General features: G+C 33.7%; 4 protein-coding genes across 24 annotated transcripts; 2 read left to right on the top strand and 2 right to left on the bottom strand.

Moving 5' to 3' along the window:
- Positions 1-4,169: 4,169 nt before the first annotated feature.
- On the bottom strand, positions 4,170-24,980 carry LOC134237592 (snRNA-activating protein complex subunit 3-like). Of its 2 annotated transcripts, none has more exons than XM_062719721.1 (9): positions 24,750-24,980; positions 23,397-23,483; positions 22,009-22,105; positions 21,448-21,579; positions 19,668-19,808; positions 6,545-6,627; positions 6,063-6,227; positions 5,143-5,250; positions 4,170-4,864 (listed from the first exon to the last, which is right to left on the bottom strand). In XM_062719721.1, exons 1-9 carry the CDS (start codon positions 24,941-24,943, stop codon positions 4,717-4,719), a joined length of 1,155 nt encoding a protein of 384 aa, XP_062575705.1. In that variant the 5' UTR covers positions 24,944-24,980; the 3' UTR covers positions 4,170-4,716. The 2 variants fall into 2 exon arrangements, with proteins under 2 accessions (XP_062575705.1, XP_062575704.1); XM_062719720.1 differs by lacking the exons at positions 4,170-4,864; positions 5,143-5,250; positions 6,063-6,227; positions 6,545-6,627 and adding exons at positions 13,132-13,883; positions 14,722-14,829; positions 15,135-15,299; positions 15,520-15,602.
- Positions 9,752-11,852, top strand: LOC134237602 (uncharacterized). The gene has a single exon (XM_062719731.1). The coding sequence runs from the start codon at positions 9,762-9,764 to the stop codon at positions 11,421-11,423; it is 1,662 nt and encodes a 553-aa protein (XP_062575715.1). The 5' UTR covers positions 9,752-9,761; the 3' UTR covers positions 11,424-11,852.
- A 4,308-nt stretch (positions 24,981-29,288) lies between the features above and the next one.
- On the bottom strand, positions 29,289-56,590 carry LOC134237581 (tubulin polyglutamylase ttll6-like). 20 transcript variants are annotated; one of them, XM_062719680.1, is made up of 23 exons: positions 56,321-56,590; positions 51,686-51,931; positions 48,787-48,928; positions 45,403-45,443; positions 45,041-45,159; positions 44,655-44,785; positions 42,570-42,726; positions 42,106-42,249; positions 41,879-41,964; positions 41,508-41,733; positions 41,103-41,284; positions 40,666-40,851; positions 40,233-40,407; positions 40,024-40,065; positions 39,013-39,240; positions 38,849-38,893; positions 36,791-37,153; positions 35,354-35,716; positions 34,862-34,918; positions 33,600-33,828; positions 32,111-32,161; positions 31,455-31,517; positions 29,289-30,765 (listed from the first exon to the last, which is right to left on the bottom strand). In XM_062719680.1, exons 2-23 carry the CDS (start codon positions 51,912-51,914, stop codon positions 30,485-30,487), a joined length of 3,540 nt encoding a protein of 1,179 aa, XP_062575664.1. In that variant the 5' UTR covers positions 51,915-51,931; positions 56,321-56,590; the 3' UTR covers positions 29,289-30,484. The 20 variants fall into 20 exon arrangements, with proteins under 20 accessions (XP_062575664.1, XP_062575674.1, XP_062575673.1 ...); XM_062719690.1 differs by lacking the exon at positions 36,791-37,153 and adding an exon at positions 38,367-38,426 and having other exon boundaries at positions 56,321-56,589; XM_062719689.1 differs by having other exon boundaries at positions 35,354-35,446; positions 56,321-56,589.
- Positions 56,591-58,342: 1,752 nt separating this feature from the next.
- On the top strand, positions 58,343-63,656 carry LOC134237580 (15-hydroxyprostaglandin dehydrogenase [NAD(+)]-like). The gene is made up of 7 exons (XM_062719679.1): positions 58,343-58,621; positions 59,654-59,774; positions 60,139-60,251; positions 60,630-60,726; positions 61,173-61,249; positions 61,353-61,504; positions 63,135-63,656. Exons 1-7 carry the CDS (start codon positions 58,529-58,531, stop codon positions 63,259-63,261), a joined length of 780 nt encoding a protein of 259 aa, XP_062575663.1. The 5' UTR covers positions 58,343-58,528; the 3' UTR covers positions 63,262-63,656.
- The last annotated feature ends 1,145 nt before the right edge of the window (positions 63,657-64,801 follow it).

Raw genomic sequence — 64,801 nt, 5'->3', positions numbered from 1 at the left:
ACGATCTGCAGTTACTTTACTTCAACCAATATTGATTTAAATGCACAAGCTAGATTTGCGCTTTTAACACACAAATAAATCTGTTTTCAACACAAATTTTCCCAAACACATTTTTGTTCATCACAGATTTTTACCATGGCTATTTCAGTTTTAAATTTTAAAGAAAGTCTTCCGAATCATAAGGATCTATTCAGAATTTTACTCAATGAAATGGACTAAACATCGATAAGTATCTCCGGCGCGTTTAAACTTCATAAGTGACTTCAGTGCTGTACAATGCCTATTTATATTACACGTTGAATAGTCAAGTTGAAAAAATAATTCAAGATTTTAAAGCAATGAATTTTATTTGTTTTATAATTTATTCAAAACCTGTAAATGATTAGTATAGTGTGCTAACATTTTAATTTTGTTCCGTGATTTTAAAAATATCAGTAACAGGTTATACAATGTACATGTAAGTAGTAATAAACCCGCATCGTATGAACGGAATCGAAAATTTAAGAACTTGTAAATAACAATCTGCAGCTACTGAATATCACAAACTTATCATGTAATTACACACTTTTATGACCTAATTTAAACTGTTAAAATCATAACTGGCATCAGAGTTAAACATTTGTCTTATAATCGGCACTTAGGGCCTTTGAGCAGGGAGGGATCTTTTTTGTGCCAGCACCTAAAGCGACACAGGACCTTGTTTTATACGGTCTCATCGGAAGGACAGGTCCCCATGTCCCACAGTGGGATTCGAACCACGACGTAAGGATCAACTCCTTACTTCGCTACTATAGAACAGACGCTCTAAACGCTGCGCTCTGCGGGCGACCTTGGGGGATATAAAATGAAAACAATGAAGAAAACGGTTAGTAAAAAATAAGAAGGGGTCGTTTTAAAGTATTATTCTTACGAACTTCAGGGCAAGAATGAGAAACCATATTTATGAAAGCTTCCTGATATAAAAAAGATTACTTTTTTTCAAATCATGACTAGAGTTTTCCCTTGCAAAGTGATTGTGTATTTTGGGGGGTAGTGTGGATGGAAAGGGAATTAAACGGTCTGTTTAACTGTCCATATGTCTGTCTGCCCCTTAAAGTTTTTCACAGAAGATCAGGATATAACATAAAGAAACCAGAAGCTTGTACTCGATACAAAGATTTCAAGTGATCCTAGGATGTGTCATTGTATTTATTTATTCAAGGCAATATTACGGCAAATTCAAGGTCACTGGAGAAAGAATTAATGTTTTGTTGCATCATTTATATGTAATCGAGAATATCTGTAAGCTCATACTTGATACAGAGATTGCTTGTGACAAAAACGTTTTTTTTTTTTTTACGATTTTGACTCAGAAAACAGTTTTTTTTTTCATTCTGACTATATTTGTTTAATTAAGTCCATACTCGATACAAATTGCTTATAGTCCGCCGGTTTTCACATGACTTAAAATAAGGTCATTTTAACAAATTTAGGGCCAATGACAGAAAAGTTGTAAAACTCCTGTCAGGGTTATGAATTTCTAAAAGTTGTTTCAGATTGAGGGCTTGTCTTGACAAAGAGCCAAGGTTATTCTGTTAAAATCAAGGTCACTGACAGAAGAAATCTTTTCTTTTCCACGCTATGAACTAGTAAGTGAAAATCATTGGAGGCTCTTACTTGAAACATAGATTACTTATGATTGGAGGTTGTGTCATGACCCTGATCAAAGGTCTTTCTGGCAAATCAAGGTCACTGACAGAGAAAAAAATGTTTAAGCATAACTTTGCAATTAAGATTCACTGGAGGCTCATGCTGAGAAGATAGGTTGTTCACATTAGAAAGTGCAGTAACCTTGACCCAAGGTCGGTACTTCCTGTCCACGACTCCAACGGAAGACCTACTCGTTGCTTTCCAACGAGCTCGGCTCTAGTTTTTTATCAGAATGTGATAGCATATTTTTATTTTTAATACAATAACCAAGGGAAAATATGAAATACATGTACATGCACCAACAGGGGACATAGTCAATTGTATTTTCGATTTTACCATCTTTGACCTCCTTTATTTGCATAATATTTATGCTTTATATGCATACTAAGTAAACTAACTTTAAAACTTAATAAATCATATATAATAAAATTATTTATTCCATGTTGAACTTCACCTCTTTATCCTGAGTGAGGATATCACTTATTGGATAATTTTCAGAAATCCCACGTATTTGATGTCACCATGGGTTTTGCGTGAGGGTGATGAGGTAAAATAAAGTGGGATTTCTACATGAATAGTGATGTACAAAACATGGGATAAAAAAATTAGAATATCCCATGATTTCTCATTGGATATGATTTTTATCTGACAACTTGTGTGTTTTTTATCCCCTCATCAAGGCACAGAGATTTAAAAAAAAACTTGTTGGATAAAAATTATATCCAACCACAAGTCATGGGAGATCCTACGCATGTATATATTAGTTTGACTTACGATTGAAATGGACAATCAATTAAGAGTAATTTTTAAGCTATTGCTGGGACCATCAAAAATTTTAACAAGAGATGTTTGTGAAAAACTTACTGTAGATTCCTAATTATATGCGAGGAATTAAATCAATTAATTTCTGCGAGAAGCATCACTCGCGAAAAAATATTACTCATTTTTAACTTTATGGTGCTGAAATCTATCTAAATTCTGTCGCGATAAAAAGTACACGCCAAAAATAGAGAAGCTATAGTATCCCCCCCCCCCCACCCCCGGATAAAGGGCGAAACTCTGACTGTCAAAAACTGCTCAATCGTACCCAAAACAGAACTTGACCTAGATATTCCTATGATAAATCTGTATACTAAATTCCGTGAACATTTTCTGTAATTTTCATAGGAAGTGCAGGTGACAACCAACACCATTTTTTGCATACAGTAAGAAGAGGTGATATTGCATACGTATAGCAAATATGAAATTGGCTGTTGAAAATTATGATGAAATGTTCAATTTAATGCATATTTCTTCATTTTTCAATGAACGTGCTGTTTTAGGCGCTATTATGACATCATAGTAAGTAATACGTCTTCTTCTAACAGATGTGAATAAAGTACAGTACATCACCTTGTCAGTTTATTGGACAACATTGATGCATAAAATATGGGTGCTAAAAATATACAAAAATCTGCAGCCGTAATGTGTAAATACCGCTCCTAGTTTTTTCATTTCAGTAAAGCAAATGAATGGAAACTCAAATCAATGGAGTTTTTCTATGTCCAACTATAACTCTGTCAAATCATAGGCATCAGAACCGGGGGGGGGGGGGGGGGGGGGGGGGGGCTTAGCCCCCCATTTTTTCAATATGCTTCTGACGCCAATGCAAATATTTATTGATTGTACCAAAAACAGAACTTGGTCTAGATATTTTGCTTCCCACGCCAATGCAAATATTTATTGATTGTACCAAAAACAGAACTTGGTCTAGATATTTTGTTATTTTTATGATAAATCTGTATGCCAAACGTTGTTTTGGTATGTGCAACCTCTGCAAAGAAAATGAATACCGTAGACAGACCGACCATCTGACAGATGTCAGCAAAGCAATATGCCCTCCTTCTCCTAAGGGGGGTATAATAAATAACACATTTATAACTGTGGCATATATTTTTCTTATTCATGTCTCTAAATGTACCAATGACACAGTTTTCAATTTTAATCACACAGAGCTAATTAGAGATAATGAATTTCAACTATGTTACTCTCACTGATAAAAAAAAATAGCCCTAACAATTGGTATAAAAGAAGTCGCCAAGATACAATTCAATGATCAAAGGTATCCAAATCACATGCCTTGATGTGTTTGGGATCCATCCCTTCATGTTGAAGCCTTGACTAGTGTTGTTAGGCTGGTGTACCTGGACCGTTATTACCACGTCTGGATGCTGGACACAATATTTCTCAAGACATATTTCTTTGGTACTGAAAAATTCCACAAAAGATGCAAAGCACAATGAAATCACACCACTATTCAATTAGACATACACAGTATGTATACCAAAAATGTGTTATGGTGTATTGTCTTTTTTATTTGAAAATCAGTTAATTCCATGTATGGATAAAACTAGAGGTTGACTGTTGGTACCATGCCTTTACTGTAGTTTCACAAGACGGAAGATACAGAACTGTGAGCAGGAAACAAGTCACAAATTGACAAGTTTTAATGTATTTTATTACATTGTAGAAGAAAGAAAATATTGAACTTCGTAACTGCTGTTTTGTTTTATGAACACATTGTGGTATGTTAGAAAGAGTTAAAATTCATCAAACGACTTTCACAATAATCTCCACAACATTAAAAAAATCTAGGCTAATAATTCAAAATTGATAAGGATCTGTGTAGTTCTTCCAGTTTATATGAATTACATTCTGAATGTTTTATATAAAAACATGACATGTTGCATTACTGAAATCAAATCAAATAAAACTTGCATCAGTATCTGAATGCTGAACGCCCATTCTGAATGTTCTATATTTCTTTAGAATGCTGTAAGTTTCTGGCTGTCCTTTTGAGGTAGGTTTTTTTAATAATTAAACCGTGAAGCAGTAACTGGGCCTTTGAATGACTGGATGTTTCCTTGTGGCTGGTACAAGAATCAGGATGACTGCAAGTTTCTTTGAGCATTGAGGGAGGCATCACAATTCACAAGTATCTTAATTACTATCCAGGTTTAGGTGGAATCCTTATTGTTCCTGTGAGTACTATATAACAGAATTACTGTCAAAGAATCTAAACGCTTGGAAATTCCCAATCTTGTTTCCATGCTGGTCGTAATGGAGAGATCGGAAACACTGTTCACAGAAAAAGCTGGGATCCTCAGGAGCATGCTCACTGTTGTATGCCATCCACCTAGAATGCAGAACAACTAATTAAAGAACAAAATAGAAGACAACTAATTAAACAAAAAAATACAGGATAAATGATTAAACAACAACATAAAGGACGAAATCATACAACAAAATAAAGGACTACTAATGAAACAACAAAATACGGGATAAGATATAATTGAATGACAATATATATAGATGACAACGTTAACTCACTAAAGATTACTCATTCAACAACCAAGAACAGTTCTCTCACATGGATCTCAACACAATCTAATACAATTTACTATCAATATTTACCTGGAAGCATGCATTTGGCAGACTCTACATTTGGTCTGGTTCTTCAGACGTTTGTGTGTTACAAGAGGGTACTCTCTGATATCTTGTGTATCCTGAGGACTTAATATCCTACAAGAATTAAATGAATGTAAAATATTTCCATTTCTAATTTTTTTTTCTGTGATAACTGTTTGAAAGTTGGGGGAATTTATTTCTTGATAATTCTGCCGGAATGTAAATTAGGCAGGTCGGTAGGTCAGCAGCTAAGGAGGCCTAATATGCAGCCATGCAAATCTCGTGCGCATCTGTCTCTGTGTCTGACGCTAAGGAGGCCAAATATGCATGTAAAGCTCGTGCGGCTGCCTTTGTGTTTAACGTCAGTGTTCAAGGACTATTGAAGTTGGCATGGAAGTCCTCGTGTAATTTAAATCTATTAGTCTACATTTTTAATGTCTAAGTCTACATTTTTATTTCACAATGAAATGGAAATATAAGGAATCACTGTCTAGTTTTGAGAGTATGCCAGGGACATCAACAATAGTGGGAAACATGGGATAAATTAAGCATAACGGGCTTCGCCCGTTATGCAAATTATCCCATGTTTCCCACTATTGTCGATGCCCTGGCATACTCTCAAAACTAAACAGTGATTCCTTAATTATACTTTATTATCAAATTGATGTTGAACTTAAGCATGTTTCCGGATAATAAAACCTATAAAATTATCATTTTGTGTACCGGTTACCCTAAAGAAAAACTAAAATTTTCAGAAAATGAAAAAAGTGGTATTATTCTATTTTGATTTTTTTTCAGAAAAAGAAAATTAAATCAGATGAAACTATCCTATACATTAAGTTCAGAAAAATAGAGATAAAAAATTATATTTGGTAACATTCCATACGAAATTTTTTTAAACACACTTTGAAGATTTATTGATGTACCTGATATCAGAGAATACAATGAGGTGTTCACAGTCCCCCTGGTGCATGTAAACGTAGGGTTGTCCCAATCTGAGGGTCAGATCCAGGAATGATGTGTCCTCCATGGAAGCTGTCTGCATGGCTCCTATCTCCCGGGCCGGGTCCTTGGCCCAATCACGAATCACTCTGAAAATTAATTTTTTTAGGCTGAATCATCTTTGCTAGTCAATGGTTTCTGATATGCTACAAGGAAAGTATCATATCAAAACCTCTTGGCTAGCGAAGATGAGGCTAAATTAACAAACTTTGCTCTCTCTCCTCTATCTCCCACTTAATGCAGAGAGAGAGAGAGAGAGAAACATAACTTGCTAACTTCAACATTCAATCATGTTTTCTTTTACTTTTATTATTTAACATTTAATTTGCCATTTCAAAGTTGTATGGTAATTCTTCTAGATAATGTACAAGTTAAATTTAACAACATGCAAACAATAAATATTTACTGGCTGTAATCAATTGCACCACTGTCACGGAAATCATTGTAAAAACAACCCTCAATGTAGAAAAACCCAGATTTGTAGAGATCCTGAAATAAAAATAAGTTTGTAGAGATATACATGTACAATCAATATGGAATAATAGAAATAAAAATTCATAGAGAAATGGTTAAATATTGGTGATTCTTTGTGTATTGTGACACTAATACTCAGAATGACTGAAAATTAAAAAAAATGTATCATGCATCATCCTCCTACAAGATGTTAGTTGATCTTAGAAAATATGCATGTCTACAATAGAAATACCCCCTTTCATACTCCCACCCCATTTGTTCTGCATCAAGTATGAAAAGACTGAACTTTTTATTACAGTTTAACTGTAACATATCTAATCCCACAAGTTAAACTCAATACATTTTTCTCTTAATCCGACTGATAATGGTAAATCATGTGATTGGCACATTTTACTGCCCATATATATAGTGTAAAATATGTCAAGACACAGTAGATTGTTTGTATCTATATACCAGTATACATTAACCTGACAGATAATATGATGTGATCAAAGTTCATAGAGATAGTCTATATAATATAGAATTAGCCTCAACAGGACACCCACCATTACTGTCTGGAGTCAGGTAATATAACATATCTGATCCCACAAGTTAAACTATACATTTATTGCAATGATATGTGCTCTTAGTCCTACTGATAATGGTAAATCGTGATTGGCACATTTTACTGCCCATATATATAGTGTAAAATATGTCAAGGCACAGTAAATTGTTTGAACTAGAATTTATATCTTTAGAACACATCAACCAGGAAGTAAAATACCTCACAGAAAATAAAAACAGGTGTCATGTGATTAAAATACATAGAGATAGTCTATGTATATATATATATATATATATATATATATATATATATATATATATATATATATATATATATATATATATATATATATATATATATAAGTATATACAGTGGACCTTCAGATATCCGGACGCCAGATATCCGGATGCTTCAGTATCCGGACGATTTTTCATCAGGACAGAATTTTTAAATGTTATTTTGTCCTGTTCAACTGGTGATTCAGATATCCGGATGCTTCACATATCCGGACAAATTGATTGGGAACCAAAGTGTCCGGATAAATGAGGGTCCACTGTATATATATATATATATATATATATATATATATATATATATATATATATATATATACAGTTATTGACTGGGTATGAGGGCAACATATGATTTGTTGGACCTGAAGGTGAAAATGTTGCCCGAGGCCGCAGGCCAAGGGCAACATTTTCACCTTCAGGTCCAACAAATCATATGCTGCCCGAATCCCAGTCTATAACTGTTTTGTTATACCCTTCACTGCTCACTTTATATTGATCAATTTAATCAATACACGCTATATTATCAATACTGTATTTATGGAAAATTATGGCTTAATCAGTAAATAAAACATCACGATGAGAAAGAACAAAATCAATTATATATTTATTGTATCACAAAAATTATTTATCACAAAAATACTCTTCCCTTCTTTCTTACCTTGCTGTTAGAAACAACTCTTGTAGCTCTTAACTTCGGCTATTTCCACGTCGCCGATATTAAACGATGATTAATTACTGTTATGTAGCAGTGACGTTGCGGTCTAACAATTCTTATGTTGGACCGGCAAGCCAGTCAACAGTGAAATTGTTAGACCGATGTAATAAACATTTCTTTTGTTGGACTTTTTATTAGTAATAAATATATAGAATGATATTTATAAGGGTATAACAAATATATATATATATATATATATATATATATATATAAATATTTCCATTTCTAATTTTTTTCTCTGTGATAACTGTTTGAAATTTGGGGGAATTTATTTCTTGATAATTCTGCCGGTATGTAAATTAGGCAGGTCGATAGGTCAGCAGCTAAGGAGGCCTAATACGCATGCAAATCTCGTGCGCATCTGTCTCTGTGTCTGACGCTAAGAGGCCATATATCTCGTGCGGCTGCTTTTGTGTTTGACCTCAGTGTGCGAGGACTATTGAAATTGGCATGGAAGTCCTCGTGTAATTTAAATTGATCAGTCTACATTTTTAATGTCTAAATCTACAATTTATTTCACAATATGGAAATATAAGGAATCACTGTCTAGTTTTGAGAGTATGCCAGGGACATCAACAATGGTGGGAAACATGGGATAATTTTAGCATAACGGGCTTCGCCCTTTATGCAAATTATCCCATGTTTCCCACTATTGTTGATGCCCTGGCATACTCTCAAAACTAGACAGTGATTCCTTAAATATAACCTCAACAGGACACCCACCATTACTGTCTGATCTCAGGTAGTACTTTCCTTTACTTGTGATTCTTGTTTATATTCACCTTCATATGCATGTAAAAACTTAATATAATGAAAATGTGCTTCTAAAAGCAGTTGGGGGAGGGGGGGGGGGGGGGGTCAAGTAATATTCTTTAAGATGTAAGAGGAACAGATTTTTTGATTCAGTTTTTATTGCCTTCTTGATTTGTGAACAAAACTCTCTGAGATAATTCAATTATCTAGGTATCTGTCTCCTACATGTAAGTGGCACAGTATTTAGAGCATCTGCTCTAAATTGCTGAGTAAGGAGTCAATCTTTCACCACGGTTTCAAATCCCACTGTGGGATGTAGAGACCGGTCCATTGGATGAGAACGTACAAACCCAGGTCGGACTGATCCTGTGTTGCAGTTGGTGCTGGCACAAAAAAAGATCCGTCCCTGCTTCTTTCATCATTCGCACAAGTTTGCACAACGCTAGGCTCATTATAGTTAACAAATTTTAAAGCTTTGAAATGAATAACCATTCCTGATTTACTACAGAAAATTACAAATGTTGCCTGACTTCTACCACATTGTATAGTTTTTTTCTTTGTATACTCGTTGATTTCAGTGGTAAAATTTGTTGAATCATATGGTTTAAATATCAATTAATGATTTGAAATGAAAAAATTCTGCCTAATTTGATTGTTTATTTTTTCATATTTTACTGGGGCCCATAAATGCACTCGTTCTTTGCAGATCTTTACCAGCAAATAATATGTGGCCTCTCCATATGAGTGCAAAATTCTCAACACCATTAAACAACATACAAACAAACAAAATTATCTATTTGTTTCATTCACAATTTTAATTCAATTTCAGGCCTAGGGTTTGAATATGGACCCCCGTTCCAGTGCCCAGGATGTGATGCGATGTGACCTGTGTGAGACCGCTGTGGTACAGATGCACTGTGATACATGTCTTGTCAACCTGTGTACTGCTTGTGTAGGAAAACACATGATCTCTGATCAATCTATCAATCACAAAGTTGTCACTTTTCAGACCAGAAATTCTATGCCCCTCTACCCTGGGTGTGTAACTCATAACAAAGAACGATGTAAAATGTACTGTAAACAATGTGACATTCCTGTCTGCACTAAATGCATAGCATCTGATGAACACCTAGGTCACAAATTATCAGAAATATTACAAATACTGAATGAAAAAAGGGACAAAATCATCCAAGAACAGACTGAATTAAATGATATGATTTATCCAACATACCAGGACACTGCCTCTGATGTACAAAACAGAATGAGTCAGTTAGAAAAGGAATATGGAGATCTCTCAACAGACATAACAAAACATGGAGAAGACTGGCACAGAGAAATTGACAAACTTGTCAAGAAACTTAAAGCTGAAGTTAATGAGATGAAAAACACACAGTTACAAACTCTACAGAAACATCTGGATGAAATAAACAAGGTAATGTCTGACATCAAGAATGATGTAAATTCACTTGAAGATGCTTTTGCCTGCAAAGACATATCCAAAGTCTACAGTGTTAAATCAGACATAGAAAAATACAGGACGCTTCCACCAAAAACTGAACCTTCTTTCCCCAAATTCACACCAGGAAGAATTGAAGAGGACCTCAGCAAACTGTTTGGAGCCTTATCATCAAGTTTTTTAACTTCAGATAAACATGGCTACATCATGAGGACAATACAGAAATCACCTCCAGTCAAACAGCTGCTTGATGAACCAGAGACCATCACCATAGACACTGGGTATGGATACCTTTACGATGTTGCCTGTCTGAGTGATAAAAAAATCTGGACAAGTGGAGGTGACGGCACCATGAAACTCTACAGCATCAATCATGGATCACTACTCAAGTCAGTCACCACCAAGTCAGGGTATACACCCTCTAACATAGCAATCACAAAAAGTTGGGATCTAGTTTATACTGATGACTATTATAAAACTGTGAACATTGTGAAGAATGAGAAGATAGAGGAGATGATCAGAATACAGAACTGGAATCCTCTCGGTGTCTGTAGTACCTCCTCTGGTGACCTCCTGGTTATCATGGTCAGTGATGATAACAAACAAACAAAAGTTGTCCGTTACTCTGGCTCCACAGAGAAACAAACCATTCAGTTTGATGATAAAGTTAAACATTTCTACTCCAACTCTCATGACAAATACATAACAGAGAACAAAAACCTAGATATATGTGTGTCTGACAATGGAGCTGGGGCAGTAGTGGTGGTCAATCAGGCTGGGAAACTGAGATTCAGGTACACTGGACATACTCCTGCTCCAAAGAACAAACCATTCAATCCACAAGGAATCACCACAGACAGTCAGAGTCACATCCTTACAGCTGATGTTAACAATCACTGCGTCCACATCATAGACCAGGATGGACAGTTCCTCCGTTACATAAACTGTGGACTGAGTTATCCCTGGGGACTGTGTACAGATACAAATGACAATCTGTTTGTTGCTCAGATGGGAAACAAACAAGTGAAAAAAATCAAATATCTGCAATAAAATCCATCCAATGTAAATTTCAGTTTAAACAACATAATTTCACTGGGGAATCACAATTTTTGTTTATGCACCGATGAAAAATTATGCACTGTAAGTTTTTATGTTTACTGTGTACAGAGCTTAAATTAATCTGAACCAATCAATTCATTGTGGATTTATGATAGTTTTATTTAAAGCAACCAGCATACAAAAAATCATTCCCACAATGTCAAGGTTTTAGACTTCAGATCTCCACAGATTGTGTGGGGTTCTTACATCACAAACCTTGACATTGTCAGCTAGGATGACAAAAATAGCCATGAAGATAAAAATATCTCAGACTTGTGTGTTTGCTAACCTTATCAAGTCTATACGTACTTTAATGCACCTCATACATAACAGAGATTTGCAACTGTACAAATTCTTTAGATCTCTAGATTTCTTCTGTTAACCTTGCACAATTTAAATCATGTATTTATCATTAATAATAAATTAAAATCTTTATATCCATTAATACAATAACAAATGAGAAATATAAAAAGCAACAGGTAACAAGGTCAATCATATTTCTGATTTTTACCAACTTTGACCTCCTTTATTTGTCAGTATACATTGTGTATGCTTTAAGTGATAAATTTGTGTACCAAATTTCATTTCAGTACCAAATTTCATTTCAGTATGTGCAACCTATGCAAAGAAAATAAACTGAAACTGTTAGTGGACCGACAGGCAGACCGTTCAACCGACAGATTGACAAAGCAATATGCTCTCCCTTCTTTAAAAGAGGAGAGGACATGAAAAATAAACATATTAATGGTGGCATTGTAATTCTCTGTTATTTATGTCTCTAAATGCACCAATGACACAGATTTTAAATTCAATCAAACAGAGCTAATCAGATAAATGAATTTCAACAATGATACTCTCACTGATAAAAACAAAGCCCTAATAATTGGTACATGTATAAAACAAGTAGCCATGGAACAATTCAATGATCATAAGTATCTTAATCACATGACTTGATGAGTTTAGGATCCGTACCTTCATGTTGAAACCTTTATTAGTGTTGTTAATTTTGTGTACGTAGACTGTTATCATAAAAAGCCTGGATTCTGGACTGTGACAGTGTTTCGCAAGACTTTTTTCTTCACTTGGTAGTGAAAAATTCCACAAAAGATGCATGATACAATGAAATTAGACCACTACATGTATATAATTAGACATACACAGTGTATACACTAACAATGTAAGGTGTATTGTTTATTTATTTGAAAATCAGTTAATTCCATGCACGGATGAAATTGAAGGTTGGGTCGTACAGAATTTTGAGGTTTTTATTAAAAAAAAAAATCGCACCCCTCTACTGAAGAAATTTACTTAGAAAAATGTGTCCCGAACATCACTATAACTAAATATAATTTTCAAGATTTAGAAAGATTGTTATAGATTACACTTATTATAGAAGATGTAGACTCTCCTCCTTAAAAAATACTTGGATCCCAGCTTACTTACATGTCTTTAACATGTTACACTGATAAACACTCAGAACTGTAAATAGTTGAGAAGAATAAGCAGATAGTGGTGATCTCAAATGTTCATCTTTCAACTTAGTACTCATATTGAAAAAGATGTAAATGTTTTTGGATTATGATTGTTGATATATGCCTTTACTGTAGTTTCACAAGACTGAGGATACAGAATTGTGAGCACAAAACAAACCACACATTAATAAGTTTTAATGTACATTGTATTTTATTACATGATTGGAGAAGAAAGAAAACATTGAACTTTGTAACTGCTCTGTTTTGTTTTATGAACACTTTGTGGCATGTTAGAAAGAGTTAAAAGTCATCAAACTACTTTCACAATAACCTTCATTGACATTTAAAAATTCTAGGCTGACAATTCAAATTTGATAAGGATCTGTGTTGTTCTGTGTAGTTCTTCCAGTTATATGAATTACATCCCTTAATTACATTCTTAATGTTTTTGTACAAAAAATGAGTTCTTGCATTACTGAAATAAAACTTGCAACAGTATCAGAATGCTAAATGCTCATCCTGAATTCACTATATTTCTATCGAATGCTGTAAGTTTCTGGCTGTCCCTTTGAGTTAGATTATTTTAATAATTAATCTGTGGAGCAGTAACTGGGCCTCTGATTGACTGGATGTTTCCTTGCGGCTGTACTCTACACTCACTAGTAACTGTAGTACTGGGTAAGTTATCGGGATGACTGAAGATTTCCTTGAGCATTGAGATAGACATCACAATTCGCAAGTATCTTTATTACTATCAAGGTTTAGGTGAAAACCTTATTGTTCCTGTGAGTACTATATAACAGAATTACTGTCAAAGAATCTAAATGCCTGGAAATTTCCTATCTTGTTTCCATGCTGGTCATAATGTAGAGATCGGAAACACTGTTCACAGAAAAAGCTGGGATCCTCAGGAGCATGCTCACTGTTGTATGCCATCCACCTAGAATGTAGAACAACTAATTAAAGAACAAAATAGAGGACAACTAATTATACAACAGAAACTGGATAAATAATTAAATAACAACATAAAGGACGATATATTACAACAAAATAAAGGACTTTATTATATAGTCTATTTATAGTCCCTATATAATCTATACAAATGCAAACAGTTCATAACACTACATATTCACCGGATTTTAGGCCATATTCACCGGAGGGTCATTACTCGTGCAACGGCATTGTGACGTCACAATCAAAACATCGAACAAAGTTGTGAACAATTGTTGCAACGGCTGTAGTGAGCAACGTATCTGAGCAGGAAAACAATTATTCAAACCTATTTCAGGATTATTTTTAACATTTTGACGTCTTACACATAGCGAAACTCGGAAAGGAAAACACAGAGGTTACAAACAGTAATCTGGAAATTTTTTTTATTTACAACAATGGAAGATCTCAAATGAAAATGGTGTCGTCATACATATCCTTCAATGTCTTATCTATTCAAATCCCGACTGTATAATAAAAACAATTATGGACTCTTTTGGTGTTGAATATGATTTGTTATTCACCAGAAAAATAATCATATTGACCTCGGCTTCGCCTCGGTCAATATGAATTTTTTTTTGGTGAATAACAAACCATATTCAACACAAAAAGAGTCCATAATTGTATAATATCATACAACAAAATAAAGAACAACTAATGAAACAACAAAATACGGGATAAAATGATATTGATGACAATATATATATCATCTCACTAAATATTACTCATTCAACAACCAAGAATTGTTCTCTCACATGGATCTAAAACAATTTACTTTAAATATTTACCTGGAAGCGTGCATTTGGCAGACTCTACATTTGGTCTGGTTCTTCAGACGTTTGTGTGTAACAAGAGGATACTCTCTGATATCTTGTGTATCCTGAGGACTCAATATCCTACAAGAATTTAATGGCTCTAAATTATACTTTATTATCAAATTGATGTTAAACTGGCAAGCATGTTTCCGGATAATAAAACCTATAAAATTCTCATTTTGTATACCGGTTATTCTAAAGAAAAATTAAAAATATCAGAAATTGAAAAAAAATATTATTTTATTTTGATTTTTTTCAAAAAAAGAAAATTAAATCACATAAAACCATCCTATGAATTAAGTGCAGAAAAATAGAGATAAAAATTATATTTGGTAACATTCCACACAAAATTTTTTAAAACACACTTTGAAGATTTATTAAGATACCTGATATCAGAGAATACAATGAGGTGTTCACAGTCCCCCTGGTGCATGTAAACGTAGGGTTGTCCCAGTCTGAGGGTCAGGTCCAGGAAGGACGTGTCCTCCATGGAAGCTGTCTGCATGGCTCCTATCTCCCGGGCCGGGTCCTTGGCCCAGTCACGAATCACTCTGAAATAATTTGAATCTTTATGGTTGAATTAAGTAACTTTGCCAACCTTTCAGTCTCTCTTCTGTACAAAATCAAAAACAAAGGGAGAGAGAAGAAAAACATAATTTGCTAACTTTTACATTCAAACTTATAATGTTTTTTTATACATTAAATATATAACATTTTAATAATTTGCCAATTCAAAGTTGTACATGTTAAATTTAATATAAAAATATTTACTGGCTGTAGTCAATTGCACCACTGTCACGGAAATCATTGTAAAAACAACCCTCAATGTAGAAAAACCCAGATTTGTAGAGATCCTGAAATAAAAATGTTGGTAAAGAGAATAAAATAGAAGAATTTAAATGAACGTTTACGGGTTATAGAGAAATGGTGAAATATTGTTTGTTCTTTATTTATTGCATGTGATACAAATAGGTGAATTTTATTAGTGCAAAAAGGTCAAATAATTAATTTGAAACTTTTTCTTAGTCACAATTTTAAAGTGTCTTTTTTAAAACAGACTTAAAGTTCATTTTGTTTCATGCTTTAATTGGATAAAAATATTGGAGGGAAAACGTCGAAGACGTAATTTTTAATTAAGACACAAAGTTCAGTGCAAAAGGTCATATTATATGTACTGTAGCGCTAAAAGAAGCATATGAACCCCCATTTTTTGATTTGAATTTTAATTAAGCTATGTATGTAGAAACTAAAAATATACTTGGCAAAAAAAGTTTAAGACTTTAAATACATGTATCAGGATTGAACGTCGTTAAGGGTTAAGATTTTTGGAATCTTTAAGATACATATTTATGTGAAATTTCATAACTATATGACGTCTGTAAGAGTAAATAATAGCACAGTCCGCGTAATTTTTGAACGGCCCTCGTACAAGTCATGTTATCAAAGTACATAGAGATAGTCTATATATAGATTTAACCTCAATAGGACACCTGCCATTTACTGTCTGGTACAGGTAAGATATTTTTTTTTAAATTGTGATTCTCATTTAAATCACACAAGTTCCAATTTAAATATATAAAATTTTACAAACTTGGAAAGTTTTCAAAGGACTTTATACTTTTATTTTCTTGCCATTTTTAAAATACTTCACACATAGCCTTGCAGATAAGCAGTCAGGAAAAAAAGAACAATGTAAGGGGAACAGATTAATTTGTAATGCTAGTATTATGCTTAAATACATGTAATTTTAAAGTCTTTTTGATTAAGTTTATCATCTTTCTTGATTTGTAAACAAAACTATCCGAGGTAATTTAATCATCATTCTATTTGTGGCCCATGTGGCACAGTTGTTAGAGCGTCTGCTCTAGTGTTGCTAAGTAAGGAGTTGATCCTCACATCCCGGGTTTGAATCCCCCTGTGGGACACGGACATTGGTTCTCCGGATGAAACTATATAAATCGAGGTCCCTTGTTGCAGTAAATGCTGGCACAAAAAAAATCCCCCACTGTTCCATGGCCCTTAATGCCGAGTATAGGACAAAATTTGAAGCTCTCTACCAGCAAATGGTGACCTCTCCATATGACTGAAAAATTCCCAAGAGGGACGTTAAACAACGTACAAAAAAACAAACAAAATTATCTACCGGTATTTGAATCATTCACTATCATAATTCAATTTCAGGGCATAAGATTTGAATATGGACCCCTGTACCGGTGCCCAGGATGTGATGCGATGTGACCTGTGTGAGATCGCTGTGGTACAGATGCACTGTGATACATGTCTTGTCAACCTATGTACAGCGTATGTAGGAAAACATATTATATCTGATGAATCCAAGGACCACAAAGTTGTTAAATTTCAGGCCAGGAAATCCACTCCCATTTACCCTGGATGTGTAACTCATGCCAAAGAACAATGTAAAATGTACTGTAAACAATGTGTCATTCCTGTATGCACTAAATGCATAGCTTCTGATGAACACCTAGGTCACAAATTATCAGAAATATTACAAATTCTGGATGAAAAAAGGGACAAAATCATCAAAGAACAGAATGAATTAAATGAGACGATTTATCCAATTTACCAGGACATTGCCTCAGATTTACAAAACAGAATGAGTCATTTAGAAAAGGAATATGGAGATCTCTCAACAGCCATAACAAAGCATGGAGAGAACTGGCACAGAGAAATTGACAAACTTGTCAAGAAACTTAAAGCTGAAGTTGATGAGATGAAAAACACACAGTTACAAACTCTACAGAAACATCTGGATGAAATTAACAAGACACTGTCTGACATCAAGGATGAAATTGATTCACTTGAGGATGATGTTGCTTCCATAAACATTTATAAAGGCTATAGTGTTAAATCCAACATAGAAAAACATAGGGAGCTTCGGCTGAAAATTGAACCTTCTTTACCCAAATTCACACCAGGAAAAGTCCAAGTAGAATTCTGTAAACTGTTTGGATCCTTATCATCAAGTTCTTTAACATGTTTATCAGATAAACATGGCTACAGCCTGAAGACAACACAGAAATCACCAGAAGCTGGATCCTCTCCACCAGTCAAACAGCTGCTTGATGAACCAGAGACTGTCACCACTATTAACACTGGGTATAGATTTGGATTTCTTTATCTTGGCCCTTTCAATGTGGTCTGTCTGAGTGATGAAGAAATATGGACATGTGGAGATGCCAACATCATGAAACTCTACAGCATCAATCAGGGATCACTACTCAAGTCAATCAGAAGCAAGTCTTGGTTCTATCCATCTAACATAGCAGTGACAAAAAATGGAGATCTAGTTTATACTGATTACTATGATAGAACTGTGAACATTGTGAAGAATGAGAAGATAGAGGAGGTGATCAGACTACAGAACTGGAAACCTAAAGGTGTTTGTAGTACCTCCTCTGGTGACCTCCTGGTTATCATGGAAAGTGTTGATTACAAACAAACAAAAGTTGTCCGTTACTCTGGCTCAGCAGAGAAACAAACCATTCAGTTTGATGATAAAGGTAAACCTCTCTATTTACCTACTTATTTTTCTACTAGATATATGACTGAGAACAGGAACCGGGATATCTGTGTGTCTGACGTTGGAGCTGGAGCAGTAGTGGTGGTCAATCAGGCCGGGAAACTAAGATTCAGATACAATGGACATACTCCTGCTCCAAAGAACAAACCATTCAGTCTACAAGGAATCACCACAAACAGTCGGAATCACATCCTTACAGCAGATTATTACAATGACTGTGTCCACATCATAGACCAGGATGGACAGTTCCTCCGTTACATACACAGACTGTTAATCCAATAGGACTGTGTAAAATGTCATCTGTTTGTTGCACATGGGAAAACTGTGTACAGATACAAGAGTTTAATTCGACAATCTGTTTGTTGCTTTCACACGGAGAATTTAATGCGAATTAGTTTACTTCAACTTTGTTTACGGCATTAAATTACTTCGCATAAGCTAAAGTGAAAATCAATTATTCAAATTAAATTCTGCAACAAAATTCATCACCTATTTTTGAGTGAAAAATTAGGAAAAAATGTTTTAATCACTAAAATATGTCTCCAGACACTGTGACATTATGTCAAATGCATATCTTTTCTGCATAAGGTGACGTCATTTGCAAATGACATCATAATAGCCTTCCTCACACCTGACTATAAAAATTTTAATTCGCAAAAAAAATGTTGTTTTAATTCGAGAATTGTTAGTTTACTGAGCATTAATTTACTGTTAATCTTAGGCAGGGCATAAATTACTGTACATCATTCTACAATTTTTGTTTTACGCACCAATATAAAATTAAGCAAAAAAAAATTATTTGTAGAATTGTGTACTAAGCATAAATTAATCTTTGATTAGCAAATGACAACTAATTTTCATGACAAATTGTGATTATTTTCACTTGTATATATAATTTTAAGGAATACTATCATATGCGAGAATTAAATTTTGACAAGCACATTGTCTTTTAGCATGTAGATTAGCAGAATTAAGAGCATGTGAATAAAAGGAATAACTGTCCAATTTTTTTTAATTTATGATGTTGTGATCGAGTGGCTTAAATGATAATTTGCATAAATGCCAAAGGTGTTTATGCATTAAAAAAATCACACAAGCCAAATGATTGATCATCATCATGAACTCAAAAAATCTTACAGCTATTCCTTATATTTACATGCTCTTGATTTTCTGCTAATCCACATGCTGCAAGCCCCGCTTCTGTCTATATTTGTCATGCCCAGCATGTGATTTTCTTTCAAATTGAAAAATGGACATAATTTTTTTTAAAAATAATTAACAAACAATGAATTGTCCAATCTGGTCACAGATGGGATAGCAGTACATGTAGAGATTACTCTGTTGAACTTATCAAAAATAATTTATTAAAACTTAAAACCTTAGCATAGTGTTCTGGAGTGAAGTCAGGGTTTTCACTAAGGTCTCCTGCCAGAGCTAGATCATTAACACAGGTGATTTTGTCTCTGAGGTCTGTCAACTTCTCACACCCCAGTACTAGAATGGTCTGGTCAAGGGACAGCTGGAAGGAGAATCAATTAGTTCATTATGGATGAATGAGATCACAAAAAAGAATACTCAAAGCCAGCAACAAACAAGAAGCACATGGGCCACATCGCTTACCTGAGTAACTTTGGCAATTCTGTCATTTAACAGATTTCCCCCTTTGTAATACCCATCTTGACCCTTACAACCCTTAAGGGTCATTATTCAAACAATTTAGAATCTACACTACCCCAGGATGCTTCCACATGTTTCAGCTTTCTAGCCCGGTGGTTCTTGAGAAGATTTTTTAATGACCCCACTCTATTTTTGTATCTTGATTATCTCCCCTTGAAAGAGGGCGGGCCCTTCATTTGTATAAACTTGAATCCCCTTCACCTAAGGATTGTTTTTGGCAAGTTTGATTCAAATTGGCCCAGTGGTTCTGGAGAAGAAGTTGAAAATGTGAAAAGTTTACAGACAGACAGACTACAGACAAAATGTGATAAGAAAAATCAGGTGAGCTAAAAAGTGGAAGCATAAGTTCAAAGTTATTACAATTAAGGCATGGATCAATAGCTCTCTGCTTTGTCTGTCCAAATTTTTTTCAGACAGCCCACACAGCACAGTGGTTAGAGCATCTGCTCTAGAGTTGCGAAGTATGAGGTCAATCCTTATGGCGCGGGTTAAAATCCCACTGTGACACGTGGAGACCTCTCTTTCGTATGAGACCATATAAACCGTATAAACCATGGTCTCATGTCACAGTAGGTGCTCCCTGCTCAATGGCCCTGAGTGCCAAATATAGGACAAAATTTGCAGCTCTCCACCTGCAAGTGGTTGCATCTCAAGATGAGTGAAAAATTCTTGAGAAGAACATTAAACAATACACTATCAATCAATCTTCAAAGGGGAATAATTAATAAACATATTAATGGTGGCTAGTAATTCTCTGTTATTTATGTCTCTAAATGAACGAATGATAGATTTCAATATAAATCAAACAGGGCCCATCGGAGATGAAAAAAATGAATTTACAATTTGTAACAAAATTTCTCTCTCCATACAAATACAAAAAATAGGCCTTACAATTTGTATAAATATATTTCATGTAATATACAAATGTAGCCTTAAATGAAACAATTTAATGATCATACTTTAAAGGTTATTTGACATAAACCATTATTTTGCCTACAACTTAGCCTTTTGAAGAGTGATCTTTGCCCTAGAAGCAATAATTCTGGTTGTTAAATGGTTTAAACTACAAAACAAGTTCCTTATATACCTCGTGGCCACATGCTAAGTGATTTCTAACTTTAGTAACATTGTGAACGCAGTGAACCTCTAATTCTTAAAAGCATGGCAATGATGAATTTATCATAACCTATGTAATCACTGGTATCATATGTACACATCGATACTAAAAAAGCGTTTGTATGCTTCCGATGGATGCTTTTATGAGAGTTCAAAAATGGATACGGCGAGAACTTTTGTACATGTTAAATCTTTGGAGTGACTTTCCACCTAAATCGGTAGAGTCAACATGTATGATCATTACTCCTACAAGGTAAACATCTCTATACCTCACGCATCCATTGTAAAAATAAGTAGCGTAGGGACTCTAACCAAGGCTCTTACTTTATGTAGAAGTAATGACTAGATATGTTTAGGGTCTTTACCTTCATGTTGAAGCCTTGACTAGTGTTGTTAGGTTGGTGTACGTGGACCGTTATTAACACGTCGGGATGCTGGACACGATATTCCTCAGGACAGTTTTCCTTGTTTGTGTTCACATCCGCTGGTGAAAAATTCTAAAATATATGTATGCAAAATACAAATGGAACCAGGCCACTTAAAAAATTAAAATACGCACAGCACCACTCGTAAAATATTGTGTAAACTTCATTTATAATGAGAAATTTGGATTGGTTTTTACTATTATCTCAACTTGAAAATCAGTGTTTGTCAAGAAAAAGGGAAATAAGTATTCTATTTTTACATGTACATTTTCTACAAATAATTAAAAGGTTGTGTATTAATGAATAAGGTTGTGTATTAATGAATAACAAAGTGATCACAAAAAATATGAATATTTATAAGTAATCTAATGTTCCATGAGTATTCAGTTAACTTTGCTTTCTAGAGGAAATTATCTGACATTTCTTATTAAAATTATCTGAAATTATCTGACATTACTTATTAAACCATGATTTTCTTTTTTTTAAAAAAGAGATACAAACCATTAAGAAGTCACACTTCTGTATTCTCATAGCTCGCTTGACAAGGGTACGGTAATTAAAGCTTTGCTGACGATGCTGTAATTCATCTTGATGTGCCCTGAAAACATAATAAATGTCAATACTTTTAAAGAGAGACTTTTCTAAGATAAACATACCTGGACTCATCAAGACTGAATAACCTCGTACACATGAATTTAATGAAAAGTTATGACACACTCTGTCTTTTGTGTTTAACTGGAATGCACTATTTTTGAATTTTTTTAACTAACTGGAATATCAAGCACTCACATACATTATAATTATATTACTATTGCCAGTTTGCCCTGATGTCTGAGATATCTGCAGCTTTAAAAGAATACAGTCAGACCTTCATCATGTTCACTAGGCCTAGATAAATTAATTCCATGTTTCCAGGTCCCAATTCCTAAATATATCATAACCCTGCAGAACAATTTATCAGCTGCTGATATCTTTCCAGGAGTAAACTACTCCAGTATCACTAATGGAAATCCAAATCTCACTTCTGTGTTTGAGAAAATGACTTACTATATTCAATATACATTACTATAGTAATCAAAATTGTTTTGACAGCAATTTTTCTCCGGGAAAAAATGGCATCTTGCTTGCCAATAAAATGTTAAAATAAAATAAAATATCTTCCCTACCTTCAGTGTACCAACCCTATTTTTTTCATAGCTAGGTTAGAAAAGAAAACACATTTTTTATTTATTCTGACATTATCCCAAATTTGATGTGGCCAAGAAAAAACTTTGAGATATCCAAGATTTCAAGACATTAAGGGTAAAATACTTAAAGAATACTGATGATGAGACTTTGAAATCAATTCCACATATATACTAGTCTCACTCAGCACTTCTTGACCAATTCATACCTCATTGGCTATATCAAAGTTTTTCAAAGTGTTACATTTTCCCAAGGCAGTAAATAGGTAGCCATATCACAAATGTTGAGCTGATTCGCATATCAAGTTTCCTTGTACAGCCGAGGTTTGAATAAGGCTATGGAATCAAGGAAGTTTTGCTGATTGATTCACTCTGGCTTTCTAATGTCCCAAAATTCAGCAGTAGTTAAAATACAGATTGGGGGATTTATGTGATATAGAAACAAGGTCATACACAAGGGTTTTCCAAGATTCCTCTGACTCTAACCCCTGTTTTTATATTGCGACATGTGCAAGTCACAACGGTGCAATATAAAAGCAGGGGGTTAGAGTCAGATTACTCCAGCATGCTAGAGGTTCACGGCGAGATACTTTTGACTTAGCGCTGAGGTATATAAGGAGCGCAGGGACGTTAAATGAGGCTCTTACTTGTGGGAGTAGAGTGAGAGGTATCTCTGGTCAACACTAGGTTCTTCTCTATACTTACCTCAGAGTCATAAGATTGACATCAGGGGGAATATTTTCTAATAACTCTGATTGTTTGGGATCATCGTTGTTTTTCAAAGTGGATTCTCTGCAAAAGAATAACCATTATCTTAAAGAAATCAAACTTTTAGAGCTCATTTTTTTAATGATGAATATTGCAAATATTCATATAGAACATGTATAATATGCAAATTGAACATACATTAAGAGAATTGCATGCATACTTGTTGATTACATAAAAAATTGAGGAAAGAATATAGTACATGTATACACAAGGTTCTTGGAAAGAAAACTGTTTAATAATGTTAATAAACATATATTCATGAACATTTCTGAATGCATAGATATTATATAAAATAATTATACTTCAGCAACATGAGCAAGGAAGTAAAATTAAATAAGCTCTTATATTCTCTGTAATTTCAACCCTTTTCTTGGATGTTTTCTGACTGAAAACACAGAAAACTTTTACATACATACTACATATTACTAGTATAATCAGGTCTAGTACAATCACTAGATTTAGCTACGTAGCTTGATTTACCTACATAGCTTTATTTACCTACCTGAGGTAGCTTTATTTAGCTACCAACTCAATTTATTTCTATAAAAAAGCATTTTTCTCAGGATGTGTGGAAAATATCCTTTTGATGCAGTGATCATTTTCAACTTTGAACTCATCTGAAAACAATTAACTCAGGAAAAAATCATTCTTGAAGAAATGTCTTTTACTGCGCAATTGCAAACAAAGTTCTGAAAGTTTTGGGGCTATGTATGACAGTTAGAACAGTTACTCCTTGAATTAAATGACAAAGAAGTCCAGTTCCGGTTAACACGATAATAGGTCAGTAATCATTCAACACAATGTGAAGTAATCATACTCAGTTATGCCTCAACGCACGCATGAGAGAGAAGACAGTAATCAAACAATGGAATTACATGTTTTGCTCTAAATTGTCCAAACGCAGCAATGTTTAAACTATCTCTGCTTTGGATTGTTTTTATAAGCCTCCCTAGTATGAATATCAATAGTCTCTTAATTGCGATTTTTTTGTCTCTTTTAAATAAAAAATAAATATTTGAAAAGTTACATTGAAATAGCTAAATAAAGCTACCTGAGGTAGGTAAATAAAGCTACGTAGGTAATTCTACCTACGTAGCTAAATCTAGTGATTGTACTGGACCTGATAATTATATTATATTTATGCTCACAACATGTAGATGAATCATTGCATGCCCTGTTTCCATGACCTTCAATCATGATGGAAGACTTCCTCTGTCGGTTATTTCCCAGAAAGCTGAGTTTTATGTCTATGACAGGTGTGTTGTGTGTATGTTTTTTCACTTTACTTACCCACAAACAGTGTTTAACTCCATTAAAGTTTCAATTGGAATGTTCATCTCGGAGGACAGTGTCTTTAGCATTGCATCTTCGTCATCTGTGGAGGTTTTCACAATCCCTGGTACAGCTGTCACATCCCAAGACTCTAAAAATTCACGCACTGATATAGGTTGAGTAGCATCTCGATGAACTCCCAACTTTTCCATTACTGCAGCATTCAGAGAAAATTCGAACACAATTAGGATTCCGTACCCGATCCAATTTCAATTAATCTCAAAGAGATGGAGTACAGGCACTAAATATCGAGGAAGTGGAGAAAGACTTGTCCCAAATTAAGCACTTCTTTAAAAAAAAACATTATGTTTTACTTCTGCCTTAGTATAAAAATATTGAAAGTCAGACCCCCCTTTTTTTAATATTGTAGTTTTTTTTTTATTTTGCTTTCTTATCGATTTCTCCAATATTTTAAGATTTTCAAGTTTGGACAATATCCATGTTATAAACTCACAGGGTAATTAATTAACTGATTGATTAATTAACTCATTTAAAAATTAATCAATTAATTAAATTAATTCATTCATTCATTTATTTATTTATCTATATATTTATTTATTTATTTTATCTTATCTTATTTACTAAATAGTACATGCATGTATTTACCAATGATATTAGTATATAATACTTTTACATGTATATTTTTTTCCGATTCGTTTCCCTTTTCAGTTTTCAATCTGGTTATTTACATACATGTATATACCTAGCTAAAATTATAAGAAACACAAAACAGAGCAAAGATACACATCCCTATGGCCCGACCAAAATAAAAAAAAAAAACACTAAACGTATATATACATGTACTAAAATTTCTAAAATTCAGTATATAATGTACCAAATTCAGTGCTGGAGAAACGCTGCCAGAGGCCAGTTGTTTAGAAACAAAAGATATACAAAGACATGTAGTTCTTTATGAAAAATGAATTCAATATGTACTTGAAACACTCTATCCTTTTGCGGAGATCAATTTTGTCATTCTTTTAAATGACAAATGACATAAACTAAGTTTGAAATGAATATAAAATGATTCAACGTATCACAGACTTAACAGATACATGTGTTGTAGTGCTCATTTATATCTGAAATCTGGGTATTTTTAAAATAAAAAAGGAGGGGTACAAAAAAAAAGAAAACAAGGTCTTATATTCTCATATTATAACAATTTGAGGGGGGGGGGGGCACAAATTAAAGTTGGGAAATGAAATTGTATTTAGTGTCATGCTGTAAATTTTGAATTTACCGGGTGGCAGTAAATAAAAATTTACAATAAATTCCCAAATTCCATTAAATTAAATCACACGTTCATAAGACGGTTCTTTTTTATGCGCCTAGGTCGATATATCCGGAGTGTATATATTTAGATTATTCCTTAAATATTTTTTAAAAGTCATATAGGTGCAACGGCCCGTGTGTTTGTATTCTGATGATATTATTGTACGGTTATCCATGTTGTTTAACACATGTCACTATAATAAATAAACAATACTATTACATATACTACTCGTATATTGTTTTGTCCTGTCTGTTTAGCTGTTTGTCTGTCAACTTTAACCTTCGCCATAACTTTTGAACCATGGGAGATGGGTACTTCATATTTGGTATATATACTTCAGAAATTGAGTTACTAGTATTTCAAATGACATCAAAGTCAATGACCTTAATTGTGACCTTGACTGTGAACTATATGCTAAAAATGGCTTTTTCGAACTTTCGCCATAACTTGAATCATAGGAGACTTCATATTTGGTATGCATACTCCACTAATTAAGTTATTTCAAATGACTCCTAGGTCAATGGCCTTGTGACCTTGACATATACTAGTATATGCTTAGAATAGATTTTTTGAACTTTGTTGCCGCCAGGCGCATAGTGTTTCACAATCACATCTTTTTTTTAAATATATGGCCAAAATAATATATAGGTTTGTAAAAAGTGATAGATATCATGTAGATTTTTGTTAAATACATGTATCTGTAAACGTCTGTTAGTAGCTTCCAGTGATTTGAATTCAGAAATATATACATGTATATAGATTTCATTGGACCAAAATAAAAAATACCTTTGTTTCCCCTAATGCGACAGACCCAATTAAATTGCGCCGACTGAAAAGATTTTTTAAATACGATGATTCAAATTTTTTTTTTATTGTCAACCAAGTTTTATAAAATACAATTTCATCAAAATCAGTTTTTATTAGAACGGCCAACACTGTTTTACTGTGATTTTCAAGCATGCATTTGATGGAAACAAAATAGCGCCCAGATGTGATTACAGAGAAGTAGTTCTTCATAAAACAACGGCGATGTCTCAATCTTATGCTTTTATCTAATTGAATTCTTCACTTTTGAAACAATTCGATAATAAAATTTACCATGACTAATTAAGAGTGTTTCGGACGTGTCTTGGCGTCTCCATGTGAGTGAATAAATTTTCGAAAGGATCGACCTATCTTTGAATTTAAGGTACGTAATACATGGAAAGGCCAGCCTCATGAGCAGATGAGGGGCCCACCTAGTGAACACATCATTCAATTGCACTGCATTTTATTTAATTTGACTTTTGACTTAATAAACAATTCATCTATGTTCCTATGTTTACTATATGCCATTATGAAATCGTAGAAGTTGTAAATATGTCTGCATATTCATCCTGATAAATATAATTCAGTTGTACTTTTTCATGCCTTTATTTACGGGTTAAACATTTGTAGATTCGGTTTGGTTCATTTGAACCTGCGACTTAAAATTAGCCACTTACTTCTTAACTCCAAAGCAAAATGCTCTAAAATCACTGCAAATCTCACGGCCTTCAAAAATGTACATAGCAAAATGCTCTAAAATCACTGCAAATCTCATGGCCCTCAAAAAAGTACACTGACTGTCTATGTCCACTCTTTGCGTATTTGAGAATCTTGTCTTTTTTAGTCGATTTATATACATGTTCTCTGGCGTCAGATATTTCACAAATTCATCTAAATTACAGTTGTGAATTAATTAATCATGAATTTTACTTTTAAACGGCATATGTATGATACTCAGCATTTTGTTCACAAATCCCTTTCTGTTGTACCTTTCTTATTTATAAATATAATTTTCCGTTAAATTTTAGAATGTATTTTCAAAGCTGCTGTCAGAAAATAAAATTGTTTACCTACCTACCGACCCAACTTGAGAATTAAGGGTCAGGTTAGGGGAAACAAAGATATTTATAATTCCGGCCTTAAAGTCCTTTTTTTATTTGGGTTAAAATGTTTACACCTCGCGAGAGTATAGACGAACACCCCACTTTATCAAATACAACCTTTTAAGCATATATTTGTTTAAGGACAGATGATACAAACAAAAAAATGGATGCCTGGATTTGTATATATTTTTTGGCCTATATTCATTGAAAATGATGCAAATGATAAATTTCTAGAATATAAAGAAATTGTAAACCTTCTATGATGTTCAAAATTCTGTCTCTCTGAAACCATCCTTACTAACCTATACAAATATTTTTCACTTCAAATCTCATTTTCGAGAAAATCTGAGTAAAAAATTAAAAACTACACGGTGAAACTTGTTCATTTTGCTAATTAAAACATGACTCAAGTTGTTATTTTCATATTTTTTGACAAAAGTTTGTTTGTATCATCTGTCCTTAATAAAACTCGATATATAAAATTTTAAGAAAAAAAGACATACTAGTAATTATAAAGTCTATTCGTCGGGCCAAGGTAATGCAATGACCATTCCAAAAACCTCTCATAATAAGGCAGTAAAACACGCCTATAACGAATGCTTATACCTGTAATGAATTGATGCTTTAAATATTACATGAATTGTAGAACAAAATAATTTTCATTCCAAATATCTTTTAAAAATATTGAGGACTAAATTAAGGGATAGAACGAAACAGCATCCTCGATCCGTCTTTGGCAAAACATCTCACAGACAGGCACTTCTTTCGGAACTAAATTTTTAACCCATGGTATAATAATAAGACTATACTATAGGTTAAAAATTTGTTTCCGAAACTTAAGCACCTGTGATACATTTTTGAAAATTTGATCAAAGAACTGTGTTAAAACATCATTAAAACAAAGTGCCAGTGATGGAGGGTTTTGCTTTGTTGTAGGCCTATAGGCGTAATTTGATGAGTCCATTAAGTTTGTAATTCACTATGTCGATTTTAAAATTACAGCAAAACAAGTCTTCTCATGAAGTCGTATTTTGAAATCTTGTCAAATACGGTGTTAATTTCAAATCCTTTTTTCACTGTTGCGCCTAATCCAGAATGTTGTTTAAAGGGGTGGCCATAATACTTAAGTTTTACTGTATAAGCATGTTTTCTATAAGCGTATACCTAAAAAGCCTCTTTTGATATTCATTGAATGTGACTATGTTTTAAACAACCATTTGAAAACTAACTAATCGACTTTATTGCAAAATGGGCATGACTGAGAGGCAAATATGGCAATTCATTCTTTAGAGCAACAGAAAACTAAAACAGAAACAAATTAATAATGAGTTCATTTATTAATTCAATGTCTTCAAATCTTCAAGATACAAAGTATTAGTTTAAAAGACACATCCCTTTCAATAATAAATTATTTAAAAAATAGCCTTGTAAGTTCGTGGTTGGATGGACTATTCAGCTATAATAATTTATTCCCCAAATTATTTCATCTCACAAATTTGAATTTCTTATATCTACTGAAAAATAGATAAACTTGGTCGACAAGATGACCATTAAAACACAACAAACCTAGATACAAATTCACAAACTAAATACCATCAGTATTAATACTATTGATATGTTTGGCAAGACCAGTTTGATTTAATACCAACTGATGTTCAATAAAATCTTAGCGCTAAAGCTGCACAGAGGGCAATACAGCTGTTGTGATATTTATCACTAACGGTTCACTACTCCTTAACCCATAATGAAATGAGAGTTGTCTCCCTTAAGGAGAGAGTCAAATACCTTAAATATCGAGAAATCCATTCACACATTTGCTCTCAACAAAATACATTAACAGAAAAATAATAAATATTTTCTGTTGTCCAACAGAATATTTAACTTATTTCACCAAGAAAGAGTTTGGCACACACATATATAAAATAAAATAGAACAGATGGCAGATGTTTGTAATACTACATCATATAAACAATGTAAATAAAATAACACAATGTGCTTTTTTTTTCTTTTGTATAACAGACACATTTCTCACTCATTTAAAACAAACAGGAATGTTTTCAGTTTATCACAGATTCATACATCCAATGCCATTTCTAAGGAATTTATTTACAATCAAAGAAGAATTTCCTTAACAAATGTAACTTTCATACATAAATAAAATCTCCAATCATGTGCTTATGAACTCTAAGTAAAAAAAAATGCACTATAAAAAAATAAAGACATCACAGAATCTTTGACAAATTTAAATATACCCTATCACATGTTGAGATGAGCTTCAATATCTTTTTAAAATGTGTGAATTTAAAAATGGATGGATGATATTATCACAGTTGGTCTTTACGTTAAGACAGAAATCTATTCAGGGCAATTCCAACATTCCATGCTCTGGAGTCCAAATAACGGGCCGTCCCACAATGAAACACACATGGCCTCCTCATCAAACCCGACCTGAAATCACACATGTCAAACGTCCATCATTAGTTCAGACTTGCTGTAAATCAAACACAGTCTCAGCTGAACACAATGGCGTGGTTTTCCCGCATTTCTAGCTGTCTCAGGCGAAGGCTGTTGGAGGCCCCACGGATCCTCTGTGACTTTGTGGACCGCGAGCTTGTCCCCATTTGGGCCTCCAGTGGCATGGATTGTTGGGACCCTCCTCTGCTCAGAGCCGATGACGTTCCGGATGACTTGGCGTCGGGTCGGGCTAGTTCGGGTCGCTGCATTACCGGGGCAGGGGCCGACACCACTGATAGACCCGGCGGACCGTTATTGGATGTGACCCGCGGCAGGTCTGAAAATACAACAGACGAATATATTATCTCTATAAATTACGCAATATCTATAAATAATAACCAATTTCATTTCACAGTGAACAGAATTATATTGCGTCATTTACCAATATTTTTTTTCCCAGTTTAAGATTTTGTCTAACATTACGGAATAAGAATAGATATTTATTAATAAAGAGTTATTAGAAATGTTAAACCAGTGCATAATTCTATATACATGTCTCTAAAGAAAGTTAAATATGTATTATACATATATATAGCCATCACCAGTTAATATCGCAACACATAATTTTTTTTTTTTTTTTTACATTACCCCCAAACTCAAAAACACAGCAATTTCATCTGACAGCAATTAACAAGGGGATTTGGGAAGGAGATAAATTCATCGAAGTTAACTACATGTACCATTAAATTTCAAAATAATTCAGGCTGCACAAAAGATTCGAACATATTTATTAGATGTTATCTAATACCAAATGCAAACATAATTTTAATGAAACATGGAATTACTTTATATATACATTTAGATATTTCAAGCTGAACATTTATGGCTTTAATGAACATATAAGAAATTCAGGTTAAGTTTTTGTAAAGGGGAGGATGGTTGGGGGGTAAATTTAATGTCCATTCCACAACAACAAATAAAACATTGTCTGTGACGACTACACTAGGGATGTGCTCTGCTACTTACTTACTACGGACGGAGGTAGCTCGACGCAAGTTTTGGCGCTATTTGAGTCGGTTTCAATGTGATCTGACAAGTGATTTTAATAACAGAAAAATAATCTCAAAGTCAAAAAAAAGAAGACTGGTGAGAAAAAAAATTGTCAAAATGTATTAACAAGTGACATGCTTGCTAATGAACAATGCCATTTATGGGTAATTTTGGTGGAAGTTCTGACTGAATTTAATTTTCTTTTTAATTAAAAGAAAAAAATTAATTAAATCAACTCAAGCTGGAAAGGCAAATTCATAAAACAAGCATCTCAAAACTGCATTCAAAAAATATGCTAAAAATTCAAAGAAATGCACAAAATTGTGAAAGTATCTTTACGTATGAGTTCAAAGGTAACTTTCTAGCAAAATATTTTCTCTATACTGTTTTTAGCTTTACAACTCTGATACAAACATGTAACTACAGAAGTTGGAATATATTGAAAAATATTGCATTGTCTTACTATCTCAACTAAAAATATAAATAAACTATAGAAGCAAATATTGAAGAATAATAGTCTAGAAAAATAAATAAACAGAGTGCTTGTAAAGAAACAGAAATGACCCCTTCCATCCCCATGACGATGAGGTCAAACACGGGGATGCAAGGTCGGTCCGAATTATCCGTCATACCTAAATGATACTGCCACAATGTTTGGTTTGTTGGCTGTGACGCCCGCCAACCTGTGCAAGTTCAACAATGAAGTTGTCAAAAGTTAAGGCACGTATGTGGTGACATTAACAAGGGGAGAAAACACTATCTCAGAATTATAATTACATCGCAGTTAAAGGCGTGCTGTATTTCACCCTCTAAGTCTGTACCTGATTTGCATTTGCGAGCCCTACGTATTTTATGTCCTGCAAGTAACCATTGCCACCAATCACTACCTAGGAGGTCAAAACCTTTAGTCATCAGGGTCATTTACCAGAAAAGGCCTTAGCTTAACTGTGCTGTATATACATGTAGCTCAAAACCTATTTTTCACCAAGGTCATTTACTTAAATTAATCTTATCATAATGATTGCTACATCCTTCCTATGTCAAAACTTCTGTTATCACCAAGGTCATTTACTACAGAGGCTCTTACTTAAATGAGTCTGTTCTTATAACCCATGATCAAATCCTCAATCAAATAATTTACCAGAAATACTCCCGATTTTAACTATACTATCCCCTCCTATGTCATATCTGCAAGCATAAAGCCTGTAACTAAGACCCTCTCCTTAACTTTACTATATCACTTCTTTAGTCCTATCTGCAATCATCCCGTCTGTAACTGAAAGAGCCCCCTCCCCCCCTTTTTTTTAGCTATGCTGTATCTTTCACATTGTGCGAGGTCAAAGCCTGTATATATTGATCAAGGTCATTTGAAATAAAATTCTCCTAAGCCTAACTGTTTTGTATGTATCTTTGTGTTTTTCATTGCAAGTCACTTTGATCTTTCCAGAAAGGATACAAATGGTAGGTACAATTAATTCTATCAACAGTTCATCAAAGCAAGGCTTAACTTTGTAGCAGTACATGTGCAACTTTGACACAGGAGGAATTAGTGTTGACTATAATAAAGGGAAAACAGATACACACAAACCGTTTCTTTGTGCATGATTTTCATCCCACTCCAAAAGATCTACACTTAGAAAAAGTAGGAAATTCTACAGAGAATTGTGGGCTACAGAGTTCTAAGCTAGAGAGGTAACCAGAGATCCTTTGTGTATATATGTGTGTGTGTGGGTTTTTTGGGGTACAATAGCAAGAAACACAAAAGCAAGTCCTAGAGTCTCAAACAAATGGCCATCTAGACTCTCCATGCAAAGAAACTTACTTTATCAACTGATTTTTGAGACATGCAAAGAGGAAAGAGACCACAGTCAACACAGCATAGAAAAAAACATTTAGTTAATTAAAAGAAATTAATAAATTTACTAAAAGTATCCAATTCATCAACACATGATTGCTGGCATGCAAAGAACTATCAAAGGATATATATCACATAATCTATTGCTCAAAATGTTTTGCAATGAAATTGGAAAATATATACATTAACTAAAACACAATTTTGACTAAGATAACATGAATGTTTCATCATTACAAACACTCTTTGCTAAAATTAAGGTGGCTCACCTTCTTTTCTTTGTCCATGTGCACTAAGAGTACGTTTCTGTAGACTGCTGGGGGTGGTGGCGTCCGATCGCCAGTCCGGACCGTAACCGTTCCTCGCCAGCAGACGATTCCGCTCCGCCTCCGTGTCCATTAGGTGAGCCATGTTGCTACGGAACTCAGAGTCCTGTATAATGGTAGTGGATGTGGCTCTATTCGTTCCACCCAATGGCTTTCTCACAAATTTACTCCTCTGGAAAATTTTCAAAGGTTACCATTAATTATGCTAAATTTTTGTACAAGACTAGAAATATAACCTAGATATAACTTTGAATTTGTGGTAATGGGTATGTTTAAATGTTTACATTTTTAATAAAGTCTTAAATTACCCCATGAAGACACAAAATAATGAGAGAAAATTCAATCTTAGGGTGCAAAAGAAAAGAGTGCAGATTAATTTAAAAATAAGTGCATTATCAAGTGATATGATAATTCAAAAAAACCATTTTCACATAGTTGACTGCATGAGCATCTTCATGAATTAAAAGGTATATATGTACATGTATTTTTATAATTTTTATTACTGTTTTTTAATTGAGAAATTGTTATCTTTAATTCTTTTCTACTTTCATTTTAAAACATTCCCTTCACAAAATTCTAAAAGATTAATTAATATGAAAAGATTTAATCCCATCCCCCTACAAGAAGAGTAGTACCAAGTTATTAGGATTTCCAAATCTACCATATTTAATTTGAATTTTGCAGTCTTACCAAGTAATTCCGGTACATGTATTGGTAGTAACTATAGTTCTTTAGCAACCATTTCTATTTTTAAGTCACACAATTAATAATTAGTTTCTCTTACCAAAGATTTTCAGAGCACAAGTTTTTTTTTTTAAAGATTTGTTTACACAACCCTGACTTAAAAACATATTAAAATCTTGAAAATGACACAATTTATCAGTAAAAAATCAAATCCACAATGAATCAGTACTTATGAATCAGTACTTTTAAATCCATTGTAATGAACTGCAAAATGACACATCTTGTTATTTTGAAAAATTTAACAAAACACACGGAAACCCTTGATTGTGTTATTCAAAAAGTTAGTGCTCTGCAAAAATGAGTTCTAAAAGCTCTTATGAGTTTTGATGTATTTTTCTGCCTAGAGTGATCTGTTCATGGAGATTTCAACAGCAATGCTGTACTAAAACAAAATATTATTAGGAAAGTTTTTAAAAATCCATCAAAGGTTTCATGCAAATTAACGAAAATTAAGTAAATGCCTTTTTCCATCTTGGGGTTGCAAGACGCCATATTTGAAGTCTTTGAACATCAGTTGCCTATAAAAATAGTTACCTCTACATCATTTTTTTTTTCAAAATTCTCTAAAACATAACCCTGATCTAAAATCTTAAATTCATTTTATTGACTGGTATCATACCAAAATTTTGAATGAGAGAACATTAAAATCAATTTGTTAGTTCTAACCAATTACATGTATCCCCAGGTATATTTTTCTGAAAAAATTATTTGTACTGAAATTGGATCAACTTTTTTATAATATTTTTTTTTCATGTATTTATTTATCAGGTCAGTGAATGATTTAAATGTTTTTCTTACATTATCAAGATTTCTTTTCCAGTTTATGCAGATACACACTTTCATGTACATGTATAATGATTTTGATATGACTGCTCCCCAGTCTCCGCACATAAAGCAGTACCTATAACTCCCCCACCCTCAACAAGCGCCCCCCTACACCTGTAGGTCATTACCTGGTAGGATGGCACCGTCTTCTCGTTGAGACTCCCCAGACTGCCGGACTTGGTCTGCCACGAGGAGGTACTACGCCCTGATCCATAGCTTGGCTGAGTGTACAAAGGAGCAGAGGTTTGAGAGAAAGGTTCAAGATGAGTGTAACTGAGGGTGTTTTTCAGTGGGGGGTTGGCCAGAGGGTTGGGGGGAGGAGCCCCGTTAATTGGGAGGGGGAGTTTGGAGGTAGAAGAGGAGGTGAGATGAGTGATGGGGTGAAGTGCGGTGGTTTGACTGTAAGCGGCGTGCAGAGAGGAGGGGGTGCTGGTGTATAGAGGGTTAAGGCTATGAAGACTTCGATGTGTTAGCTCGGAGACACGCCCACTCTGAAACAGTAAAAACACAGTGGACAAGCCGGTAGTGTTAGATTACATGCCAATGTGATACAATAAGCTGTGTTGTTAGAAGCAATGAAACATTTGAATAAAATCATGTATGTAAAAGAAATTGTAACTCAAAATTTTAGCTTGAAAAAAAAATTATTTCATGCAATTTCAGAATCAGGGAGTAAAAATAAGGTAAAAAGTTAACTACAGGTGGATTTACAACAATTCAATGTTATACAATGTGTAGGGAGAAAATCCTAGTAAATATTATTGCATAGTTCATCAAACAAATATTATGTGCAGATTTACTGGAAAAAATAAATTATATGATGCATGCATGGGTGAAATATATATATCAAAATTAAGAGTGTAAATTTGTGATTTTTGTGCAGAATTAGTGCAAGTTACTTTAAAAGCAAGGGATTTCAAAAGCACATTTTTTTTTTGGTTTTGTTCACTCAAGATAATCTGGCCAACACACACCCCAACACTTTAAGTCACAAATCAAAGCTTTCAATTATAACATTGACTATAAAAAATTTCAATTAACACAAAGATACATATATCAAACAATTATTTAAATGAATATAATACAATAATTTAAATACATGTACATGTTTTCAGAACAAAATTAAATATAAATGTAAAAATCCTTGTGTTAGTATATTTATCTCATAAACTTGAAATCAGTTAGTTTCAGATATGAGTTTTCCAACCCTATAGGCAGTAAATTCAGCAACTATAAAAGTCTAGAATTGTCAAAGCCCTAAATCAGCTCAAAGTCAGAGGATTACAAAGCAAAGCCACCAGACTGTGAGGAAAAGAGTTATATCGATATAGACCAGAAAATCAGAATATTCCATGTACGACTTAATGTTATAATTATTAACATCACTGTATTGCAAAGCTGAAAAATTAAGATGAGGCAGCACACCAACTTGACAAAAAATACAGGTAACAAACTTAATAATGGGGAACAACAGAAAAACGGACAGAATAAAAATCAGGTCAAACAATTAGCAACTCAAAAATGCAGAACACAACAAATCAGCAGCAAGGCACACATTTACCAACCTCCAGCTCAAACAGTTCCTCTGCCTCGGAGTCATCGGGCGGCCCCGCTTGGTGGGTGAGCACCACCTTCCTATCACTTGTACTATAAGACAATCTAACATGGGGGAACTGTCGGTCGTCTCGCGTGGGACAGAACATGCCCCCCTGATACCCATTAGCACATCTCATTTGAGTCTGCACTGCTTGTCTAGTTATTTTTCTGTCTGTTTTACCAAGGCTCTCATTGGCCAGGGCATGATTATGTCCGAAATATCTATCCAAAAGTTTTTTGTAATACTGTCTGTCCTTAATTCTAATGGGGGCGGGCCTTCCAGCGAGGCAGGATTCAGTTGGACGGTTAGAAAACAGCCATCTCTGTTGATCCTGTGCAGTGCAGAGAGAGAGGACAGATGTGATCATTTCATGCAGGTGAATAATCTCCACTCCTAATCTGCTGAATTTTATGGCCCTTTCAATTTACAAAAATTGTTCTTAAGCCTTTCTTATGCCTTTCAACTTGGCAATTTTATTAAGGAATATAGGAATAGTCAATTACTCTGACGAGAGTTATCTTTCTTATCAGGTGGGACAATGAACATTATATTTTTTTTTACTCCCCTATCCCACATTTTAAAGGGATAAACTATAATGTATCTATAGAGCCACAATAATGTTCAGCAGAAGAGGAATATTCATATTTGTATATGAAGCTGAGAGATAAAATATGGTGTAAGACATTAAAACAATCACTGTAACAGAAAATTCACATACACTACTGAAACAAATATTTTCATGCAGGTGTGGGGAGAAAGGTTAGATTTCTGTCTATAAACTTGGGGATTAAAATGTTAATCTAGTGAGTCTTATAAACACAACCACTCTGAACCAATTAACAATCTCTTGGGAATTTTTTAAAATTCTTCTGGATCATTTTGTGACAAACTGCATGTTCATAAAATCCTTGGATTATTACACAGTGCAAAACTCATCCACAGGTTAGATTTTTTCTTATCCATGATAAACTGACCATAAAAATGAACATCCACAAACCTTTTTTTTCTCTACCATAAGTGCCTATAGATATCAAATCTATTGTGGGCATGACAAATATTTGTTGTAGTGGTGTAAAAAAGCAAAAGCTAAATTGGCAATGTTGATCTTTCGCTGCATGTGTTCGCTGTGCAATGTTAAATTAAACAAAATTTGTGAACAATGAAGAAGCAGGCGGCAGTATTGAATACATCTGGCTGGTGCTTTATCATGCCTGGTAATTATAAATAGTCCATAAGCTCTATCAATGTTGATATATGCCAAAATAACCTCCTACATAAAAGAGTTCTATTATAATGTCCACTTCTCCTTAAAGCTAATCAGATGAAAAAAGTAAGATAAAGGGCTGCCCTTCAATAAAAGAGAGGCAGTAGAAGAAACTAACCACCATGCAATGCATCAGTGAATTCCTCTAGAATTTAAAAAGGCCATATATTGATATCACCATGCAGTTCTAGATGCAGAATGTGTAATATATTCTGGCTAAGTAAGCATTAGTCTGTGTTCAATAATCATACATTGTTGAATATAAAGGGGCAATTCATACCGAGAACAAGTTTCTGGTCAAGTGAATCTCAGTGGACGGTCGGTTCATGGGCAGTGTAGCCTACAAATGGACCACAACATGGAAAAATATGTTGTACTATTTGCTAACATAACCTATGATGAACTGCCACAAACACTAGGCATATATATATATCTTAAATAACGATTTCTCTGTAAGGTATTTTACTCTAAGTGTTAAAATAGTTTTATTTCCTTTGATTAATTCTATATGGTCAGATGGTTTGCTCTAGAAAGAAACTTAAATCTAGCTATCAGTGTCCACAATACCAAAAGCTTCTGTACAAAAAAAAAACTACTGAGAAATACATTCATATACAGTGAAATATTTGTCACAATAAACACAACAGCTCCTAAGACTTAGAAACAAAAGTAGCTCTCTAGACAATAACAACATATTAATAAGGATAATAAACCAATACTGGACAGTTAAATGTTGGCGGGGGAAACAGGCATGCAAATTACCTGGGAGCCGGGCCTAGTCACTATGGAATTCGTTTGTATGTGTACCTGTTGAGGCAAAAGTTGCTTGTATACATAGCACAGCACAAAAAAAAATTAAAAAACAGTGGAGTGAAATGAAACCCTGAGAGAGTCAATTGTTATTAATGAATGCCTTGGTTACATACCAGTGGAGGGGGTAGTGAGCGGGCGTCCGTCTTGAGGACCCCCATGGTCCCCGGGGTGCAGTGTAGCAGGCGGTACACGTGCTCCACGATCCCCAGCCCCCGGACCAGGTTGTCCCGCTGTAGGAGCCCTGAGATACGCTCCAGTTCTTCCTCCTCTAAGATGTCCATGGGTTTGGTGGTGTCTATTGGGTCATCACACAACTGACTGCTCGACTCACAGCCCAATATCTTCAGAAAAACAGTGTATTGTCACAGAATTGTAAACATTGGTATATATGCATTTTCAAGAAATTATTATATTCATAAGAAAGGGATATATTATTTTCAAAAATTTATTTGAGAAAGAGAGTACATAAAAATGTTTTAATAAAACTTTGCCAGAAAATCTTATTTAACAATAAGTAAATGTGTTGGGCACAACAGCACAATTATCGTTTTGCATGAAAACATTTAAGAATGCTCATTCGTAGATTTAATCTCGGTGCATGTTTCATGTTTCAAAAAAAAAAATCATACATAAGCTTTCATTTCAACACAAACAGAAAACCACCATCTGGATTCTGATTGTCACAAAAAAATCTTGCAATGCTTAGGACAGCGTGATGGTTAATCGAACACAAATCACTCAGTCATGGTTGACTGACACGGTTAGTTATGACGTGAGAACTATACCTGATCGCGAGTAAGCAGTGGGAAATTTAGATACACCTGTTGAAGATTATACACCTATTCTTCAATATAATTATCTGTCCAGGTAATGAGTTAAACAAAGGGAGATAATCAGGATGGAGGACATTTTAATTCAATGATTCATTAGTTAAATCAGGTAAAAATCCTGACTTGAGAGGTTATGAAAAGATTCTGTTATAAATTTCATTCATCATTTTTTTTTAAATGAATAGACCATTTTTTCCCCTGTAAAGCAGCATGCAGAATTAGAAAACCAGGGTACAGAACAAATTCAAACTTGGGCTGGGGTTAATATCAGTGAGAGAAAACATCAATAGCTACCTGCGAATCGGGTCGATTAACCAATGGAAATTTTAAACACACCTGTTAAAACCAGTTGACAACACTTAATATCAGAGGAATTATTACGTCATGTGTTGTTGGCATTACAAGTTCAGAAACAATAACTCTGAAAAAATGACCCAAGTGTGATGTTTATGAGTGTTCATTATAACTCCTACAAGTGAATGAATCCACAGAAAAGTACACACCTCCATGCTTCCCCGAGCGTTTGTCAGTCTGCGTGACGGCACTAGTGCACGCTTGACTGATTTCCTTCGTCTACTGCCCGGGCTCTCCGGTCGTAGTCCTGTTGATGAATTCTTTTTCCCCTTCAACATTGACTCCAGCTTCTCTTTCTTGCGAGCTATTTCATCTCTTTGTTGTCTGCAAAAGCATAAAAATCAGACGTTATCATTGAACTCATTCTGGTGAAAAACCAATCCTCTCATGAAAATTTAAGGATGAATTCACAGAAATGAACTGGATTAGGTTCCAGGGCCATAAAACTTAGACAAGCTCACTTTTGATCTCAGTCTCACTTTTTATGAGAGAAATCAATAGTGGAAAAATGAGACTGATATTAAAAGTGAGATCATTTAAGTTTAATGGCTCCAGAGCCAGAAGACTGGAGTATACACCCACCTAGCCATCTCACTCCTGGCTTTAAATGCTGCTGTTTCTTGGAATAGGCTGCCGCTGCTGTGGAAGAATTTCTCGTACTTTTCGTAGCCAGGATTGGGGTAGATACGGCGGAAGTTACCCATGTGATTATTTTCGTATCTCTCCAACACCTCCTGGTACTGAGCTTGAGCAATTTCTAACTCCTCCCTAAAATTTTCATACTTTCAGCATTAAGAAAAGTATTTTTCACAAACTATCAGATTTTTTTAGATATGAATTGCAAAGCTTAATAATTTTAGACATATGGTATATAGGAATAGAATTTCTTTGCTAGTCCGCAGAATCTTTGGTAATTCTTTAATTTATAAAAAAAGTGACAAATAAACACATTGTCATTGTGTTATCAGTTCCATTTCTCCGCCCCCCAGTAGCTGTGGTCTCCTGTGTCCTTCACTCACCTGGTCTCCTTTTTGACCCCCCTCCCCAGCAGTCTGTCCTTTATCCTCCGTTTTTCTTCCTCTATACACTTTCTTCTGTCACAAGCACCAAAATTGACTAAGTTAAGAGAGTCCCACACTAGAGCACCTTTTATTTCTCTGTCCAGCTCAGAGTCTGTGTTAAAACTAGGGGAGTGATTCACCTACAAGACAGTGTGACAATGTTTTATTACTCACCAAGAAATGTGGATATGTAAATTCGCTATTCTAAGTAATCTTTTTTCCTTTTACACTTAAAATAATTTTCAACTGTTAATCATTTCATTGTTAACCCTTTCTAAAGCACTTCCTTTTTGTAATGAAATAAATAGATGCATTCCATTCCAAAAAAAAAAAGAATAGTGAGCATTGTGCCACTCTATCTACCTCTAATACTTGAGGTCGGAGTTTCCGATCCAGGAGAACATCGAATCCCAGGATCTCAAAACAGGCACTGCCTTTGACGTGATTGGGGAAACAAGTGCGGTAGTTGTGTTTGAGGACGGAATGAGCCGAGATCAACGTTTTAATGATGACATCATCAATGTCTGCCCACATTTTGTCCACATCATAACCTTTATCCCTGAGATATTTGTTTATTGTACTAATTCTCCTGCAAAAAGAAAGAAGAAATTAAGATATTAAGACATTGACAAGTTTTAACATTCATAATTTTCAGAAATCAGTAGCATGATAACCTTTATAAGCACATGGAGAATGAATCATTTACATTTAATTATGAATACACGTAGACAAACCTTTTACTTCCGGCTTCATCGTCTCGTATAAAATCTTCACTGTGTTTGTTTATTGCATAATTCGTTAAATGCATAAATACATTGTCCTGAAAAAATGTAATAAAAATCTTTAACAAACGTATGCTCCATAAACACAGTATTGTTCAAGTGAATGGTTTGGTATCTGCCATTTTGTTGTATAAAAAACAACAGTTAAAAATTTTTTCTCTCCCTATATCGTGACTTACCACATTGTTATGTGTAGGTTCAATGTATTTATTGGTGGCGAACCTCGCCAACCCGTCTTTGAACAAAAATATCCTCAGCGGATCACAGGAAGTTACTAGAGTATAGATCCTCAAGTCAAACTTAAACCCGTCTATTAGGAAAGGCTGCAACAAAAATCAAATATGGTCATAGTGTAAAGACTATGTTTAAGTTAAACTTGAAGCCCGTCTATCAGAAATGGATGCAACAAGATATTAAGATATATACCATTAACCTCATTGCTGGAAGAAAATTTTACTAAAAATCCAAAAACATATCTGCTTTCTGATTTAATGTTCCATCTCAAGTTTTACATTTGGATCTATATTTACTCTTTGACAAGATATAAGTTAATGTTTGGCAATATCCTTTTTTCTCTACAATATTGCAGACGTTATTTATAAAATTTCATATAAAATCATGCATGGTTAATAAATGTCTATACCCTTGACATGTACTGCTGACAGATCATGTGTTCGTGAGGTTTGATTTCTTTAGGGTTCCGCGTGACCCAGATCCCCCTCCCCTGACAGCCCGTCTCCGGCTTCAGGATGTATGTCTTGTTCTTCTTCTGTCTAGTGTAGGCCAGGAAGTCACCATAACTGCAACAAGGAAAAAAATAGTTATTCATATGAACATAAATTGTAAATAGAACTATTAATAGTAACACAGTACTGCATAACTATTTTAGTAACACATTTAGGTGAATACAACTGTAACAAGAGGCCCACGGGCCTTATAGGTCACCTGGGTAATGTGTAACAACTTTCAAACAATTACCTTTGGTTTGTGTTTTAAACCAGAGGCCATGAAATTCACAATTTTGAAAGAGGCACCATTGCTTATCATAATTACATGTATAAACTTTGCATGCTTACTCTATTTACTTAATACCCAGAGGTATATCAGAGTAACAAAGAGAAAATGCACTTCCACTTTATAACCAGTTTTGCACCTCACTTCAAAGGAACCACTGGCCCTGGGGCCACATACCTGGTATTTCCAAATTTTGCAAATTTTATCATAAAATTGTTGATTAATACCAATGAGCAGATTTCAAAGCATTAATTTATTTTCAGACTTTGTAACACCCCCCCCCCCCCCCCCCGACCCAGGGGGCATAAAAAATAACCATTTTGCTAGATGCACCTTTCTTCATTATAAATATACATACTTGGATCATTGGCATAAAACCCAGGAGCAAAGGAAAAGATTTTCAAAGAATTAATTTATTTTCACTATATAATCAATAGAGCCCCGCCCTAACACCAGAACCCCTGATTCTGGGGGCATAAAATTCAAAAATTTGGAAGAGGCACTCTTGCTCATCATAACTATGTACTTAGTTTGTTTATTTAATACCCAGAAGCAGAGAAGACTTTCAGAGAATAAATGCATTTTCACTATTTAATCAATAGAACCCCTCACTAGCCCTAGAACCCCTGACCCTGGGGCCATAAAATTCATAATTTTGGAAGAGGCACTCTTGCTCATAATAACTATGAACTTAGTTAGTCTATTTAATACCCAGAAGCAGAGAAGAAGATTTTCAAAGAATAAATGCATTTTCATTATATAATCAATAGAGCCCTACCCTAACACCAGAACCCCTGACCCTGGGGCCATAAAATTCACAATTTTGGAAGAGGCACTCTTGCTCATAATAACTATGAACTTAGTTCAATGATTTAATATCAAGAAGCAGAGAAGATGATTTTTGAAGAATTAATGCATTTTCACTGTATAATCAATAGAGCCCCGCCCTAACACCACAACCCATGACCCTGGGGCCATAAAATTCACAATTTTGAAAAAGGCATTCTCGCTAAATATAACTATGTACTTAGTTTGTTCATTTAATACCCAGAAGCAGAGAAGAAGATTTTCAAAAGAATGAATGCATTTTCACTATATAATCAATAGAGCCACGCCCTATTACCACAACCTCTGACCCTGGGGCCATAAAATTCACAATTTTGGAAGAGGCACTCTTGGTTATCATAATTATGTACTTAGTTGGGTTTCTTTAATACCCAGGAGCAGAGAAGAAGATTTTCAAAGAAATAATGCATTTTCACTATATAATCTATATAGCCCCACCCTAGTACTAGAACCCCTGACCCTGGGGCCATGAATTTCACAATTTTGGTAAAGGACTCAATGCTCATTACAATCATGCCAACAGTTAGACTGCTTGATGTCCAGGAGTAAAGAAGAAGATTTTTAAAGATTGCACTAATTTTAGTGGTTTTGGCCCCACCCCTCAGGCCCCAGGGGGGCAGGGACCATGAAATTCACAATTTCTGTTCCCCTTCACCCATAGATGCTTTATGCCAAAATTGGTTGAAATTTGTTGAGCGGTTGCAGAGAAGAAGCTGAAAATGTTCAAATGTTAACACACGACGCACACCGCACGACGACAGACGAAAACGGATAGCAATAGGTCACCTGAGTTTACTCAGGTGACCTAAAAATTTCACATGTATGATGTACATGTAATTGAGAAAGAGAGAGAGAATAAAGTTCTTACTCAGCAGGAAGGCACCAAGTTTTAGGGAAGATATTGTATTCTTTGGGGAACATCTTGCCCATTCGATTCAGGTTTCTGGCCAGCAGATCTTTCCGACAAATTTCACTCATCCCGGGGAAGTGATTTATTTTCTGTCAAATGATACATCATATTAGAACATATTTTTTAACATTCAATTTGAAACAATTTTAGCTGAGACAAACTCTGTCATCAACGGTGTGCATGACCATAGAAAAAAAGATTCTTCTTGAGCTGAATACACCAGCAGATGTACAAATACAAATAATTACCGGGGTATTAAGGGGAACAAGAATAGGTGATTTTAGAACACTAACATCTTACATGGTACTATTACAATTAATTTTTATAATGTTGTTCCTTATTACCTGGTATTTCTTCATTTCCATGACTCGTTCCAGAGCCACGGAGTAGTCCGTCCAATAAAGAGTCCAGTCTTCATCATCAGACACCTCCTTAAAACCAAACTTACGCGACACCCGACGCACTGAAGACAGAAAAAATACAATAATGTATATACATGTAAATCCAAGACTTATAAATGTACAATAAATTAAACTCAGATTTGAAAAAAAGAATTCAAAAAGTGAGCTCAAATTTTAAAACATTTTAAAATCATAGCAAATTTTAATTTCAAAATTCTTAAGAGTTATAAGAAATTATTTCTAGAGACCTACCGGGGGTATTAATGCAGCATTTATTTTTTCTCAAAATATTTGACAGTACTTACCCACATCATACTTGCAGTTTGTCAAACAGATGTAGTATATTCTGAAAAAAAGAAAACAAATGCATGTTACACAAATATTTTAAGGAATCAATTAATAAAAATCAATTAAATCAAATAGAAAATTTTTAAAATACTATATGATAAATAATAAAATAAATAAATGAACGAAAACTGAGGATCCTTTTTTTTTTATCCCCTCCTTTTTTTTTTTTTTATTATTTTGAAGTATTTATATATTCAATGCTTGTTAAATGAATGATAAACAATGATAAAATTTTTGTGATGAAGTTTATTTATGAAGAACAATATCTCAGTCTTTTCTTTTTATTTTTTATCACATACAATATCAAAATGTATAAAAAAGAAACTGAATTCCATTTGAAATCTGGGGGCTGAACATATTCAAATTGATAAATCAATCCCTTCATTGTTCCTTTTTTTTCTCCTCAAAACAAACCCCAAATATTTTATGTTTTCAAACTTTGGCCAATATGTTAGTGAGGGTAGATAAAGGGTTGTAAAAATATTTTCCAGTCTGTCCATAGAGCCATTGACAAGCGTTACTTATCAGCATGTAAAGCATTATTCTTCAATAAGTCCCGCCAACAATGGGTTTTATCTGGTAAATACTAACACCGCGTATTTACCCAGTTGTTGGAAGGCCTCGCCAGAAATCAATACTCGATGATTTATCACCGCCAGTGACAAGAGTCTCCCGGGCTATCTCGTAATGTCATTACTTATCATCAGTAGCAATCCTTGTTTGCCATTCATTAATAAATAAGTATCCTGATCAGCAAAGCCAGATTTTTAATTCTTTTTCTCTCTCTATCATTTTTTTTTTGCATTCCCATTACATTTTTTTTTATTTCCTCATCATGCTAAAAGAAAATTTCAATTTCAAATCAATATCTCAATAAATTCCGGAGTATATAGATTATTTTTTCCAGTTTTGAATTAATAAGTAAAACCAGATTTTCAACTCTTTTCTTTTTTGCATTCCAATTACATCACATATATTTTATTTCTAATTTCCTCATAGAGAATTTTAATCTCAAATCAATATCAAAGTCCTGAGTATAGATTTTTTTTCAGTTTGAAATAAACTGGGAAACAAAAATGCAAATGGTTCCAATAATACTGGATAGTTTACTTCACAAATACCCTCGTCAAATATTATTCCTTCACAATTCATTACCTAATGTGAATCAATTTACTTAACGTTGAGTGGTATAGATATAATATTATAATTAACAATGAACCAATTTTTCCGTTGAACCATTTCTGATTCTCAATAACTAGGTTATCTTAATCAGGTCTTAACATTTTATTGTTGATATTTAAAGTCCGGCAAGACTAGAACATATTACCGTAAGGTCTTTATTAAAGCTATAGCGCTACTGCACAGAAATGGGGACATTTTAATCCACAAGTAAAATATCCGAATGCGGAAAAGTTTTCACTTGTACGTACAATGCCAATTAAAAGTTTTAAAGTATGAGTCACTACAACTCTTCCATGCAACTTATCTGTTAAAATTCTACCCTAGCTAGAACAATAGGGCTTTTGTGGCTTGCATATTTTGGGGTTTAATTACAAAAAATTATCTTTTTAAATGAAGTTTAAATACCTTGAAACAAGGAACAGATTAAAAAAAAATTTAAAAAACACAATACAGTCTCAAGTTTCAAAACTGAGTCACTTTCACTCATTAAAGTACACAAATTTTCATGAAAAAAAAATGAAATATTGCAATTTAGTCTGTTTCACTGCATGTTTTCATTAAAATGCATGTAATAATTTTGAATCATTAAGACTTTGCAAAGTGACTCATATGTATGTACACTAAGTCTTGCATTTTTTTCTTACATTAATTAGGTGGGATTATGTGCACCTGCATAAAGGTTTAATTTTTAAACCTTACTTTTTTTTTAATTTCCCTCTTGCTTGTGAAAAAATATAAAAGCATAGGGGAATGACAATATTATATAAAACATTATGAAGCAAAAGGGAAAATAATTTTAGGAAAAGCATTCAATTGCCATTTGTTTATTATCAAAGTTATAGTCGATCAATGTTTAAAATTATGATGAAAAGTTTAATTGCCACACTATATTAAGCAATATAAATATAGCCGTTTTAAACATGCATTATTTTATAACACCTATCTTTGATCTTTCTCAGGGACCATTTTTGGCAGAATAGCACAGATATGTTTGGCACATCTTAAAACGAGTGTTATTCAGCATAATTTCTGCTGTCAACTCAGTACACAGTCACTACACTGTTCTTGCATGGTGATTGTATCAGACTCGGGTTATAGATAAAAAAAATGTCAAAGCCATAGCTATAGAACTGTTGCTTTCTCACTTCATTGAGTGTATAATTACACAGCTATAATTCACACTTCATTGGATTTGTAATAACAGAGTAAATTCAAAATTTTCATGAGCTAAGAATCATTATGTTGAACCAAAAGTTCCAAAAAGTACACATAATATAAGTATATGATAGGCCGAGGAGGGAAAATAAGTGCATGCAATTACAATGCAACTCTTGTGTGCTTGTACTTAATACACTGAAACTATTAAACATATTAAATACAGAAGTTTCAAGCTTTTCTATTTACTTTTTAAAATCATTCCATCATTCTTATATCTGAGTATGCAATTTGTCAAAATTAAATCTTTTTAAAATTGAATTTAATGAAAAAAGGTACCGCAAGTCTCTTTAGGATATCTGATCTTTATAGATCTAATGATAAATAGAAGTGTACTTGAACATTGAGAGTATGTGTATAGATTTGCTCATAAGCTGAACTGCAATTTAAATACATGTATAATAGTAACCCTTTAATCTGATGCCCAAATATGGCAGAAAGTAATAAGATTAACTTCAGTAAGTGGCCATTTTAACACAAACTTATAATAAGAAGCTCTCTTCTCTTTTGGATGTCAATGAATGTGACATTTATCCCCATTTTTAAACATCTTTAGTTATAGACTGGGTATTTAATAAAAGTTACCAGTAACAATCAAAGAGATATTATCTAATTTTGAAATGCCCTGCCTTAATAGCTTTCAGAAAACATGCAATGTCCTAGGGGGAAAAAAAATTGACTAGCACAGTCATGAGAAACATCCTCTTGTTGAAATCACACAAAGTTTTACATGTTCATATATTTACAAAGGCTAAGGCTATGGATGCACCGGTACTAAGAAATAAATATATCTTAAACAATAAACGACCCCTCTCAAAATTCTAGCTGTTTATCAAAAAGCCCTGATTACATATCCCTACATTATAAATTTTGTTTTATGTTACAATAATAGTGCACATTATATGTATGAAAATGTACATTGTATGTTGATAGATATGACTTACTTTTTCTTTTTCTTCTTTTTCTTGACAATCTTTTTATCCTGCTCCTGTTTCTTTTCGATGTCGGTGGGGGTTTGATTGACGGGGGTCTGACCCTCCCCCTCGTACTCTGTCTCATCATCTGCCTGGGTGCTGATCCCCGTGTCTGTGGAACAAAATATTACATGTAGGATTTGTCTTGTCTTCAATAATATCAAACCTTTGTAATGATATGTAATGCATGAAACATGTATATCTAATACAGTAAAACTTGTTTATAACAAAGTCACTGGGACCTGTGAAATTACTTCACTATATCCGTAATTTGTTATATCCGTACAAGGAATTGGTTAAATTTTCATAGTGGGGGGTTCCAAGAAAATTTCGCTTTGGTTAAATTTTCATAGTGGGGGATCCAAGAAAATTTCGCTTTGTCCATGAATTCGCAATATCTGCGTTCATACTAAACGAGTTTTACTGTATATGGTAGTATTTGTATAATAAATTAATGAAAAACAGATAGTTATGACATGCTTCCTATTTAATACAATATTAAACAATTATGGACTTTTTAGGTGGTTAATATGGTTTGATATTCACCAGAAAAATATTTGTATTGATTGAGGCAAAGGTGAATATCAAACCATATTAACACTCTCAAAAGTCTATTATTATTTTTTTTATTATTTTAGTTTTGGTAATAAAAAAAATAGACATTGAAGTCTGCATACGGAGAAAAGACACATTTTTATTTTAAAAAATTCTGTCTTGTATGAAAGACATCACAATAATCCAACTGTATGCATGGAACAGTTTATTCCTGCTCAGTTGCATGACTACCTCCAACCATTGCAGTCATTGTTGACGTACTGTATTTGACGTGTTTGAGATTTAATTTGTGATGTCATAATTGCTGTTGCTAGTGCGATGACTCTTTGGTGAAAATGATCCATCAAATATGTAATGTCATGAACCATTTGCGTATGTATAGATTACATAAAGGACTATACACGAATAAATAATAAAGTTTTGTATTCTCACTTGGGATAAATGATTTTCTTTCCTGCAGTCAACATATCAATTATTTATTAATCTTTGCTAAATATAATAACTACATATACATTGTTTAAAACTACTAGTGTCTTGCAATATATTTGAACTCACATGGGTGCACTCTAGACCACTGACCAAAAAGCCAAAGAATATCTAGGCAGCAATGGGGAAAAAATCACAGGATACTCATTTATCATGGAGAGAAAATGTCAAAAGGAGAAACACTTGCATTAGTAAAGTTTGATCAATAATTAGACAGGTATGACCAAATGAAAGCAAAGGAATGCTTTCTATAGCAGGTCAAATATTGTTAGGGTTTTGAATTTTTATATTTATTTATATTTAATCTGAAATCATATGAATACTGTTAAAAATTTGAGTAAGAGTACTAGTTGAGGGAAGAGTTGATATCATGTTAAGGATAGACTAGTGTTGATATGAGAGGCTTTTATGGAAAAATATATGGATTATACTAGATTCTACAAATGGAACACACAGAGAGACAGACCAGCACACACTTACCATATGTAACACTGGACAGTTGTGAGGATTTAGCTATGTATAAACAAATATTCGATAAATAACCTTCCCAATTCAGATTTTTGAATATATATATATAATGTGATTGATCAAAGGCGGATCCAGGGCCGGCATGACGAATTTTTTCTACTAGGATGTAAAACTTATTTATTATACCTCATTATAAATATTCTATTAAACAATGCGTTATCTGATTGGTTCTAAGTTATCACGTGATTGGGCCGTAAAACTTCTTATCCCGCTTTAATTACTCGAATCACGTGACGCCCTAAATTTTCCGTATTAGGTCTATTAGGCGTAATATGAAAATCACGCGATTCCGTTCGAAGCATTGTTATTGTAAATAAAAATGGCGGCTAAGAAACGGTTAACGTAGGTAGTTTAAGTTAAATTTCTTGTTACCGTAACGATATTTTATGTTGATTGTTATTGGATTAAAACTAATATTTTCATAATATGCACAAATATTTTTTTTTATATTGAAAAAGGTCTTCAGCGGGATAAATTCGTTACACAGTCAGTTAGTGACCTAATACGGATTCATACAGGGTGTGAAATGGAAATCCATATTGGGACTCGGCTTCGCCTCGCCCAATACGGATTTCCATTTCACACCCTGTATGAATCCGTATTATGTCACTAACTGACTGTGTAACTAATAATATTTCCCGGCCGTTGTCACGCTTTTCATCGTATTCCACCTCTTCGGAACACCTAGTGTATTTTCCCGCAATATAGTTCTTGTTCGGTGAACGAAAACTCCCGAGAGAAGTAGACGTCACAATAGCCTGGTTTACGTCACAAAACTGATGATAATGTGTTGAACAAATGGTTTTATAGAAACTGCACGTAAAAAATGAAAATGAATTTGAGAGAGGTGCCGAACTTGAAAGTTTATGTTTATTTTAAAGGTTTTGCTTGTTTCGATATAATAAACAATTCATTGCATGAATGTTCGGGAAACATGAAGACTTATTCAGCCAAGAAATATCATATTCCCCTCGGGCGAAGCCCTCGGGGAATATGACTTTTCTTGGCTGAATAAGTCTTCATATTTCCCTTACTATCATGCAATAAATGTATAATGTCCATTATCCTAATATCAAGGAAAAAATCTCTTATTTGTAAGAATTTGTCAGCTTCTGGGGGCTTTGCCCCTGACTCCCACCTGACCAGGGCCTTGCCCTAGATCCACTGAGACTTAAGTGCAGCGACTGCAGCCCCAAGACCCCTGCCTTCTACTGCACTCCCCTGTTACAAAATTGCTGGATCCGCCACTGTTGATCATTTTTTAATGTAAGAAATTTTTCCTGATCGAGGAATATCTTACCATCATCCTCCCCCTCATCTTCTTCCTCGAGGTTTGGCTGCTGGATGAGGATGGAGTCAGGGTCGTCCATCAGGGTCAGCTGACCTTCCCCCCCATTGGCCTCGCACCCCGAATCCTCAGCCTCACTCTCGCAGTCCGAACTTTCGCTGCTTTGTGCTGCCTCCTCCTCATCGCTGTGTTCTGATTGGTCCTCATCGTGGGGTGGGGCCTCTGGGTCAGACATGATCATCAGCTACCTCTTTCAACCTGAAAACAGCGGGGGGGAAAATTAGGATACAGTCAAATCTAATTATCTTAAACTTAAAAAAGCAAGCAAAAAATTCAGATGGACAAGAATTTGAGATATTCATGTTCAAATAAAAGTGATTTGGACTCGGTCTCCCAATTCATTTCAACAAATTCACGGTATTTAAGATCATGGTTCAAATATAAATCATTCTTTTTCTCTTTTTCATTCCTTCAAAACTCAGTGAAAGACATTCTTTTAAAGAAAAAGTCTTCTCCTTTTATCATATGTCATGGTGACAAAAATATTTGCTATACGTAATGGTCAACATAGCTCTTTATCCAAAGAGGCTGACAGAAAATATTTAATATAAACATGATTAATGTAATGGTCATTGTTTTGGCAAAACATTTCTGAACCTTGGTGCTCTAAATAAGTTCTACGTTTTGGCCACAATGAACATGCATGATCAGTTAAAGACACTGAACTTGTGCATTTTTTGTCATGATATTGAGAAAATATCTCAATATTTTGATTTTTCAAGTGGATTTTTTTTAAATATAAAAATGTCATTTTTAAAAACCAACATTTTTTTTTATTTATCAATGAAATATCTGACTAATGCACTTTCAATATGTTTTTGTTCAGTGCTTTGAAAATGGATAACAAAAAAGAATGTAACCCTTTTTCTGAAAAATTCTAAAGACTGACAATTCATTGAACAATTCACCTTTTAAACTGCAGACAATCAAATACCCTGTACTACATACAGTTCTACAAAAAACTATTTTAGCTGTGTTTGATGTAGGATTTCAAGGACTCATAATTAGCATATATATACATTATGAAAAATCCTGGGTCCTAGAAGTACCAATTATATTCAGCCTAATGATAAAATCAACGTGAAATAATTGATCAAATGCCTGATACCTTTATATAAAGCATTGAGCAATTTATTCGATACAAATGTTTTAATGAGAACAGCCAAGGAAAAAGAAAACTTATTTCCTGATCATTATTTTGTACAAGAATAAATTATCTTGGTTGTTACTGACAACTGTGTAAAATATAAAACATATATCCTACCTCTTCTAGAGACATTTTCACATTTACATAAGGTAATACCAATCCTTGTGCAAAACACTTAAAATGCCAGGTTATATAGAAGTTGTCTCATGTACCTCTTATATACTTAGCAAAACCATGAAGTATTTGATCATCCAAAATATTCAATTGTTCTTTCAACACAACTCTGGTTCATATATTGGTTTAAAAATTTATCCAAATGACATGTACTCCACGGGGAAAAAATCATTCGTCATGATTTTTAGCAGATATTTGCAAAGAGAGGCACTCAATGTATAATGAATTCTTTAACAATTATTTAATAAAGTGAATTCCACTGTTACATTCATTAAAAAAATTCCAATGAATAATTTTCTTCCCAGCTGGTTTTCAGAAGCTGAATTTGTGTCACAAAAATATTTCCAAATTGAGAAAGCAGTGTCACACTTTGTCCAAAAAAAATTCAAGCATCTACGTAAATGACATGGAAATTCTATTGTCCTTTCTTGCACACAGTTCCAATAACTAGCGATAATATTGACAATGACTGTATAGCATATGAATTGAATTCATGCCAAAGGCAAACAATCTTTCGACACCCGTTTTTATTCATGCGATGCTGTGTATTTCCTTCATATTTGAACTGCGGAACCTTGTATATGACATTTTAGTCCAATTTACAGATTGCGATTCATACTACACTAAAACTAACTTGTTTCTATTTAATATTCAATAAGGTTTAAATTCACACCTCTTAAAAGTTGTTGAGAGCTCGTAATGGCTACAAATAATGTATGCATTTATTATGGATTGGCACAAGATCAAGCTCAATAGAACACAAAAGTTTATGGAGCGGGGTCTTTTATACTACAGGTAGTGATATTTAAATCTCAATCTATCATTGTGGAACTAAATTGTTCTGCTACAAAGGCAATCAATGAATCAATATGACTAAAAATTGGTCTAAATCATTTCTGCTACTTTAACGATGTTTAAATTTAAAATGCAACATCATACATATGTCAATTCAAATACCAATACCTTTTTATTTATATGTAGTACATTTTCCAACTTTATATAATTTTACTTTCAATAAAAATTAAAATGCAAGCAGATCAGTGAATGTTTCCTAGTTTAGTCTCTGTTTAAATTTCATGCTTAATTTAACAGAAGGGAATCAATGAGCATTTAAATTATGACATTAAACATAATATTTAAATATATAATATTATGTTGACTGCATAATAATAAAAGTCTTGGAAAATCATTAAAACATTAAAAATATGATTTAAAAAATTTTCACTAGCCTGACTATCAGTTAAGTGGCAGAAGAATACAAAATAGTCAGCATTTATTCAATAATGTAAATAGAAACAATAAATGTTTTTAAGCACTGCACTGTATTATAATTAAACAATTAAAATCTCTAGAATTGATAAAAAAAAAATGAAGTATCTTTAAAAAAAAATTGAAAAAAGAAGAGACAAATTAGTGACGAGAAGAAATGTACACCCAACAAATTTCTGTAGAATATGTGTGAAAGGGTTCAAACAAAGTAGAACTTATTACACTATTCACACATACCACGTATATTAAATATATGTGTGAATATATTTTGAAATGTTCATTGAAACTTCATTGACTTCCTTCTTATCGGCTCATTATTTATTTAGTGGTGTAAAATCTCTTTACATAACAATTGGGTGGGGGAAAAAAATCGGGACTACTGCAAATTGATCAAAAAATTTTTTTCCAATTCATGAACCTAATTTAACTGTGGTGAGGGCTTGTCCAGAGACACATATTATTCTAACTACCTTTGTCCTAAATAGAACGTTCTATCGTTAAAACGATATTGTCTTCAATGTCTTGCAGACCCCTTTTAACGATATAGAATTTGTTCTGTGTAGTTCAATGTTGCAAATTAAACAAGGGCAATACATCAAACTCAGACTTGTCGAAATCCGTCGGTCCTGTCGGCAAGGCCGGTAAAAATTTGTTGGTGATAACATTTATATAACAATTGGGTGGGACCGTTTGAAAAAAAATTGAACGTAATGCAAATTTAATAAAGGTCGGGATCGGGATGCTTAGTTAAAGGTCACAAACTCAGAAAAAATGGCCGCGTACGCAGCGATGTTGACGATAGCTAAGTAAATTTCTTATAGCAAAGTCATAACAGGTGTCATTTATGTTAAAGACTCTTTATCCCAAGAAAGGAAACTTATTAGATTGAAGGCTATTGACAATAAAAAAGGTGATTTTGGTGCTGTTATTCATATGATTTTATCAGCATCAAAATTAACGATATAAGTATTTGTTCTGTGTAAAGTTTGACTGGTCCGACAAAACATTCGACTTTGTCAGACCAAATGTCTGACAGTGATTAAAAAATTTCGACAAGTCTGCAAACTCAGTGCATTTATTACGGTGGTTCCAAATGTTTACATGGGAGGTAAATTTGAAGCATTAAGAAAAGAATGTTGAAAAAATTTATTCAATTTTCATTTTTATTTGGATATTTTTTTAGATGAAAAGCTGAAGCATATACAATCTCAAAAAATTTTATCATAATTTTGGCAGTTATTTTCAGTGCAACTCCTTCTGTATAATTTAATTAGTCCCTTCACGGTAACTGCAATATTACGTAGTCTTCTGCAGGACAAATTAATAACGTTTGGTGGAGTTTTTCTTGATAGATAATCAAATGACGTATTTTAAACAATTATTTTTTTGTCATATTTCACCACAGTATATCATTTTGCCCTGCAAAAGAGAAGTACTGCAGTTATCCTGAAAGGGTCTATATTGTTTCAGAGCAGATCCATTCGATTTGCTACATTGCAAGTATATGGGACGTACTCTAACTGTAGCAAGGATTATTCAAGTACCTTTTTCCACACCTTACAGTATCAGAATTTGAATACTACGCTATAGATCATTGAACTGGATGTAGATTTACTTGCATTCATCAATTTCTTAGTAATCTCCTTACACTGAGTGTTGTTTCTTGCAACTCTTTCGACTAACATGTCTTTATTATAAAGTTTATAATCTATTAGAACAAGTTTTTAGGTAAATTTATGAATTTGACACTGAAAAGCCAGTAAATATTTTGAAATAAATAAACCAAGCATTGGATAGCATTAACCCGTTCCTTTTTTTATCAGATGTGTTACACATTTAAATAATCCATGCAGATTATTTACGATGACAGAGGAAAGTTGGACTAAATTAAGTGGGAATTCAATGAAAACATAATGATTTTGCTCTCTGTCGTAATTAATTCATAAGTTTGATATATATCGAAGTTCCTCCTTCTTTCAAAAGTAAATTTGCCTTACCTAATGGCTTTTTAAAAGTCATTTTCATGTTGCATCGGGTCGTCGAACATCCATATTGTTTAAATATGGCGAACATGCAAGGCCTTTTCACAACGTCACATGTAAACAATGCACGTCCGTTCTATTCACTTTGATATGCAGTACTTTTATCGATGAAAATACTGAAAATGGTATAAGTAGGTCAAAAATTATGCGTGATCTGATTGGAAAATCAGGAAAATTCCTATGTAAAATGAAAAATTAGTTCAATAGCGTAGTAATATTGGTTGATAAGTCACTACTAAAGCCAACAATTTGATTGGACAAATTTCCCCAGTAACGACTTACCCCTTCCGCACTAACAATATGTTCCACTCGATCCCAATTTTGTCGGATTCTTGAGAAGCTTCTTTTGCAAGGCAAAAATTTATGCATTTTCAGCCCTTGAAAAACAGCGAAATCAGCATTATAACAAGATAATCCCCTGACTTGAACATTTTTTTTACGCTAAAATTTTCAAAATTTCCCTATGCTTTGAAAAAGTTACTTTTTGGGAGTACCTTCAAGTTTCGTGGTTTTATAAATTTAAGACAAAGACCCCAACTGGGGTATATGAATACAAATGATACAATATTTTACATATAAACAAGAATGCATGAAAGAATGAGTGGTACTAATGTTATTTACATGTACAATTCACATGTATAGTTCAAATAAAGAAATACACCTTCAGAATAGGACGAATTTAGGAGGTTATCCTTATACATGTTATACGTGATAAATTATCAGAATACATCCACCCTTTCCAATCTTCGATTATTTGCAGTTTTCGCAAATAAAGTCGAGAAATAGAAACATAAAAATTATCATTTCGAAGTCCACATTTTGTAGTAAATATGAAAAAGAAAAATCCCAAGTTTTTGCCTACCGAGATATCAATTATTATTATTTTTCTGTATTGTTCCAACTATCTGATTGGTTCAAACTGGATCACATGATCAAGTATAAAAAGTGTTACGGACTGGATGTTTCTATTTAACGTCAAGATCTAGTAAATAACTTGAGACTAATTTTTTGGTGCTAGATCCATTATGACGTCATAATCAATTTCGACTTTCTTTTTCCCGTACTTTACGGCTTTTGCAGAATTATGTAGAAAATAAGGTGTTTTCATGTCATTCAATTTGAAATCATATGAAAACTAAACCGGATACCTATATTAAATTTGATATTGATTTAAAGAAGAAAAATACTAATTACCGTTTTCTGAGAGACTTTCTTGCCCTTTGCCGAATACAAAAAAAACTCCCATATTCATGGCTATTTTTCTTAATTTTTCATTGAAAATGACAGTTTAAAATACAGTTTTTCATCTTGTTTACCTACAAATTATGCTTTTTGACCAAGCTAAAGTTGTACAGCATCAATAAAGGAATTTATTTCTCAAGTTTGATAAATCTGTAAATTTAGGCTGTTTCTAAATTGATCCATTGTGAAGCAACAATAGTGCTGACGTCACAATACTCTTTATAGACTGGATGTTTCTAAAAACAGATACTGTAGCTGGTTTTCGTTACTGTGGCGTCATAATGCTATGACATAACAATGCCTTGTATGAGAAGGTACTCAGTATTATAAAGAAGGATTTTAAGACATGTCTTATTAACTGATAAAAAATAATAAAACAATTGTAGCCTTTTGATTCGGTACAATCCCTCGATATATAGACAATCCGCACTTCGTTTTATATATCGAGGGATTGACCTCATCAAAAGGCTATAATTGTATAATCGTAAGCTTTTTTGTGAAAAGGGCAAAAGGGCTGTGGTTTTGTGAGAAATTCAATCCGGTTTTAACAGAAGGAGGGGGGGAGTAGCTTTTATCTATGAATTTGCAAATGCCTTGGCGATATCCCAGAAGTAAAATATTTTATCTGCATTCATTTGTTGGATTGTATAAGATTGTTATCCTAAAATAATCCTACATAACTTGGTAAAATATTTATATTTATAGCTGCAGTTCGCTTCCATACTTTATTTCTTATTCAAGCGAGATAACTCTAGATTCGACACCAATCTCGACCTACATGTATAAAGACCTTTTACATATTCCAGGGTCTCTGTATTATATTACCCATAGATCTCCTGTGTGTGTCAGTAACTTACATTTAAGAATGATTTAATAAGATAATAAAATTCGGAGGAAAAAAACAACAGGACCCAATAGAGGATGTTGCTGGAGGGTAAGGTTGCCCTAATTACAGGAGGGGCACGGGGCCTGGGTAAGGCGTTCGCCGAGGAACTGCTCAAAAATAAAGTCAAGGTACTCTATTAGAGTTTATTAATTTTTAGTAAATTCAATAATTTTATTATATTTATAACTTGAAATGCAATTGAAATTGTTAAAATCAGGATTTTTAAAAAAAATATCTACTTTTGTTTTGATATAGACTATTAATATTACCCTGGGTGATATTCAAAAAACTTATTATATTTAATTAATTAATATTCAATTTAATTTACACTATTGATTAATTAATATTTTATATATGAAATAATTGTAAATTTTATACGAGACTTTTTCTGCATATTTCTGTGTTGTATTTGTAGTCTCACATGCTGAGCAGAACACTTTCTTATTGTCTTTCTTCTGCATGCATATATGCACGATATTTAGCATGGCCGTGACTTTACCAAGTGATATAATTTCTGGTTATGACTTGAAACTTTATATGTCTCTGCTTGAAATCACATTTATTTTAGAATATTTATTGCATCTTATAATTTCCCTTTAAATATTATATAAACAAATGTGTTGCCTAAAACTGAAACATTCGGATCATTCTGACACATTCCCATTCATAAAATTATGATAGTTTATAGAGATTCTTTTAATTGAACTTTTTAACTATTGCAGATGATATTATATTTCTATAAGCCCTCTCTTTAAAAAATTTTGGTTGCCCTCTCCCGACTGACTGGCTAAAATGGCCCGACTCAAAACTTTTTTTTTCTTTACATTCAAGGACACGATTTTTTTTTTTCATTTTATTACTCTTCTGGAAAAAAGATTTTCCACCTACCTACCGACCCAATAGTTTTACCCTGAGTCGACAAACAAACATTCCATGTGTTTTAAAGATGGCCTTACAGATTTACATTAGTACTTAACTTATACGCAGGTACACACACAAAAGGGATCTTTCGACAGCTAGGAGCCTAGGACCCTGTTTTACTTTTACTAATTATAGGTATAAATAATGAACTTTAGAACAGAGGAGATTGAAGGAAATAAATGAAGACTTTTTGCTTTGTATTATAAAAAAAATTACATGACTCCAGTTCATTTTCATAGGTTTGTATATGCGACTTGAACTCCAATACCGGTGAAAAAACTATCCAAGAATGGAAACCAAGGTATGGAAACAATGCCATGTTTCTACGATGTGATGTCACGAATCATGAGCAATTCGAAGGTAATTTTTGCCCCTATTTTTCAGTTGAAAAAAAAAGGCACACAGAAAGTATTTTGTACATTGCTGCAACAATATACATGTAATGTAGCCATAGAATGTCATCATTGATATTGATAATATCTAATATTTCCTTGAGAAAAAAAAACAAATAAATGAAAATATAGTCTAGTACCATCGTTGGCAAACCATGGCCAAAATGTACGATCCTCTCCCAATCTGGTAGGAGAGAGCTATATGCGGACTCCGGACCGTGGCTTGAGACGATGGTCTTAGTATACTAGCATTGCTGATTGCAGTAACCTATCTTCAGTCTTTCTGGAAAAAAAGAAATTAGCGATCACGATCATGTTATTTGATTTGCCAGATGTCTTCAAACTGACCATTGCCCGGTTTAGGAGGCTGGACATTGTTGTGAATAATGCCGGGGTCCTCAATGAAGGCCAGTCATCTTGGAGAACTACCATCATGGTCAACGTGGTAAGTACACTTCACTTCTAATACCAAGTTTTATTTTCTACTTTAAATCTCTCCTTTTTCATTCCTTGTTGACGAGAATCGTTATCATTTATGCGTACAAAAAACTCATGAAATATCAAAATTTAGACTAGTTATTTTTATGCTGAAATGTTTTTCTGTTAGCCACACTTTTCAATATTGAGGAAGATGTATAATTATATCCCTTTGTCGAAGCATACATGAAGTTTCATGAGTTCCAAGCAAAAGGTTGACAAGCCCCTAATGGCACAACATTTGATGTGGAATATTGAAAAAAGAGGAAGAAGTACATGGACATCTATTAATTACAAACATTTCTTTTTGTTAAAATATTATCTCATATTAAATTTCTATAATCAGATTGGTGTGATAGAGGGTACGAAACTGGCAGAAAAGTACATGACCAAACAGCAAGACGGTGGAGGGGGCGTGGTCCTCAATGTCGCGTCCACAGCAGGTGCCCGTCTTCCATACTGAACAGATTCTCCGTGATAAGAAATATAACTCTATTATCTATATGTTTTTTTTAAATGAACTCTGTAGCCCAAGATAATTCGTGTCATTTTTTGACAATATGATTACTTAAATATTACTGTACTTTAAAAAATGGAATTTTAAATAAAATATGTGCATTTAAATATTCAAATATTTATCATCAGCATACTGTTACATGTAACATAACTGTATTTTAAAATTAATCACACTCTTTGTATACGCATAATAAATTGCTTCAAAGTTTATGATTTTCAAAAAAGAAATTTATTATTAAAATGCTCATAACTTCAACTTACCGTGATAGACAAAATTTGACAGAAATGACTCTTTGGCCATTGGAATTTGAGCCATTTATGCATCTGAGAGTTATCTCTCTTTTCATATGTTTGATGAATTTTCCCCCCTTAGGTTTAACCCCGGTGTTTTTTATGCCTGTATACACAGCCTCCAAGTATAGCGTCGTAGGATTTACTAGAAGTGTTGCGGTAAGCGATATTTTTTGATTACGAGAAACTTATATTTTAACGAAGAATCAAAACTATAGGATAATATAACTGTTCTGATTTTTATCTAATTAACTTGTCTTAGATGAATGCGGACATCTTCAGTACGGGTATGAGGTATGTCTGTCTGTGTCCAGGTTTCACCGAGACAAAAATGTTAGTGGAGGGAGTGAACGAAGAGGGAATAGCCGGAAATGATAAAGCGCAGGAAATTTTGCAGAGCGCAGGCACGAACACGTGAGTAGATTTTTGGTTTATTTAAGGAATCACTGTCTAAGTTTTAGTAGCCTATGCCAGGGACATCAGCGATAGTTGGAAACGTGGGACAATTTGCATAACGGCGAAGCCTTTTATGCATAAATGATCACAATTTTTCCAACTATCGTTGAGGTCTCTGGCAAACTATACTAACTAGACAGTGATTATTTTATTGTGAAAGAAAATTATGAATTTGGATTTTAAAAATATCACATATATATTGATTGACTTGTTTTGTGAATTAGGTATGGAAGAAAATTGTAACCTAAATATTTCCATTCCTAATTTTTTTCTCTGTGATAAATCTTTGAAAGTTAGCGAAATGGATTGTTTAATAATTCTATCGGAATGTAAATTAGGCAGGTCGATAGGTCAGGTCTCGTGCGCATCTGTCTGTGTGTCTGACGCTAAGGAGGCCAAATATGCATGTAAATCTTGTGCGGCTGCCATTGTGTTTGATGTCCGTGGCCAAGGAATATTGAAATTGGCATGGGAGTCCTCGAGTGATTTAAATCTATTTCTACATTTTTAAAATCTATAAAATCTACAATTTTATTTCACAATGAAATGGAAATATAAGGAATATGCCAGGGACATCAACGATAGTGGGAAACATGGGATAATTTATTCGCCCTTTATGCAAATTATCCCATGTTTCCTACTATCGTTGATTCCCTGGCATACCATACTAACTAGACTGATTTCTTAAATACCATTCAAGTATATCGTGGTATGTCATGTATTAGTTTAATGTTATTGAACAAATGACTCATATAAAAGGTTACTACAGGATTTTTTTCCTATATTGTGCCAAGACGTGGGATATTTAATCCTACATGTAGCTTCAAGACGTGGAATATATTGTGCTGCATTTAGTAGGAGTTTTTGTCGTGTGGGAGAAATAATCCCATTTTTGCAACAACCATGGGATTTCTTCCCACATGGGACAAATTATCCCATGGTATTATTTGTCCCGTGGGATTTTGGTTGGATTTCAAAAATCTCCCGCATTCTCCCATGGGATTTTAAATTTTGGGAGAAGTTTATAAGAAAATTACAACGTTGTGAAAGTTGAGATTGACATGATTAGATTAGAATAAAAAAATCCCGCCAAACTTCAGGAAAATTTTTTAAATTATGTCTTTCCGAAAGGGTACCAAAAAGTCCGGACTTTGTTGTGACCGGACTTAAATGTGGCAGTGTTATATACTAATAGATTTAATAACACAAGGTCTCCAATCACAGACACCTGACGTTACTTATTTTTCTTTTAATAAAAAAATATACCCTAACCTTATTATAAGGTAAGGGTATATTTTTTTTATTGAAAGAAAAATAAGTAACGTTAAGTGCCTGTATCTCCAGTGTCAATTTAAGTAGTCACCGCCCAGTGACTCAAACACAAAGACAGCCGCACGAGATTTTCATGCATATTAGGCCTCCTTAGCTCCTAACCTATCTCTTGGTAAAATTTACATTACTGTAGAATGATCAAGAAATCAACTCTAGTAACTTTCAAAGAGTTACATGTATCACAGAGAAAACAGATAGAGATGGAAATATATTAGATTTAAAAAGGTAAAAATGGATTTTTTTTTGTTTTCAATAGAGTCGAGTCCGTTGTTCAAGCTTTCATGCAGTTATTGACGACGGAAAACAACAATGGAGGGGTGATGGCCGTGACAAAACAGAAGGGAATACAGTATCACGGACGGCGGAGAACCAACAAACTGTAGGGAACCAGTTAGCTGTCTAGAAGAAGATGATTTATAAATACAATTAATGCAATGATGTTCAGTCAGTGTGCCATTTTGCGATTTGTAAACTTTGGGGCTCTTTCTTGAAAGCTGATTAAAACTTGCTTTACTCTAATGTTTACAAATGAATTAGATAACAATGAAACTGTTAAATAAGTTGTCATATATGCTTATAAAATGTGTATATATGAGTCTCATGTTTATCAGTTGAAGTTCTTCCTCTAACGATAAATTGTGCCATAGTAAAGAATGAAATCAAACCATGTGATACATTTTTAATTGATGATAAATACATATATTTGTATCTGTAAAATATTTTGAATTTTTATATCTAGTATATAAATGCATTAATTAAAACATGGATTTTCAGTTTATTATTTTTGTGATGATTTTACTTTTAATCATTTACTAGACTTAAAAGGGAAATGGAGAGAAATGTGTACTCTCATAAAAATTAAAGGTGTACGTAACCACCTGTTTTACTTGAGCAGTTGAATTCAGCGTAATGATGAATTCATACAAATAAACTCCAATTAATTATTTATTTGCATCTGACAGTTTATAGTTCATTCAGCTAAATGAGGTATCAGAAAAATACCAATACAAAATGTAATCAAAAAGATGACTCAATTATTTACTGTATCACCGATGTTCCTATTTAGGCGGTGCTTCCTCGCGACAGAGTACATAATACTTTTCATCATTAGAGATCAGGAAAGGTGACTGATTTATTGATTTCATTAGAACCTCTCTAAGAACGCACACGAACTTCTGACAGACGAAATGGAATCTAAATCAAGGAATTCAACCCGGTCCTGCTCTTTACTGATCTTGGATCTTAGTCGTACGAACGCTTTATCTCGTGATGTCTGGCAAGGAAGGACCCACGGGCAATCAAGGAAATAAAAATAACACAGAAAATCCAATCGATCGCGAATAAAAATAAAGTAAAAGCTGAAACAGTCGATCCGGATTGTTTTTTTGTTTGTGGAAGACAATGATTATTGATCTTCTGTGTATTTGATGCAATGGATTGAGTATCTAGGGATCGCCAGAAATAGTCAGAAAATGTACAGACCAGTCTTTGGCTTACTTTTTAAGATTTATTTAGGATTCTAGAAATAAAATTGAGCGTAATTTCTAGACAAATGTTCTTGATTTTGATGCATCGATTGGAGATACAACGTATAATCATAGTTTATCTTGGATGATTAAAGTGTCTTTTAAAGATATGGGGACATACAAATATTTTCCCCGATATCTGTAAATTAAAAAAATGTAATAACAAATACATTTATGCCACAATTAGTAATCTGTAGCTAGGAATACTGCGTACCCAAATTAGATTTCTATTACTTAAGTTATTTTGTTTTTTGTCTTCTGCCGCTTCCGCAACAGCGAGGGGGACATTAAATCTATAATTCGTCTGTCAGTCTGTCTAAAGAACTTTAACTTTGGTCATAACTTTTGAATGTGAAGATAGGGCTTTCATATTTTGTATAGGGCTTTCATATTTCAC

This window comes from Saccostrea cucullata, unplaced genomic scaffold (genome assembly GCF_032062105.1).
Source record: "Saccostrea cucullata isolate Sc308-1 unplaced genomic scaffold, CSIRO_AGI_Scuc_v1 ctg396, whole genome shotgun sequence".
Classification (NCBI taxonomy): Eukaryota; Metazoa; Mollusca; class Bivalvia; order Ostreida; family Ostreidae; genus Saccostrea; species Saccostrea cuccullata.
The sequence above is the reverse complement of the archived record's forward strand: the minus strand, read 5'-3'. Positions and strand labels throughout refer to the sequence as shown.

Bases quoted from the DNA above. Each gene is read 5' to 3' on its own strand.
- LOC134237581 (XM_062719680.1), bottom strand. From the start codon at position 51,914: ATGATCATGTCTGACCCAGAGGCCCCACCCCACGATGAGGACCAATCA. The intron at 41,734-41,878 runs GTTTGTCTACGT...TTCTTTTTGCAG, and splicing joins GATGAAGCCGGAAGTAAAAG to GAGAATTAGTACAATAAACA. The intron at 37,154-38,848 runs GTAATTTGCATG...TGCACTGCACAG, and splicing joins TGACTAGGCCCGGCTCCCAG to GATCAACAGAGATGGCTGTT.
- LOC134237602 (XM_062719731.1), top strand. From the start codon at position 9,762: ATGGACCCCCGTTCCAGTGCCCAGGATGTGATGCGATGTGACCTGTGT.
- LOC134237580 (XM_062719679.1), top strand. From the start codon at position 58,529: ATGTTGCTGGAGGGTAAGGTTGCCCTAATTACAGGAGGGGCACGGGGC. The intron at 60,727-61,172 runs GTGCCCGTCTTC...TTCCCCCCTTAG, and splicing joins CAATGTCGCGTCCACAGCAG to GTTTAACCCCGGTGTTTTTT. The intron at 61,250-61,352 runs GTAAGCGATATT...AACTTGTCTTAG, and splicing joins GATTTACTAGAAGTGTTGCG to ATGAATGCGGACATCTTCAG.
- LOC134237592 (XM_062719721.1), bottom strand. From the start codon at position 24,943: ATGGAAAAGTTGGGAGTTCATCGAGATGCTACTCAACCTATATCAGTG. The intron at 19,809-21,447 runs GTAAAGACCCTA...TTCTCCTTCCAG, and splicing joins GTCAAGGCTTCAACATGAAG to CTGTCCCTTGACCAGACCAT. The intron at 4,865-5,142 runs GTAAATATTGAT...TCTGCATTCTAG, and splicing joins TGCCAAATGCATGCTTCCAG to GTGGATGGCATACAACAGTG.